Genomic DNA, 71,625 nt, shown 5'->3' with positions numbered 1-71,625 from the left:
CGCTACGCTAGCCCAATGCGGGTTGGGGACTTTACACTTTTCACAACTTCTTCGACGTACAGTCTTCATCACAATGTTTTCCTTCATAGAAACAGAAAACAAGTCGTGCGTCTGATGGTAAGCGACACGCTTCTCCATAACCGTTGCAGTGCCACTCAGAACTTTAAATCGCAAAGATCTGAGGACATTGCCACTGCGCCCGTCAACCTGAGACAATAAGTTGACAAGTCCCATGTGCCAGTAATTTCACCAGCACCCTTACGCTTCAAAATAGGCACACAGTATTGCTGACATTACTTCTTAGCGGCAGAAATAAGTACTTACCGGAACGAAAAATTTCACAAGGAGTTTTACTGCTACTAAATATAGAATTGAATTAAACAGGTATATATCAAACTAAATTTCGCTCATAAATGAAACTCAGAAATGCGAGTCCGGATTCGAACAAACGGCCTCTGCTTGAGAGGCGATAGATCGAAGCATTAGACCTCCACGACAATGTTTTTTTTAATTAAATGCATGCTTACAATAAATCCATGTATACAAACTCTTATTGTTTACATTTAAATGATTTCTAGTTACAGAGTTACCGTGAGTCAACGTATAACCTGTTCCGAAACACTGCGAAAATAAATACCTGCAACTCGCAATAATAATTTAGTAAGAGTAATAATATTCAAATAGCACATACGCACACACTCAACATAGCCCCCAACTAGGGAAACCCTGTGTCGCGGGTGCCATGGACCAACCACAAATTACCCCCAAACTCACGAGAGAAATTAAATGTAGGCCATACAAATATTTGTCTCGGCCCGGGAATCGAACCTGAGACCTCTGCGTGGCAGTCCGGCATGGTAACCGTTCGACCACGGAGGCTGTTACAATAGCACGCGTAATTATTCAACACAAAATGTTCAATCGAGTCAAGCCACATACACGTTTATGTAGTACTGATTTATAACAAAAAAAAAAAATACTTATTTGTTGTAAGCAATAATCTATAAGGGTGACAGGTGTTATAAGGAGTGGCTTGTCATCTTTTTATATTGCGCTATTATCTACCCACAGTCACTCGACCAGAAGCGACCCCAAGTTATCGATTATGTCAAGCTTGGGGGTAATAAGCCCTATAGAGCTGAGGCTACAGGTGTTACGCCAGGTGTGACACCCTTTTTTGTTGCCTCGTGTTGTAAGTCACCGAGATCTTATTTGGAATTGTGTACACAACAAAATAAACGTTTTTATGAGTATATTTCCTTCTGTTATCGTTGCCTTGGATGAACAGGGTACCAACTCAACAATTTGGACTTTTTACTTTAAAATACAGTCCTATTAATAAAATCGAGATCTTTCTAATGAACAAGGTCAAGGAACACAATCGTATTCAGTATTACACACGACGCTGTAGTCGTCAAGACGTTGTCGTTCGTTGAACAGGATTAAAACTAAAACACAGCATGTGTTCATTATAAGGTAAATGTATTTTTAAAATATTTGTAGAACGAAGACGATTATTTCAAGGTACTCCCGTTTTTGGGATATTTGTTTTTATTGAATTGTTATGGTAATCTGTAGTATAGAGTAACAAAAGTAAGAATATTATTCCTTCTTTCATTTAAAATTTAAAAGTATTAAGCATGAATAGTTTAGTTAAAACTCTGAATCACTAATATTTTACATTCAAAAGGGTATATATAGTATATACTTCTCTAAACAATTTCAGTATTTTGTCAAAAGTACGAAACTGAATAAAAAGTACTCGGAAATACTGTGAAATGTGCAGGCTTCAAATACATATAGGTGAGGAGAACCAAATAACAATAACAGCCGAAATAATGCTAGCAGAAACTTTAAAATTGATTTCCTGAAAAATCTGTATTTTTTAGAAAATCTGTATTTTTTAGATAATACCCTGTTCATCTGGACCAACGATATTTTGAGCATTAAATACCATTTTCCCTGCACAAAAGTTTTAGAACTATGTGCACGCGACATTCTGCCTTTCCTAGAAACATAATTAGTGTAAAGTCAGTACAACGGTAAACCGGAACAGGCACTTGCTCGATTTAGATAGACAAAGTGAGGTCATAACTCGGTGCTCCGCACGTAGTATAAATCGTGAACACCTGAGTATTACTCAAAACCGCATATATTATGCAACCGTTCGTTAGGAGTCGCAGTTTACTCATTAGCCGAGGTCCTGAGAGCGTAAATTTCAACAACAATTCCTTTATTGAATCGTAAGCCTCCAGCAATATTTATCCTCCGTCCTACCGCCTACACAGCCTGCCACATAATTTTGTGCTGAACTTATTAAAGCCTCTTGAATTTCGCGAACTTTGTAATATTAATCGATGGAAGTTACACCAACTTTTGTATTAACTGAACGGGGAAAATAAGCGTTGATTTGTGATTGAATTGTGGCCAAGTCAAGCGACTTTGAATCCACCAGATGTTCAATACTGTAACTAGTATAATTCACTTACAAAGTCTGTAGAATATGAGGCGCAGTGATTTTTTTTATTCCTCTTTGCAAAAATTCTAAAAGTATTAAAGCTAGTGTGGGAAGTTGGAAACGTAAAAAGTTTTTCTTTCAACGTTATTAAGTTTCCTTCACAACTATCTAAATGTATAAGCTTCGTGAACTTTTACACAAAAACTTATTACTGCGTAACTCGAACACCTTAGGTGCAGAAGCAAACAGGTTTACCTGTATTTACTTAAACTGCTAAACGTATTTAACGTTTTAGAGAAGCCGCATTGTCTAAAATAACATGCTACGTGGTGTAAACCAAACAATGCCTGGAAACATTAAAGAGCGTAGCCGGTTCGTAGAACTCGGTCCGTAGCAGAACTATATTACCAAACTGGATTACACAGGCCAACTATCAGTCCTGGACCAGCAATTACAAAGTGGATAATTTAATTAAAAACTTGGAAGTCAACGGACTGCAACGGTCCGCGTCGGCGATAAATAAAATTATTCGTAAAAAACTGCACAAATCCAGCAGTATGCGGTTTATTTCGGTACAAACTGGTTTTTCGCAATTGAGTGCGGCTGTTGTCGCTTTACAAGTTTTATGGTCCAATACATTAGTAGTTTTTGCCAGCCAAAACTGTGTTGCTGTTAAGCAGTCGATTACAGCACGCTTCGTGTTTAAATAAAGCGCATTGACCTGAAAATGCATTAGCTTCATTGTCGAAATAAGCTTTCTTTAAAAGCATATTGTAGAGTTTCTAATTTCTTTAAGAACGCTATTCCAACCTCTTTTCTTCGTTTCTGTCTTTTGTACAAAGTACTAAGAAAATACTAGCGTTCCCCTTTCGTATTGGATTGTACCTAATGATGATTGTAATGACAAACAAGACACGGTTTCGATATCTCGACCGCAACGGCCTTAATACCATAACCCATGTAATAGGTGCATGAACGCACCGCCGCCGTTCTATAACTCGATGACAACTGGCGACAAATGGCACAAAAAGTATGAAACACCGCGACACCAGAAGTTCTCCTACCAGAACTATTACATAGCCATATACGTGTCAAGATTTCTTTACAAAATCCAAAGTATAGTGATAACGATTTTGCAACAAGAATTGATGAAAAGTGTGTACATGTCTACACCAAAAACACAATATATACATTAGAAGCGCTTAGTTTACGTGTCACGAGTGCCAATAGTACGCGCAGTTCCACATACTTAAAACTCAGTCCGCTATTTTTGCTTTGTACATTATGGTCGTGTCAATTATCTCACGCAAATGTCATATTTCGCTATCCTGGAGTGCAAATTTGATAGTTGCACTTTTCATATTATCCATGGCGGTGTTTCATACCATCATTAAATCTTATTTTAATACATTTTCAATTTTCTGTTCATCGTCATATTTTTTTAGTTACAAGAAACAAAAATAAATCTTATGGCACTGCAATATGGTCGCTTTTCTCTTGGAGAGCTAAATAAACATCTCGAATTCGTCGTAGTTCAGCTATTAACCGCTAGATTGTAACACATTGATTGAAATTTCAATATAAAATCAAAATGTCGTAACTTGCAATACTAGTAAAGTTTATATTATATTAAGAGTCCAGAATTTGTTATACTTTTTGAAGATTTCATAGTATTTCAAATTATGAATGAGTGAGTTTTGGCGACAGCGGTTCTGACAGTAATCGAGGTTTAAGGCATTTCGATAGTTTATCTACAACTAGAGAACCCGTATTTCTTATTTTAATATAATCAATGTGCCTCGACCATTGACTTACAAATGTAAATTTCGAATAGGTTGACTTGGGACATTTTTTTCGTGGTTTTTGTATTTATTAGACCCGTCGTCCATTTATTTGTAAGTCAATGGCCTCGACACATCTAACTACTTTTATAGACTTGACCAACAAAAGCCACATAGTTCAACAATGGCTTCTAAGATGTTTTCGTCTCGGTTTCGGGACAAACAAATCGTGCGCCTGGCGACACGCGTATCCATAACACTTGCACTGCCGCTGAGAGTTTTAAATCACAATGATTTAAGGGGCACTGCCAATGCACTCGTCACCCCGAGACATGTAAGCTGAAAAGTCTCGTGTAACGTGGACAAATTGAAAAGTTTATAAAATTAACTATAACGGATATAAAAATACTATTTTATTTAAACAAAGCTTTGTAAATCCTTATACTATGTTTAGACTAAACTGTATAAGGTAACTGTAACTAAAAATAAATTGCCGCGCAAACGGCAGTAGTCAAGTCAGAACGCGTGACGTCATTTGTTTGTAAACAAGACAATGTGCGCTTGCCACTTACGAGAATTTCACGTATTGATTAACTACTGTACTCAACCCAAAATTATTAAAAAATTTAATGAAAAAGCTGAGAAATAACACGAAAATAAAACACGAACGGTAAATATCGTTAGCTTACCTACAAAAAAGTCAGGAAGTGTACATGTTTGCATAACTGATTAAATATAATATATACGTTTTCAGATTTTATTTATCGATTCTTATTCTTATCGTATCGATGGCATACACTATACTATATCGTGAAAGAATTTGCCAATCGGCGTAAGGTTTTCACCGTTTGTTGCTCAGGGAGCGTCAGACGCACGGGAAAGGCATAGCACGTCGTGTAGGGAATTAAATTTCTAATTAAAATTGGATTAACAATACAATTTTTTTTTTCGCAAATACCATCGTTTTTATTACACAAAAGTTATTTCTAACTACATTTTAGATTTTTGTTATAATTGTCCGATTGTCTATTGGCTAAAATTGATAAAAGGGACTGTTCATAACAGTATGAAAAAAAATTACATTATATAAGTATGGATTTATTCCACGATGCTTGGGCGGTTTGTACACAGCAATCCTTTATTCAGTCCATTAGTAGAAGCGGTAAAAACGTAGAGTACAAAAGAGAAACAATTTACCAACAACCCCGACGTGTTAGTCTGGTTTAACTACAAAACAAAAAACTATGCAGTTTGTCTAAAGCTCCAGCGAATAACTTCATTTATAGATTGATTTGTTTACGTAGATTGGAAAACAATTAACGCACGGGACGAATTGCTTGTGATAAAAAGTTGTGAAATATTTTAGGTTAAAATTTGAACGTTGTTCGTTTTTTTATTCATTTAACTTATTAACATATACTCATATATCCATCAGGGGACAATTTAGCGCAATTGGCCCCCAGAGCAGCACTGCCATTGCCGTCTGCGAGGTTTAAATCTCATGTGTCTATAATTTCACCACCACTCGGGACTCTACTGCTACCAGATTTATTTTTATGATTATAGAGTGAAACTTACTGCCTGCAGACTCATTCCCTGAACATTATATCTTGGATCTTTTCAAGGCATTGTTTAGTCTGCGTACTCCATCGTAGATATTATCGTCACTTTCCATCAGAGAGCCATCTCTTCAGGTCAAACGCGCACAATTTTTTTATGAAAAAAGAGATCCGCTTAAAAATAACTGCATTTAAATTAATTATAAATAAATGCCGTTATCAATCTCTGTAATTAGTCACTGCATCGTAGAATTTATTACCGTGAAAGAAATTTTGATGGCGCGCAGAAGTGTGAATTTATCAATACGGCGGCGGCAAGTTTTAAAGCGTTGCATTAGATTTTACGTCAAAATAACAATGGCGACGGTGTCTCAATAAGTATAAGATAACAGTCGAGAGCTCGAAGCTCCGAGGAGAAGGCTGTCAGCCATTATTTATGTACCGCAGTTATGGACCCGGGAAATGTCTAGGAATATGACGCGTCAATATCTAATGGATGTACTATCTATCGGTCATAAAATGCACAGGGAGTCCCATGAGATGGAAGTATGAACAATATTTATAAACACTTGCTCTAGAAAATTTCGCTCGCAATATCTTCCCGCCTCTATGAAATTATTACTCTCGATGGATATCATAACTGAATATTAAAGCAATTAACGCAAATATCTCTTGAGAAAACCGCGTCTTTCCTTGACAAGTATACCAATACAAACATTAACATAAATACGTTAAGCCCCCATAGCATATCGTTAATATATTAAAGGCGTTTCAATTTAGTTTATCTATGTCATCGAATTTAATCACCCATGCAGATAATGGGAATACAAGTCGACAATATTCGATTCTAAATTTGAGCGTTTGCTGCAGTAGTGAGCCACGAATTAATTAATTGTACTGCGGTCGATTCAATGCAGAATTTACGTCAAGCGCTCTATTGATTTAATGATGGTACAATATGTTAACTAATAACAAATTGCAGCTGTATGTTAACTACTTCGACTATGAAAAGTTTTGAAATGATTTATGAGAATAAGGGGACTGTGTACCATAGGCTGTTTGTTATTTGTTATAGTTGGTCTTTTTTGAAGATGGAGTAAAATGACATTTGCACAGTCGCCAGTTTTCGTCAAATTTTAAATAGTCATGTAGTGTTTCATCGATATATTGTGAAAGTAAGTAAAATTTTGCCAAAAATATCTGAATTGTGAATGTCACGACGTTCTAATGATTATTAACTGAGTTATTGTATTATTTATTCCTATTTTGATATTATTATCAAAATATATGTTTGGTCATACAGGCGAATTTGATTAGACATATTAAATTAAAATGGAAGTTTTTAAATATGTTTTTTTTTTATATAAGGAACAATGACGACGGATGACGGGACAACAAGTCACCACACAGTCACAGTCAGTGCACATGGTGGTAAGCTACACGCCTGTTCATAACAGGTACAGTGAAACTCAGAGCTTTAAATCGTAAAGATATGGGGCGCACTGCCACTGCGCCCGTCACCCTGAGACGTAAGATAACAAGTCCCATGTTCCTGTAATTTCCACCAGCACTCTTGCCCTTCAAAACCGGAACAAAGTAATGCTGACATTACTGCTTGGCGGCAGAAATAGGTAAGGAGGTACTTCCCTGGACGAATTTTTTTACAAGGATCTCTACTGCTACTAAAAATACGTCTTGTGTTTGTATTTTTAATAGACATCCTTCTAAATTTAGTATACGTATGAATAATTTTTCAAAAATTATTTTGAAAACTCATCCACACATATTATATATTTATCGACTGCAATCTATCACTAGCTGCCTGCAAGTGGGCAACAGCACAATGAACTGTCATTTTAGTCCGTCTTCAAAAAAGACCGACTATAACAAATAACAAACTGCGTATAGTAGGTATATAGTCTATATAAAGCATTTCAAAACTGAAAATGCGAGCATACTTTCTGGAACCCACACTGCGCCAACTAAAATCAACTTCATTATTCTAATTCAAACGATTCACATTTATAATTTAATCGTTAAATTTTCATATGAAAGTATTTTATTGCCATCCATAAATTCGTAGCGTGTACTATAATTCCTAAGCTTAGAGTGTGCTCGTATAAAAAATTACTACGTACAATTGCGTGTCTATCATCATTTTTAGATGGTATATTTACTTAGTCCATTACCGTATTACCATTCATTACCTGCTCAGTGGATCAAATTGATAGTTGTGAAGCTTGGCAATTTTTTATTTTCACTAACTTGGCGATTTGGAAGAATCCAGAATGTTCTATAATATTTTCAACGTTATTTCTTCGCACGACCTAAAAACATAGGGCCGACCATTCGCTATTATGTACTCTTCGCTGTGGTACGCTCTGTACTCTAATTGTTATTGCGAATAATTGCGACTAAACAGGTCACACCGAAGTGATTTTTAACTTGACAAGGGTTAGGCCATCATTTCGCGCAATTTGCGAAAATAAAATATAGATCGATCGCATCAGACGTCGGGTTCACAACGATATTCCATTACCGGGGGTGGACGCGGAATATCAAATGAGAGTGACCCTCGCGTCCTATCTCACCCAAGCTGGTCACACGAGATAATTGGATGACATTATTATCAATTACTTTCTAGAAAATGTGGCACTCCGTGTAACAGCTCATCGATTGAAAGGTCAATAAATGTTTTAGCCATATTGAAAAATAAATATGTAAGAGGGAAAATCTCTGAAAGGAAAACTCATGGACGTACGTTTACGTACTTCTTACGGTGCTCAAACTCGGTAGTCTTTAACGAATAGTCAGAAGTTCGGACTCGGAGAGTGTCAGAGAGGCATTGAGCGCAATATCGTGGAAGTAAAACACTCAGACCGCATGCGAAACAGCATACTGCACTCCAAAATGCACATCGTTGGCGTTGGGCAAAAAGCTACTAACCTGAAATGAAACTGTCTTTCGCATGTCAAGCGAGCTATGGGCAAAAACCACCACAGAGTGGATCCCACCAAACTTGGAGACGTGGAAGACTCAGGAGATGGCGTGACGAGCTAAAAGTTCATATAAGATCAGGAGGAAGGGAAGGGAGCCCTTTACCTAGCAGTGGGATAGTAACGGCTGAAAACAAAAATTAAAATTTAAAAAAACCTCATTGCCGCGAATAATTCTACCACATGACTAGCAGGCAAGAGTGTAAGTGAATTCAAATTATCTATCAAAATATATTAACTATAATTAATAAATTTGAATAGTGCCTATAAACGACATTGAACGACGAAAGTTTTAAATAAATTTTGAAAATATTTATTTTCCCATAGTAATAATTTTGCTTTTCAATAACATAATATACCAAACCACTTCAGTCAAAATGGTATGCCTGAATGCGAAATATAAAAACGCTGACTAGAAAGTCAATAATGTAGCGTATTTCTTCGACAAAGGTCACAGCAATTGTTCCCTACGAGTAATTTGAATAATTAACAGTGAACGAATGTAATTAAATAGGCAGTGCAATTATTGTGAAGCACAGGTAATGCTCTGGTTAGTTAGCGGCAAACGAATGGCGCTGGTCGTACACATGTCTCAATGACGATAAGCCGCAAAACGGGAAGCACTCCGCAAACAAACTTTCGAAAGGAGAATCTAATGTTGGAAACATATTTGCCCGAAGGTATATTATCTAATCACACCATTAGCCATAAATAAAACCCAAAACCAAATATCAACGCGAAAATAGGTCCAAAACATTGTTGCTGTTTTTTGTTGGGAGACCATTCAAACCGCATCCCTCCGTTACGGTTCATTGATCAAAAGGGCGCATCGGTTTTGGTTATTTCTATCCTGTTTACACCTGTTAAGGGTTTATATAGTCGTCTCGTTTTGCCAATGTCTCCGCGTCTTAACGATTCAATTCGGTGGAAATAACCGCAGACAAGAGTCGGTAGGTCGGCGAATAAATCTGACCGCATGCGCTCGACCCATTGAACACTATCACGGCCGCCGAACCGAGGGGCAATAACGTTTCCACTAACATCACTTATAACCTTTTCACGCCTATATGACCATCAATACGCTTATATATTGATGATATCAATTTCACCAGGTATTTCGTTGCTGACAGTGTCGTAATCGTAACCTCATAGCATTACCCTGCCATTCGAAACAAAACTATGTCCATTTCAAAGTCAAGCGTTCTGAATAAAAAATCTGCTGTATATTAAAATACTAAAAGCTACAGTACTGACCAGAGTTAATGAAAATTAAGTTCTCGGCAACAATGTGGAAGTAAATTGCTTTCGCAGACCATAAATATGTCCGGTTCCAACAATTCAACTTCTCTTTGCAAATACTCTAATTCCAAACTTAATGGCTAGTACTTTATCAGCATCGGTATCTTAGCATTTATCCGGACGTAGTCGATGATGCTAATCCCGGACATTCCCGGACTTTCCTGGATCAGGAGACGCAGGTGGGCTCGGATCCAACGGCTCGGAACCGATCATTTTGCTCTACACTTTATAGTTGGCTCGATCTCCCCCAAGGCTGCTACGGGGGTTTAAAGGTTAAGTTAGCACTCTAGCTGTACTCGCTGCTAAATTATAGACGACTTATACATATTTACCTAAGTTACATAGCTTCGTTAATATTTATATATACGGAGGAGCTTCATTTGTGTGCACATTAAGTTTTTATCGATCAGGATATTAATAATACATTTATTCAGAACGCAGCGACAAAAACCATCGGCAACACAACAGACGCATGGATACGCCGTCCATTTAGTTCAGATTAGCTGTCGTGGTGTTCGTCCGCGTCACGCCGCCATCCGTAGTTTGAGTGACTAACAATTTAACATTGCATTAAGTGCAAACACTGAATTGCAACTATAAATAGGTTATGCTCACAGCAAACTACCTGGCAGACAGTTTTTAAATAAAACTCCACTCCCTGGCGAATCGCGTGAGCCATTAAACGTTGTCGGATCGATCGTTGCACTGACCGTTATTATAACGAACACTTTACGACCCACAATTCGGATCGCATTGCAACTGCTCTTTAAAAACGTTTAATGGTCACAATTTCCTTTTTTTACACCGCATTATTGTCGGTATTTGCCGAGAACTATTTTACTTTTACGGTCAACTTGGATCATATTTAAAAAAATTGCTTCATTTACAACCATAATAAATACTTCAATGTTGATGCTCGTGCATATACTTAAATTTACACTACAAACAAATAGTAACTATTACAAAAGTATGTATACTTCGAAAATTGTAACAATCAATAATATAATTTTATGAATAATGCCGCAACAAATGTCCTGTGAGGGCTTTGTTCGCTCGAAACCAAGAGAAGCAGCGTCGGCGGCGTCCGGCGTAGTGGCGGCGAGGCGTTACCGCTACTGCCACTGGTGCGGGAGATTGATAAATGCGCGGAAGCACTCGCCGCCTAATGAATGGGGTGTGGCACGCACGCCGCATGCCATTGCAGTATCTGCAATCCTTGCTAACTGCACTGCCATGCCATAACACATATATTTACAGCTTAAACGCCGTTCTATCGCGAACCGCAACATTCGCTCTAAGAATTCATAACGCGGGCTAATAATGTTTCTATATGATATATATTTTATTGTATAGCATGCTGAAAGTATTTCAGGAAAGGATCTGTGGTTCGTGGAACAGGAATTTCTTCTTGAACGCTTCTCTGGGGTTCAGGAAAGGAGCAGGGATCTGTTAAACAAAACAATTATTTTAATAGGAATATATGAAGATATATAGAAGGAAAAGGGAAATTATATGAAGATATATAGAAGGAAAAAGGGATTGCGCTCTTCAGTCGCGGGCGCAATCGCGCACTCAAACACGCGACAGTTTCACGCGGATATGTAGAGTGAGAGAGAGAGAAAATTAGGTTTTAAATGGTTGGAAATAAATAATAAAGTATGAGCAATCAGCGAGGAAACACTGCATCCCTTGATACCGCGGGCATTTAAACGGAAAGCAATTTAGCGCGGAGAACACTTGTACAGCGCCCCATTCCGTTCGACCGGACAACGGGGCGATTCATTTCCCTGATGGCCACCCATTACACCGGTCAAGATGGATGGATAACCAACCGGCAATTACACTATAAACACAATGACAATCGAATGTTTTCACTAATTGAAAAAGCCGCACGTAGATCGATTCATTTGAGAGCACTATATGAAATGAAAGTCACATGGCGACGGTGGCGTGCGGTGACGTGACCGTTGATGTATTAACTCCATTGACTTTACGAGCGGAGGTGACGTTTATTAATCTAGTGGGCCACTTCATGTATGCGTACGGTGAATAAATTAATCGAAATGTTTATGGCGGAGCGGAATTGTAACGAATCAACTTCAATTTTGATTAAGATCACTATCATGTGGCGTCACCAAAATAGCCTGCAACTTATCGAAAACTTCAAAGAAAATCGGGCTCACAAACAAAGATAAGCAACTCAAACGAGGAAAAGTTAAATGATAATGAAAGAATTAGCGAGCTCGCGTCACTTGGCAAAGAATCCTAATCATAATAACTCAAGATGATATCGCGGGTGGTAGCGATGAACAAAAGGCGCCGCCGCTACAATGGCGGCCGGCGGGCCGGGAGGCGCGCTAACAAATTACCAACCCGCAGATAACTAAGCAATATTAAATCATAGTAATTTGTGGTTGCAAGACGCAGCCCCTTTCCTAACGAGTTATCTTAGCTATATTATTATTCTTTACTTTCAGGAATTCGGCGATAATTCTCTTAAAAAAGGGGTTGCTACCAAAAAATAGGTTAACGTACATTCTCAACTGTGGTAAAATATTCCATTGAATTTGTTGTATTTTATCGCGGAGTATGTGTTCTTATAAAGACGTCGAAAACTAACACAACAGTTTCAGAGTTTCATTTCTGGTTAGAGCAAACTGATACAATTGTACGAAACAGCTGTGTAAATCATCTAAACTACAACATCCATACGGGGCCAGGCCACAGTCTGCAACTCAGCGTGAAACTGCAATTTCGCCGCTCATAAAACAAGGAACCAAGCACCGAGCGTGTTCTGTGCAATCGCATCTTTTCACTCGCTTTCTTGCGCGGCGCATTAGCAATTCTAACCATTGCTATAGTTGCTCGGAAATTGTAATATTAAGTCTTAATAAAGCCATTCGTAACGTTGAATATCCGGAACAGGCGTGAGCCGGAGCCGCCAAGCGCCGCGCGGAGACTCGCCTAAGGCGGTGCTGCTCGCTTGAATTTACGACAAAGCTTTATTCACCGAAACGTTAGAAGTACTAGCCTTTGCTGCAATTAGTAACTTACATGTATTCTCAACTCAAACTACTATTAATATGTGGTAAAAATCTTTTCTCAAAAAAACTCGGAAATGTTCGCATTACTTTCAAAAACCGAACACGAAAAGTTTGTCATTTATGGACCATGCGACTTCTACCCGGCCAAGGCCTGCAAAGTATGTATGAATATCTATTACTGTCCACTTCTCTAAACTTTTAAATAAAGTGAAATCAAATCTACTGATAATGACTATGTAAACAGGCAAAACTGATACAGCCAACTGCCAAGAGTTCGTAATTGCATCGTACTTTAATCGTATTTTTTTTAAAAGGCGATAAAAGAAACTAAAGTGCTTTGGTATTCTTTTCTGTAATTTTTTTTTGGCTCTTCTCTATGTTCGTCGCGAAAATAAGTTCTAGTGAGAAGAGCGATAACGAAAATGCCTACAACTACTATATGAAATAGGTATTACTTTTCATTTGAATTATTTTTTCTTTTTCTATTATAATCTTCTCTTTAGTCTTCTATTATTTCCTTACATTACTATCATCTCCATCACTATATAAGCCTCGGCAGGAACGAGGATTGCTTGACTTATATTAACACACTAACTCCTAGTCGTCCAGTCCCAGTCCAATCCCTTACTTCTATTTCGAATGAAAGTAATACAAAAAATCTAACTCAATAAATACCGCACGCCAACGAATGGAGGGGCTTTACAACTATTGTATTGTGGATCCGCAACAGTGAGTTTATTAATGAACCGATATCGAATAATATAACCGAAGCGCTTTCTATAAATTCACCGAATATCGCCCTGCGGACAATAGATAGCGGCTTTTCTCTGGCAGTAGGCTCTAGTGCCATATGCAATCTTTTTAACATATTTTAAGCGCGGAATACCGTGCCAAAATGTTTTAATTCGGCACTTACGTAACGGAGGCCTGAAAGTACCGCGCCTAGTGAAATTGTGCGAAAAATGAAACGCGCAGTCCGCATGGAGCATTAAATTAAGCTACCCTGCAGAATGCCTTTTAAGTGACATGGATTTAAAAAAAACTGCTACGGTGCTCTCCAGTTTATTGGAGTATGCGTTGTTGGCTTTAACCAACGAAAACACTGCGTAATGGACTGGGTGAGCTTGGAAAAATGGATGGAATATAAATATGAATCACGGGATCACACTCTGCTTATAATTAAAAGTGTTTAAATTGAATTAGGAACATAGCAAACCAGAGTTTATGTCACTGGTATAGCGTCTGAAAATTTAATAAGAGAGAACGGATGCGTGGTGCAATCCGTTATTAAAGTTTTTCTTTACCTTAGGTTCCAATTAACTATTCATATGTATCACTTAGCAGCTATAAGGTTACCTATGGTAGCGTTTCTTAATTCCAAACATATTCATTCTGTGCAAGGATTTCAGTTTTTTTAATTCCTTCATACCCTATTTTATATATTTTCTCGATATTAAAGTAAGGTAAAGATACCTTATATTAATATCGACATTTATTTTTTCAAATGATCCTAGCAGAGCCATCTACCGAAGGGTGATAGTAACGTGTAATACATTTCTTAACCAATTTCAAACGTTCAGTCACGTGCAGCGCCCTCTGGCAGTTATATGACACATTACAACGCCTTGTGACAGCGCCATCTAGCGCAATAATCGCTAATCACGTCGTTACGGAATCATAACTTCAACAAACCTCTATCCCACAGGACCATGTTATAGTCGTAACACAGTAAATCGTTAGATGGCGTTGACGTCTATCCGTGTTATATCGTGCACTTCTTGATTTGTAAGGTTTTACTTACGGATATAGTTTCGGCCGCCATCCTGTGGTGTCCGAAACTGGAAATAAATGTCTGAAATAAAAGAAAATTTCATTATAAACCAGGAAATGTAACACAAAATAAAACTACTGTTCTTAAAATTACAAATGAAATCAGATATTTTTGGTTCCTTCCGACCGAATCAGCTGTATAGTAGCAGGTATCTAACAAAATCACTTGAGAATCTTGTCAAATACATTCAATTAGCTTAAATAGAATTTAATATGTATTTTAATAGATTAACTGTCTAATAAGCTACTTCACTAGCGTTTACATTTTAAAAGGGCGTTGTTAATTAAACGCGTTACAATACATCACATTGTTCATCCATTAATTATAATGAGATGCTAAAGATGTAAAGACGCAACTTAAAGAACCCTTCTTACATTTCTCCCTTTTAGATATAATTGATACACAGATGACAAACGACACAATGAATGCGATATGCGAGGCAGATGGATTCAATACATAAACAGATTTCCCCCATTCGGTACTTCGTCGATAAGACAGCAACACATTACTGTCTGGGAGACGACAATAACCCATATCCTGTAAACCCACATAAATATGTACGATCGCCGAGTCATCGACCTAAGGCGCAATAAATTAGGCTAGACTGAAATCAGAGAAGTTCACTTTGACTAACATTAAGCCCCGTTTCTTAGATATAAAAGCTTGATTCTTTCACGTCACGTAGTGAATATTTTTATTGCTCTAACGAGGCGGTTATTACATTTTGTTTATGGGTGATAAAATTCTAATATTAAAGGCTATTTTCGACCTAGAATGTTTCGCGCACAGTAAAAACACTTCTAATGTTAATAAATCAGTACAAAATGTACCGTGATCAATCAATTGTAGAATATGTGGTCCAATTCCATGTCCAATTCTATTACGGTTACGTCGACATATTTATGTTTTGAGATTGTTTTTGCCATCTGTCACCCAATACTAATATAAAAAGGTCAAGACCTAGTGTCGGTAATATTTTGGATACAATTTCCATGTGTATTTTTTTTTTGTAGCAGTAGAGCCCTTGTATAAGAGTTTGTCCAGGAAAGTACTGCCACACTACCTATTTCTATCGTCAAGCAGTAATGTGAGCATCACTATGTTCCGATTTTGAAGACTAAAGGTGCTTGTGAAATTACAGGCACATGGGACTTGTCAACTTATTGTCTTAGGGTGACAGACGACGCTTCACCGCAATTATGACGACCTCCGTGGTCGAGTAGCTTGCACTTGCACCGGTTTTCATGGTGCCGCCCTCTGACTCTGATTTCGATTCTCTGCGGGGTCAATATAGAAAAACTAACTTTTCTATATTGTTTCGGGGCTGGGTGTTTGCAGTACCGTCGTTGTTTCCGATTTTAATAAAACAAATATTTAAGTTACTTACTTTGGGATCAGAGCAACGTATGTGATGTTATCTAATATTTAACTGTTATGGACAAACGTGTCGCCTGACACCAGACACACGACTTGGTGGTCCCGTTATTTATACGTTTTATTCGCAATGAGGTTGTATGTACCTAGAAAGTACCTCACAGGTTAATTTGTAAGGTGACCCCCACAGCATTGGCCTTGGATGCCCTAAGAATTAAATAATGTGCCACTTTCCCTTCTCTGCGTTAACAAAAGCCCGCCCCTGCCTACAGTAATGATACGAGGGAGGGAAGCGAGCCCCTTAAATTTATTTGCAGGTATATAAGTAATTATTATTGTCCTTAAGATGGACTAGAAACGAAAAGTAAAGTACAAACTGTCACTTCCAAATTTAAACCTTTTGTAAACGACGAAAGGTTTAATTACTTCTGAGAATAAAGTTTCTACCTTTTTCGAGATTTTACTGAAGAGCAACTCTCGAGGTTGGGCGGTCCACGTACACCGGGCTTATATTAAATATCGTAATATAGGTAAAAATATAGTCGTATATAAACTTTAAAATAAGGTTAATATTTATGTTCTATTATTGAATATTGTTTCTGGATACAAGATTCTTTATAACCGACTTGAAAAAAGGAGGAAGTTCTCAATTCGACTGTATATTTTTTATTACTCCGGCATTTGTAAATCGACTTTGATGATTCGTTTTGGTTGGCAAGAAGGTACCTCTGTATTGGTCCCATTAAATTTGAAGAAAATATTCCACTTCTAAGGGTGGCAAACTAGGGGATGAATCCGGTTTCGCGTACTTTCCGGTAACCGATTTCAATAAAACTTGGCAAACAAATGTAGTAATTCCACAAATTTAATAAAAAGGTTATTATAAGAATAACAGAAATAAAAATTCCTTGACAGGATTCAAATCTGTGTCTGTTTTGCTAATCTAGGGCAATCGCTCTACCAACTGGACTCGATCTTGTAGCTCAGTTGCTAGAGCGGTTGCACTGTCAGATCGAATCGTTTTTCTTTGTGTTCGATCTTTGTATTAAAAATTACAACAAACTAGTAATTTCACAGAAAGAAAAACAATTTCATGGTAGTAAAACATCATAATTCATTACAATCATTATTAAAAGGCTCTCTTCTTACGCTACCCCAATGCTCTCTTATCAGGACAATGGATTTGGCGCCCCTTAAAACGTGATGTCTTAAACAGTTGCTTATTTTGCTTACAGGTTTATCTGACTTTGACCGCCAGCCGTCTCACTATTTTACAGATCATTTGTAGAGTCATATGACTATGGACAAAACAAAACAATTCGAAATAACAGAAACGAGAGAGACGGAATTCGCGGAATTTTTATTATAGCTAGCAATTTCAGTCCAAATAAATTTGTTAAAAATCTTACTATAATCTAAGTTAACGTATGACATAACTATAAGAAGTAGTTAGTTCCGCGATGTTATTGACAAACGCAGTGTAGACAAAAATCTAATGAAATAAACCGAGAATTAGTAGAGAGATCAAAGCCCAGTACAAGTTACACATGACATGACATGATGGATGACAAAAATCAATGATAGTGACCCGTTTAGCTCTTGCCAGTTGTTTCGATTGATAAATGTGTACAAATGTTTATTTACAAAGAGCAACCCCTAGAGTTTCTTATTCATTCTTCTCAGTGGAAACTGCCCTAAGAATGCGTAGTAGACTTTAAACAATGTGACGATTGAAATAACGGTTAAGTCCCGGCGCCTACTGAAGGGATGGCTCGGCAGAGGTTCCTTCGGCATCCCTACATGCAAGCGCACACTAACAGCAATTATTCCGCAGTGCGCTTAAGCATCCGCAGTATCCCTAAGTACTACTCGGCGACCTTAAGGCTGCCTTTCCACCAGAGATGTGCGAGGTAGTGAGGCGGTGCGTGGATGTGTAGCGGCGCTGTGAAACGGTGTGATGTTTTCCACCAAAGCTGTGCTAGAATGCGTTACGAACTCTTTTCAGCTATGCGCGGGCGGGGTACGGTGTGGTGGGGTGATCGGTGACGATGTGTCGGTGTCAGTTAATGTCGTCGAGTATATAACCAGAAATAGAGACGAAATAAGGGCCATATAATCCTGGTAACACATTAGCGATACAGCTCTTATAAATATCAACACCCGTTTGCACTGAAATATAGACAGGCCAACTACTGACCTGTGTGTACGTCTCCGTATATTCCAAAAAATATTCTGTGTTTATTGTAATAAAGATAATAAATATCTCTAACAATGCCGTGCTGTGCTATTCGGTGGTGTGGGAAAAACAGCAAAACATCTAATTACAAAACAAACGGAATCACATTTCATCGGAAATTAAATATTAAATATGTAATTTTGTAATTTTCGTCCATTATAACAAAGCTCAAGTTAACTGGTCAATTTCAAGTGAAACAGTTGACGACACCCGTCAATTGTTTCGAATTCGGGCTAGCCAATCGGAGCGCAGTTGTCACAGTAATGATATGGCAGAATAGTTTTCAAACAAATTAAATGACATTTCGTCTCTATTTCTGGTTATATACTCGATGGTTAATGTCATACTTTCAGTAGCTCTAGTTTCCTACACCGTTTTGCACACATTCCTCGCCCGCAATGCCCTCGCACACATTCTTCGCATACATCGCTCGCACACATTTCTCGATATTTTGTATGTACAAATACCTAAGTATCCGGGGTATAGCTAACGCTTTTCCACCGGAGCTGTACTAAACGGGGCTAGGAAAATAAAGTAATCCTACTGGTAGATATTTTCCTCGCACACTGCTTCGCTACGTCGCACATCTCTGGTGGAAAGGCAGCCTAAGCATGCCGAAGCATCCTTAAGCATGCTCTGCCTCGACTCACCCCGCATACCCGTAAAATCGCACTAGGAGTCCCGAAGCCTGCCGAAGCATCCTCAAGCTCCAAGCTACAGCTACTTGTTCCTTGAACAGCAGCTACGATCATTATCATTGAAATTGCAACTATAGGTATATTAATATTCGTTACTTAAAAATCCCTTGCCGTCCCGTCCCGTTCCATCAGTGGGCGCCGAGTCTTAAGTTTGAGTTTGCAATAAGAGCGAAAAAGTCGTCCGCGCATTCGCTTCGCTCAGCCCGTCGACGTGAACACACATTTCCTGTTTCTCTCATATTACATGAACATAAAGGTTTTTCTGATCGACTAAATGCGATTCCGTGTCGCCAATTTGTGTGATTCCGTAATTTAGCATTATCGATACTGCGGTTAAGTCGGGTACAACGCGTTCATAATTGATCTTTACGATCCTTGCCCAGAGTGATACAACTATATAAAGATAGCTAAGTGCAAAGTCGGCCAGGGCAACGCTGATTCTGCAGAGCCAACAGACTTTGTCCTTAACATATACCTACCTACACACGTACAGGTTTTGTTTTTGATTTTAGTAAACCCCTTACAGGTAGCGAGCTGTTAAAACAGAAGAGATTAGAGACCTTGTTCAATCAACATGCAAATTAAAGAGCAACAGTAATGCCTACCACACTAGGAAAACTACGACATTATATGAAATAGATACATCGGAGTAGAAGTGTATATAATATACACAAGTATTAATTGACATTAGTATTAATTGACTAATACTTGTGCACGTCCAATGGTATTTCACTACTTACAGGAGGACTTTGGAATATTTTAAAAATAAAAAAGAATATTTTACGAACGTGTTCTACAATTAATTGTCATTGGCTAGAAGAAATATGGATATCGATTTATTTATCACCCAAAATATTTTAAAAAAAGTACATATTTCTCTATGCTATAAGTTTGTAACGCAAACGCATGTTGAGACTGCGTAATTAGAGTTAGCCGATCATGACATTGGCGATCGCCCGGGGTCGCTTGAAATATGCCTCATCGAAAATATGAGTGTAAGAAGGGCAATGTATCAGTCGTTGTCAATGCCGATTGAGGCAAAAATGTTCACAATGGCTATTTGACATGTAATCCCGGAATGCAGGTTTCTTTTGTGCCTTATGTTTTGTGTAGTTTTTGAATATACATCTGAGACATAGACTTCTTAAGGATTTCGCTATTGTTACACTTTAGAAACGAAACTATTTTTTCTTTGGTAAATTAAAAATATGGTTTATAAATTATAATAGCAGTAGAGCTCCGTGTGAAAGAGTTCGTCCTAGGATTTACTGCAACCTTACATATTTCTGCAGCTAAGCAGTAATGCGTGCATTATTTCATCACGGTTTTGAAGTGTAAGGGTGCTGGTGAAATTCTGTAATTTCACCATATGCGACTTGTCAACTTGTATCTCAGGGTGACGGGCTTAGTGGCAGCACCCTGAGATCGTTGCGATGTAAATGCTTTGAGAGGCACTTCAATTGCTATGCACAGGCGTGTCGCTTACCACCAAGCGCTGGACTTATTTATTCTGTTACTTGGTATCATCGAGAAAATAATAACAATAATTATAACTTTTGTAACTAGAGTTAAAAATATAGTTGTTTGCATTAAATATTAGACATAACTGGTTGATGGTTTTAGCATTTCAATTCGCACAGGGTTCGAAATGTTGTTTTGTTTGAAGAAACAAATATACGCGATTTACAAAATAGTTTCATTTCCTATATAATGACACAATTGTGTTTGCTGAGTGTTTGTTAATATTTAATATACTCTTAACTTACGGGCTATGATAAAATATCCATGGGGATTATACAGGAGTTCTACGTAGGTACCTCACAACCTCGTGACATAGTTGTTTCATGATTAATATGTATTCGCTTTCTTATTATATCGCGTGTCAAAAAGTAATTTGGATTGGATTCTGTTTTTAATTACACCTAACGTACGTAATTTTTTTTTCCTTTCCCGTAACTATTATAAATAAAGAAGAAAATTTCCGCATTGGAACTGTTAACGGAGTACGATTACGAAGACGGTCAAAAATATTATCGGCTAAGAGTAATATTTGATGTCGCAGAAGTGTCATACATATTATTTTGCCTACAGCCTGCACTATGAGGCACCGTCGACTTTTGGCATCAGTAATTTTTGTTAAGGGTCAGGAGAAATTAAAGTATTATAAGCAGTCATTGAATTAACATACAATACATTTTTTTATTTCTAAGACTTATTCTACACAAGGATATTAATAACAATAACAAATCAGTACAGAGTAATAAAAAAAACCGACCTCAAAAGTCATTCATCCCCTAGTTTGCTATCTTTAGAGGCGTAACATACGTACAAAAAAAAACACGAATTGAGAACCTCCACCTTTTATTGAAGTCGGTTAAAAAATTAAATAATAAAAATTAATTTATCATTCTTATCATGACAGGAGCCGAGTGTGCTTTTTTATCCAATTATAAGCACATATTCCATGTATAAACGAACTATATTCAACCATATCAGCTGTCATAGTAATTAGATGGAAAGTTAAAATTAATAAAATAATAATAATATGGTATGCGTGGTAGATAAATCCTTACTACAATGCTTATTACAATAAAAGATACAAATAAACAAAAACTACATTACCCTTCTATTCGTGTTAATCTATGACCGATAACTCTATTTAAGTATCTACTAGATCCGTATCTTTTATTGTAGTAATACTATTTATGTCATTATATTACATAATTAATGATAATAATGCTTACGAGTGATATGAAACCCGTTTTGATTTTCCTTTTAAATTGTGTTATGACTACGACACAATTTCATTGCACAACACGACATTTTCTATAGATTTTATAAACGACCAATAAACATGATATCTGTTTGGCATTTGGAGTACAACTAAATTACCCCCATGAGGGCATTTAGAGGTATCCACTATTAGAGCGCAGATAGGTATCGCATCTACCTGCTTTTGTGTAACATCATTGGTTTAAATGCTTTGTGCACCAGCCATATCCCTAGTGCAACACAATGGAGGCAATTCGCCATCATATTTTACGCGGAAGATTAAAACGTGCTCTTTGTTGTAGAGCGTTAACCTAGTTTGGGTAATATCGGGCTTAAAATTAGGAAGCTACTTGTTGAAAGCATAAAATTCAGGAGTGTGGTTAGTTTTAAATAAACTGCGAGTACTATCCCGTACGTTAAATGTATCAGTGAAAAGAGATGTATTTTGGACATACCACAACATAGTTTGATTATTCAAATCCTTATTATGAAACCAGTTTCAGATCCTTGGTAGAACTCCAAACTCCAAAATGTATAAACATTGTTAGCAGATACGATTGATCTACGACCTTAAAAGAAGGTCACATCTACAATCTTATATTTATACAACACATGGCAGATAAGATCGCAGGATCGTCAAGAATTGCATGGTTTGACCTGGTTCGCTGCGCTCCACATTATTCTTAAATACTATTAATAAGCGAAATGGTCAAAGAACAAGAAGAAATGTGTACGATTGAATATAAAATGCCACGGGCTCTACGCATGATTTTATAATGAAGACCATAAATACACTGGATAGCTCGATACAGCATGATGTCACAGGTAAGCCATTATATGCCTTGTTTAATTTAAGATTCTATTGTTAGGAGTCTTGTTAGTGCGTTTATAAAGGGATACTAAATTAATATCGTGATAACGTTGGATGTTGTGTTTCAGGATTACAAATATAACTGCGTAATACAGACGTAAATCTGTCAATTTATCAGCGTTACATAAAGCTTCTTATATTTAATTAAGATGATGAATTCAAAGATGATTAAGAATTTGGGATTTCAGCTAAGATTATGACAGGGAGAATCGTCCTTTTCAAATCAATCGTGAACATCCTCAAATGCAACGCAAACTGTTCTCTATCTCGAAAGAGTTATCACCACGTAAAAAAGCTGTTTCGCAGATTCACCTCGGTGATAAGAGGAAAAAAATGGTTTAGAAAATCCTCTTCATATTTTTTGGCGACGCTTTTGACAGCTAAGGCTTTATCTGGAATGCGTCTTGTAAAAACTGGGAAGATTTTTGGTGCTCCCAAAGAAATTGAAAGTTCATCTGTCCATTTCAGCCTGTACAAAAACTTATCGGGAAAGCGGAGTCGGTTTTCGTGCTATAATTTGTGGGGTCATTACTGCTACAACTAGTTTTCTTTTTTAAATCTCGATTTCTTGACGTAGTACACCGAACAGAATTACTGGACAAAATACTATTGAAGAAAAATTGTTCATATTTTTTAAGGTTCGCACTGACTATTACATATATTATATTATTATGTTTGCACTGTTAGGTGCAAACTCACTTTTTTTTAAATTAAAATATCAAGTGACGGGACGAACATGTCGTGCGCGTGAGGGTAAGCTACACGCCTGTCCATAACAGGTGCAGTGCCACTCAGAGTTTTAATCGCAAAGATCAGATTGGCACTCCACTGCGCCCGTCACCTTGAAACATAAATTGACAAGTCCCATGTGCCTGTAATTTCACCAAGACTGTCCCCTCTGCTTAACCAAACCAACGTCACCATATACACCATATTTCACTTAGCAAGTTCCGGTAGTGTTTTCAGCAATTGTTAAATAAGTAGATATTTTTTAGTTTTTGTTTTTTTTTTCTTTTATATTGGTAGATAATCAGACATAGTAACTAGGTATTTAATCTTAATATATTTCATTACGTGTTTACAATATAGGATGCGGTGTTTACCTGTACTTAACTGTTGCACTTAGCATTAAAGCAATATTGTATTTTCCTAGTTGTAGTTTTAGTATAAGCAGTTGTTGGTGAACCAATAAAAAACAGGTTTATCATATTTTATATCCTGACAGTTGTCGGACGAAACTTAATAAAGTTCCGTTTCATATCTAGGACAGATTCCCCGAAGAATTTCAAGATACAAGTCGGTCTTTATCACGAAGCTTGCGAAAACTTGTTACATTCTCATAACAACGAAACTTTATCTGCATCCAGGTTAACACGAAACGTTTAGCTTCGCGACGAATTGTTTAGTAATCTCGAGTATTCAGTTTTTTAATACTTCGCTGTAGGCTGTGTTTTAAGTGTTATTATTATGACCCAAAAAAATTGCCTAATTTTGTATTTACGTGAAATTATTACACCACGTCTTTGGGTAGATGACACCAGGCAGAGGTCGAGACTGGAAAGGGTATTAGGCCGTCAAGCCAAGAAGAAATTGGATGGAGCGTGGATCGTGACCGGATTGAAAGGGGCGCCAGACACGAAGAGAGGTCGTACGTCTTCAGGGTCGATAATGATAACGAAATATTAGAGGAATATTGGTATCTATTGGAGCTATAGACGTTTAAATTTATTTCATGTAAAGCTTAGAGCGGTGGCAGCTCAGCAGAAGAAAGTGTCTCAATTAAGAGGTTAACTGCTCGAATCGTAGTGGCAGCAAGTACCTAGCTATGATGTTAATTTCCAAGTTACGTACATTTGTGGATGATTAGTAGAGCAATAGCTCACGCCAGTCCCGGCTTTACATATAGTGCATGATGTGTGACGCACACTGGTGCAGTCTTAAGCACAGGCCATTCCGCGAGCTAGTTAGCTAGTATTAGTTAGTAAGCTAGTTAGCTTAGCTCACGTAGCTGCATGCAACCACCCCTATGCGACTTAGCTCGGTTAACTTAGTTCGCGGTGTGAAAAATTGTACGAAAACATGCTGCTGTTATGTGAACTAAAGCCAGAATATTGATTGCACCCAGGAGCTACATGAGCTAGCGCCAGCGCTACCTCGCGCTAACGGTGAAAAAAACATCGGCATGAAACCTGGTTGTCGAACATTGTTCACAACCTTTTGAAAACGTGTGAAGTTCCCAACCCGCATTGGGCCAACATTGCTACGGCCTAAACCCTCTTCCAAGAAGAAACAGGCACGGCTGGAGCGTATAATATATGGATGATGATGATGTAAAGCCAAAACTAAATATCTATACAAATGGAACATCTACCCAAAAACCTAAAAGGAGATTGGTTTACATCCGACTGCAATTCATTTTATCGGACATGAATTATAGAATATAGAAGAAAGTATTCTTCGAAGAATTAATATCGTTTATCATTATTGGACATCGTTGAATCAAATTCAAACTCAAATAACCTTTAATTTTAAAGGTTTACACAAGGTGTAAGGTTTTAAATTACACTTGAAATCGTCACATTGATTGACTCATTCGTATGACGGGTTACCCTGAGAAGAATGAGTTAGAAACTCCAGAGGTTGCTCTTTGTAAATAAACATTTGTACACAATTATCATTCACAATATATATTTGAAATATATCCAATCGATCGCAATAAAACTTTCGCGAGTTGTTGTGCCAATGCCCGCAAAAGATTGTAACTATTAGAAGATTAAAATATCAGGTGGGCCAGTTGTTTCAACAAATATGTCTGATACAACCGAAAAAGCGGTATTTTTTCAGATGCATATAAAAAAACAGTGTTGTTTTTCTTTCTTTGGCTTTTAAATGCAGTTCAGATTCAGCTGGTATGAAAAAAATGGTGCTATTCTAATAGCGAAATACGATCCCGAACACATAAATCGAGCCAAAAAAAAATTCAAATTTTCAACAAGGGAATAGAGAAACAACGTTTAGTTACCAATTTCAAAATTGCAAATTTTTTCATCTTTCAAACATTGAAGATGCAAGGTGGCTCGAATTACGTGTCCGAGGGTGTATTTTAAAAACAATAAACAAGGTCTCCGCGCTTTACTTCGCCAGTGCTACTCAAAATGTTGTTAGTAAAACCAACAATTTGGGTAAAATTACAGGCACGAGGGACTTGTCAAGTTATGTCTCAGGGTTATGGACGTAGAAGCAGCGGCCCTCAGATCTTTGCGATAAGCTCTAAGTGGCACTGCAACTGTTATGGACAGGCGTGGCGCATACCACCAGGTGCACGATTTGTTCGTTCAGTCACGTTATTGACATCATAAAAAAAGATCTACGTTCCTACTTCCTATTAAGGTTCCTGTTGGCACTAAATGATAAATGCAAGCTTACCTAGATGAGATACTCATTAGTCATAGCTTGGTACTTCTTTTAAATTTTCAAAGTGTGGCTGGCATTGACAAAGCGAATAAATGACAACACTCTATCTTGATCGGAATAAAAGGGTACATCATATTTTGAATACGAAACAGATGGGGTACATAACGTAATGTCTTTCCTCGTAGAGAAATGTCGAAAAAAAAACCCACATTTTACGGATCCGAAGAGTATGTTTGCATCAGTGTATTACTTTATATCATTTAATTCCGATATGAGAATTAATGTAATATTAGTATAAAATATATTTAACTATAATTGCTTTTCTGCTTCTTATCATTAAAATTAAAATATATTTATTCGTCAACATAGCTTACGGTAGATACATAAAATACATGGGTGCTAAAAAAATTTGAGTGACCCATAAACGACTACAAAGAACGTAGTATACGTGAGGCGCACTATAAGTTTCCGGAATGAATGAGAAAAAAATACTATAAATGGTCAGAAATTAATTTATTGTTTGGTGCCAAGGTCGGGACTGTATGCAGCCGAGCGAAGCTCTGCTGAGCTGTTCAATGACACTTAAAGTCGTAGAAAATCATACTACGAAAATTTTCACGAGTTAAATCCATGGTGATGTAGACAACCAATTTCTAAAATGACGCCACAATGCAAAAACAAGTGACAGTTAGATGAAACAAACTGTATTCTACAGCCAAAGAGTTCCATTTTCAAAAGTTGTAATTACTTTTTAAATATTGTTTATGTAAGTGGCCAGTTCCGGACACTTATAGTGCGCCCTATGTAATACAAATTATAAAGCTCTTAGCTATTATTATGTCTGACATTAGTATTGGAGTTATATTCATTACGTCATCAGTGTACAAAAAAAATATTTTTAATTTTTAAACCATTTTTACTAACAACAATAATAAAACCAGCCGTAATCATGATAATGTGACTAACCACCATACCAATTTTACCTAGCCTAAAATTAGGCAATTCCCTGTACTATGGATAACAACAAAATTAACTCCGAGGGACCAGAACTACAACGGCTGAGGTCGTCAAATGATTTAATGGTTAATGAACGAGTATTATAATGCGTAGTTTTTTTATGATACCAAGAGACAGGACGAACAAGTCGCGCGCCTGGTGGTAAGTGACACTACCATAACGGTTGCAGTGCCGCTCAAAGCTTTAAATCGCAAGGATCTGAGGGGCACTGCCACTGCGCCCGTCACCCCAATTTCAGCACCCTTACCCTTGAAACCGGAACGCAATTAATGCTCACATTACTGCTTGGCGGCAGAAATAGGTGAGGTATAATATATCTACAACGAAAGGTTCAACAATCCATTTAATTCGAAGGGTCTTTCACGACACCAAATCAGGGCCTAACAGTGTAAATTAAACGCCAGTTTGAATTTCAGAATTACATATTAAATCCTATAAATGTTTTAAACCCATGACTTGGTTTCAGTTCAGATTTGATTCCAGAAATGTATTGTGATTTCACATTTGAACCTTGTTAAACGGTTAGGGGGCTATCCGTAATAACAACTTCGGTGAACCGGTAGTCGGGGTTGTGGGCGCTAGACTATGATCTAGCTGGATCCCGCATTACTGTGTTCCGGTTTTGAAGGGTAAGGGTGCTGGTGAAATTACAGGCAAGTGGGACTTGTCAACTTATGTAGGCGCAGTGGCAGTGCCCCTCAAACCTTTGCAATTTAAAGCTCTGAGTGGCACTGCATTGTTATGGACAGGCGTGTTCCTTACCATCAGGCGCACGGCTTGTTCGTCCAGTTACATGATATTATAAAAAAAGGTGGCCAAGAGTTAATGTAAATGTTCTAGCTCTTTTAGTATTGCTGAGTTGGAGACCAGGAAATTGGTATTTAAGTAATTTAAAGAAGGACAGAGCTGTCGCCATTTTTGGCAGACGGGTACACCTTAAGACAATGTTGTAAATCTGAATTTATACTTTTATAACTAATTTCATTTTACCGATGACAAAAAAGAAAGTACACTTATTCAAGCCATGAACACTTAAACACTTTTAAATTTCCACAACTTTAAACCTTGTTTTTGAAAGTTAAAACAAACCCTTATCTCGTTATAGTGATTAATTAATTGACGGCAGGGTATTAACATTAAAAATTCATTCTAAGTTTCATTAATAACGTTGAGTGCTTAGATTTCATGCAAAATTAATTTATGTTTATTTTCCCTAGTTATTATTATAATAGTATTATATGCAATATAATAAAATAAAAAGTACTTTTTATTGTTTCTCGATATTTCGAGAGGAGAATAACATATTTTATTTTTTGGTATCTAACAGCCTTACAGTGGTAACAAACCTATGACTAATGACAATTGTATAATTTGCAAGTTTTTATGTTAAGGCATGAAATGTTGTAAATCAATTACTCACTGTAAAAATAATAAAGAAAAATTCAATATCCCTAAACAAGAATGTTCAAGCCATACAATACCCAATAATTATGAAAACTAAATATAAACCATTGGAATACTTACATCATTTTATAAAATATTTAATAAACATTATAATTGATTGAAGGTTATGCCGTTTGTAATTAACTCTGTATAAATTTATGATAACCATATTTAATCACAAAGAAAATGTCACTCAATATGCCTACAACATTACTTTATTTGAAATATGCAGTAATATTTTGTAATACATAATACTAACGTGTTAAACCGAAACATCGCAACTGCTAAAACAGCATTTTGAGGAAAAATGCAAAAATTATTTTATAATTTTATGTACAATTGTTGAGGTACGTTTATATTTTTATCCATCATAGCGCATAGTATGTAACGCACACAAAACAGTTAGTAAGCGCCCTACACTTGTCTAATTATGTTTTATGTCTTATAATTTTTATATTGTATTATATTATTTTATATTATACCATTTTAATTATGTTCTGCTTTGTAATGATTATTATTTTATTTGTTAATTTGAATTTTTTATTTGATTATTTTTATTTGATATGCGCAAACCCGGATTCATCCCCTAGTTCGCCACTATACGAAACTTGACACAGGAGATAATAAAAATCGGTTCTCACTACTCAAAGTATATTGAGAGGGAAAAACGCCTTGAATTGGAGAATAGCAAAATCAACCATTAAAATAATTGCTCCTTATAATAAAATTTAGGAGCTATTTATAAAAATGAATCTTCATGCGTGAACAGCCACGCTTAAAGGTGGATGATTTTCTTCAAAATTAAATGGGAACACTATGGAGGTATCCTCTTTCCAACAAAAAAGAATCACCAAAATCGGTTCACAAATGGCGGAGGATAACTCCGTTATCGCGTAACATACATACAAAAAAAAACATAAAGTCGAATTGAGAACCTCCTCCTTTTTTGAAGTCAGTTAAAAATAAATAAATAATTGTATTTATCGTATCGATGATACATATAATTCTTTCCATTGTGGTGAAGAGTACCCTTACAAAAGTCCGTTTTGTACATACGCAAAACTTGCTTAGCTCGCCATTTTTGCTTAGTCAAAGTAAAAATACGTTAAATAAAGATCAGCATTAGGAATTTGAATAATGAAGCAGAAATGAGCTGAATGAGACATAATGTGACGCATGTCATTACAGATGAAGCTACATCCGAATGTTGATTCAGAAGTGGTTACAGAAACGTGAGACGCCTTATAGCAAGATTGGTAGACAACGTCAAGGTCGCGGGTCGTAGATGGGTGACACTAGCGCAAGATCGTGGTGGACAGCACAAACTAAAGGAGGCGTCTACCGAGCAGTGAATTATGTCGTAATGAAATAGTACGTACAGGGAAGTGTTACCTCATTCCTATTTCTGCCGCCAGGCAGTAATGTGAGCTATGAGAGTTAGCGAATTTCTTGTAATTTCAGATAAGACTTGTCAACTCATGTCTCACGGTGATGGACACATAGGAAGTGCAATCCTAGCGATTTAAGGGTAATTATTGCAGCACGCGTGCAGCACGTGTGCAGTATGCGAGCAGCGAGCACGCAGCGCACTTGCAGCGCATTCGCGACGCATTCGCCAAATCTGTATGCATCCTAAAGCTCTGTAGGCTCGGGAAGCGTATCGCTTACCACAAGACCCACAAGTTATTCCTACCGTTACCTCATACAGTAAAAAACAAAAGTTCTACTATACTAATATAATTACAGTTATGTAAAGTTATTTATAATATAAAGACGTGGTAGCCTAATGGTTTGACCTACCGCCTCTCGAGCAGAGGCGGTAGGTCATTCGAATCCGAGCTCGCATCGCTGACTTTCTCTGAATTTATGAGATAAATTTAATTTGACATTTACGATGAAGTTTTCATTGAAGGAAAACATCGTGATTGAACCTGCACGCCAAGAAGATTGGGGACTACGACGGGGAATACGTGTGGTCCCCAACCTAAATTGGGCCAGCGTGGTGGACTACGGCCTAGACTATAGGTTCCCAAACTTCTTGCCTAACCTCTTCTAGAGAGAGAGAAAATAAAAAAATTTCAACGCCCACCACCACAAAACATAATTGAAACAACGTATTTTTTATATAACTAAACGCAAAAAATCACAAGGAATAAAAATAATATACGCAGTATAGTTTATATTACATAATTCATGTTTTTTTTTTCAAATGCTGTAGCTAACAACCCCTGGACAGCATGAACGCCCCCCAATTGCTACCGAGGCCCTTACCTAAAACAGCGCCCACTGGCGCGGTAGGGACCACTTTAAGAAACTATGGCCTAGATCCTCGCCTACGAGGAGACCCGTGCCCAACGTGCCCTATGCCCAACAAGACGTATAAATAATTGATGCCAATGTATATGTTATTTATTCATTATATCAGTACCTAGAGTCAGCGTACAAAAGCAAGAAAAACAATTCATATATTTAAATACCAATAATCCTTACGGCCCTCCTCTTGTTAAGTTCCTAACATGCCTACCTATTTTAGCTACCCATAGTACAGGGGATCCTAGTTTGGGAGCTAAGCACTATTTTGTACCTGTTTTGTTTTTGCAATAAAGATTTATTTATTATTATTATTATTATTTATTTTCTCCTCCCTCCACTCGCACGAGTCTTATTATACGCAGTATACTCGACTGTTCTTGGCAGAAACCCTGGGCCCCAATCGTGCTAATCATTATAAAACCAGTTGTCATTGTCATTCCATTGATAATCCACTGCGATTATATTGCATTTATGTTAATATTTGACAGTTTGAGTCTCAATAGAGTGTCAGAGATGACATTCATTCATTCAACCACTAACGGATCGATGTCGCCTCACTTAAACTACAACGGAAATTATAATCATATCTTAAAGAAGAATAGCGACATCTCGTGTATTTTGTGACCCAGTATTTTTGACGACCTACCAATACTTGTTATCAATTAACAAAGCATCAGAACAGCTAATTGAGTACAGTCTGTAGACGCTGTGGTTATAAACTTGATGCTACAGGTTATGTTTATAACATTGTCCTGTATTTCGCTTCAGATGTTTGTTCGTAGAAGCAGAAAACATCAAGTTTTCAGTTTGTTCCTAAAAATAATAAAGAACTTACTTAGCAAAGTCCATGAACGGCACTTCGTTGATTTTGGGTCGGCTTTCGCAATCCTTCTTTTATCTAGTTTGGTTGGTAATTTAGTCTTCAAATGAAATATATGCATATAATGTTAAGTAGTACACTACTCCATGGATCCGCCATTGAAAAGCAGAATACCAAAAAGTTGCAATGACAATACAATAATATGTTACGCGATAACTCCGCCATTTGTGAACCAATTTTGATGATTCTTTTTTGTTGGAAAGAAGATACCTCAGATGTGGTCCCATTCAAATTTCAAGAAAATATTCCACCTCTAAGCGTGGCAAACTAGGGGATGTATGACTTTTGAGGTCGGTTTTTTTAACCGGAAGTTAGGTTATAACACTCTACCGATACACAACTAAGATGATAAAAAATTTGTTAATTTGACTTGGGGCCCTGGACTTTTTCGTATTTATGACGACATCCTTAATTTTGGTTAAGACATCAATTTTAACCTCGCAATTGCAAACAAACAGGAATGTAAGTAAGGCAAGCAGGAAAACTCAATTAAATATTAATGATATCGATGACCTACTATCAGGGATATAACCTACAAATATTGTAAGCTACAAGCGCACTATATAGATAGGTACTTTATCAACCAATTTTCATCCGACTGATGGGCGCGGATCACCTCTAGCGATGGTTTAGGTCAAGGAAGAGAGTTGTCAACTGCATAGTACGTTTTCGAAAACGGCTATAACTTTTCACTGAAACACTAGTTTCATCATTACATTTTCATTCTGTTTTTTTATTTTTTAATATCAAGTGAGGGCGAACAAGTCGTGTGCATGATGGTAAGCTACACGCCTGTCCATAACACTTGCAGAGCTTTAAATCGCAAAGATCTGAGATCACTGCCACTGCGCCCGTCACCCTGAGACATAAGTCGACAAGACCCATGTGCCTGTAATTTGTGAAGTGAACTTTTTAAGTACAGTATTAATTTATTAATATCTACGTCTTAAGCTATAGCATATCGTCAATTAAATTCATGAACCTCGTAACTACCATAATGCGAGCTTTAGAGAAGTCACAAAAAATAGAATTACTAAAAATAATTATAAGACAATCTATGATTACAACTTTATGTTATTAAATAAAAAGGGGTCTAGAAATTATATTTTAAGCTTTAATTGCGTGATTGAAAAAGGAGGTATTCAAATTCGGCCGACAATAACATGGTGGTCGTATAAGAGGTAGAAATTTTCGAAATAATGTTGCCCTCCTTATCATAACTAACGTAATTGGCATTTTTAGATCATTGAGTTATTAACATATTTGGATTCAGCAAAACTGGATCTTCAACCTCCTATAAGCGGTTTTTTGATATCTTATTTATTTTCAGTTTTATCGTTAGAGCAAAATCAGTAAAAATGACATTTTTCAAAGAAAAAACCTTTATCCAATATCTTGAAAGTTGCAAAAATGCAAAAGCGTTAGTTATGACAAGGAGGGCAGAATGATAACACTGATTTCAGTAGAAGTAGAACTCCTAGTGAAAGAGTTCGTCCGGGAAGTACTGCCACCTTACCTATTTCTGTCGCAAAGCAGTAACGTGAGCACTACTGCGTTCCGGTTTTGTAAGATGCTGATGAAATTACAGGTACACGAGACTTGTCAACTCAGGGTGACGGGCGCAATGGCAGTGCCCCTCCGATCTTTGCGTTTTAAAGCTCTGACTGGCACTGCAACTGTTATGGACAGGCGTGTCGCTTACTACCAAGCCCACGACTTGTGCGTCCTGTCAGTTGGTGTTATAAAAAAATGCACTAGATAACTGAAAGTTTTCTGAAAAGATAATACTTAAAAGTAAAGTTTTATTTATTATGTATTTATTATGCAAAGCTCTTTATTTGTGTCATTTTCTTACGACAAATTACGAATTAGCTGTAATTTCATCAATTCTTCTATGAAAAGTAAAATTTATTCTTCTTCTTAAACATAATGGTATAAAATGTTCAATAAACAAGAGATCTTTATTCAGAACTAATGATGCCCCTCTATCTTGGATAATAAATTATTGCCTAGCAACATTGTAAAGTGCAGTGCACTAGGTTTACAGTGTTATAAAATATGATAAGATTACGAAGTAAACAACTGCTTAGATGGTTAATTAATTGGATATTTTAAAGGAGACTTAGAGAGATTGAGTATAGTGATACATGATTTATTTCCTGTTGTTAATCACCTTGATACTTTATTATATTCTTTATTGTACAAAGAAAAGACACATGAAACACACGTTACAATGGACATATACAAAGGTGAGCTTATCTCTATAAGAGATCTCTTCCAGCCAACCCTAGCCGTGGTGCAAAAATGAAGTCTGCGGGACTAATTAATGTACAACAAAATTTAAATTTAAATGTGAATAAAATATAAATGATAATAATATACATACGATATGATATAATGATAATAATATACATACTTTGTTGGAAGGTAGTTTTTACTAGTGACAGGATCATGTTTGTCTACAATCTGGAAATTGAAATGTGGATACGGATGGTATGTTTGATTACCAGGTACCTATTTTGTTTAATCACTAACAATCTTCTGTAGGTGAAGCAAATTTTGTAAACTATATTATTTTAGTATTATTTAATGTGGTTTAAATGTCACTATAGATCCTATTTCTTTAGATGAGAGTAAAAAAAATTGCTTGACTTTTTAATTTTATATGTATTTTAATCATGTAAACTCACCTTAGTTTGTAGTAATTTTCTTTGATGACTTTGGCAACACAAATAAAACAAGTTACATTTAGATTGACTGCTGATGTGCACCAAATAAAATTACTTTTTTTGAGGGTTTGTATACAATAAATTGATGGTAAGTTAAACATGGTCTCTTTCTGATAACACCCATTATAAGAATAACATAAACAAGTTTGTTTTCACAACTGGACTGCTTCTGGATGGATCCATAAAAATTGGGTAATATAGATCTCCGTCTCTCTCTATTCTATGTAAACGCACTACATAATATTTGTATCAACATTACATGGCTAGCGAAATTTAGTTATTAACATATCTGAAATCAGAGAAACGAGATTTATAACCCCCTAGAAGCGGTTTTTTTTTATATATTATTTAGTCTCAACTTTATTGTTAAGTAAAATCAGCAATTTTGCAAACCAGTATAATGGTGAAAATCAAATAATCTTCATTTCATAGGCAAGCAAATTACGCTTGCAATCGTCATACTGCTTAAACTCTACTGCTCATTTATATGGCAGATTCCCCTGAGAAAAAAGAGCAAGACACTCTATGGGTTGCTCTTCGTAAGTATACATTTGAATACATTTATTATTACAATATTTAATTTAAACATCTTAGATTGAGACTACCTGTAAGAGCTAAGCGGGTCACTACCACATATTTTTGTCATCCAAGAATGCAGAAGCTGTCTGTATAAATGACATTCTCAAAGAAAAAAAAACTATGTGCCAATATCATGAAAGTTACTTAAATGCAAATGTGTTAGTTATGAGGAGGAGGCCAGTACAGCTTGTTATTACCATGTTCTAAGCTTAAGTTACTATGTAATGATGTTGCTTTGTTGTAGATCAGTTAAAAGGTACTTTAAGCCATAAATGAATACTTCTAAAGATTTTTCTAGTGGATATTTTCATTCTCTGTAATCAAAATTTTGATAACAAACATTAACTTTAGTACTGAACACTTGTTTTCCATATTTTATTGTAGTAAAGATACTTTTGGCTTTTTGTTTTTCATATAAAATGTGTACAGTGTTTCAATGTAACATTAATGTACGATGTTACGAAACTGAAGTGTGGGAATATTATTTCAGACTTGCCAGGATACTACAATAACAAACATCATAACTTTAGCTCATCTTAAGATTTTATAATTGTTTAGATACTGGTTCTCTTAATATGCAATACAAATAATTTTGTTTAAAGCATTGTTTTCTTTGTATTAAATTTTTATTTGACTTTTATTGTTTACTTTTAATTCTTTATTAAATTATTTCACCTAACAACAAACTTTAAACAACAAGGGAGTCATGGCAGATGAATTGAAAAAATTCTCTCAACTGTACAATTTCAATGTGCAAAACACAAGCTTTCAAATTCAAGACAAGTTTAAAACTTAACCTGCGAAATATAGACAATAATATTAACTAAAATAATAATTAGAAAAATAGTAAAACACCAGAATTTACAAATTTAAAAACCACCTTCATTCCAATATTCTATTTTTGAAATAGGAATCAAAGTGAATGTTGGAGCAGGAATTTCTTAAAGCACATATGGCATATGAATCATGTCTCAGTTGCCTGAGACCTTGCACATGTGTCCGGTTTATAAACACTTGAGATTCTTTGTAAATATTAATAAGTTGTTTATTTGCACCAACTTTTATTACGTTTTTGTAGATTGTGAAAACAATTTTTTTTATGTTAAAACCTCGTAGTTAGTGGTTTGGGAAGTGGTCAACGTCTAAAAAGCTGTATTTAAGCGCCTAAACGGACGATATTTTTATATTTCTATGTCATCAAGAAGCGTTTAAATTATTTTGAAAATACAATAACTTCGTTCGTAAAAAATTAGTCGAAGTCTATCCACAGCAGTTAAACTGAAACAAATTTAACACTATAAATTGAGTCTTTAACTAAATATTTGATGTAAGAGACCCATATTTTTATCTTATCCATATTTACTAATACGTTCCGAAATCCCGACTATTAATAGTAAAAAGCTATCATCTGGTGATAACCACCTGACATTTCACTCAAACCTAACACTGAATTTATAAACTTTTATCACTAACTAGAATAATATAAAGTCTTTACCAAAATTCTAGGGTTTCTACAATCCCTAGTACCTGACAAAACCTTAAAATAATGGAGAGAAATGCATAAAATACATACCCTTATAAATACACTGATGATACGAAAGTGTGCACAAGTCCAAGGGCAAAATCCATTGTCACAGGAAAACTACACAATCCACAGTTTCACTAGCATATCACCATTTAAAAATTATGAATTCCACACCCGCGCAAATGATAAAAATCAGTTTCTTATTGACATAAACACAAACTGAGCGTCAGCCATATGCACGTGTGTTCTGCACCTACGGCACACTAAAAATTTTGTCACCTCACGTTCAGAATACAGATCAGATATCAAGCGATTATTTGTGCCAGAACTGGGATTTTCATCAAAAAATTACAAAGTTAAACAGTCGAATATTTTACAATTTGCAATTTTTATGCAGTTATCTGCCAAATTTATGGAGAATTAAAAACAAAATCGATTTTAACTATTGAATCTCAAAAACAACAAAAACTGAAGGTTGCACTGTTAGCAAATCATCGGAACGCGCTCTTTCTCGCCGTAACTTCACTCATATGCGGCAACTGTGCAAACTTCACTGCCTTCCAATCCCGACGAGCTTTGATTTCGATTTACGGAAGAGTGTGGAAACATGTGCGAAGGGGACAACCGATATTGTACTTTTCAAGTCAACGGCCTCTGTGTTGATACTGGATGAAATTATTCGTATTTGCTAGGCTGTGGTATTTTCTCGTAGCTTTTCCCGTAGCTTCACTGAGTTCTACAGCGAGGGAGATCACATTTTAGTTTGTCAATAAAAATAAATATAAAAGTACTTTTTTGTAATGTTCTATTAATACAGGTATATTATAGGTAGGTAATCGTAACATGAATTGTAGTCAAAGCATAGTAAATTATTACTCTATAATGTTTGATGAACCAAATAAAACAAGAAAAACAGAAGTGTAAATGATAAAGTATATAAACTTATTGCGGTGATTTGTCACGAACTTTTTTCATACAAAACTTTTTGCTTGTTCGTGTCACAACCTTATACTAATTTAATATAGCGTTTAAAGTTTCTAGAATATTACAGTGAATGTTATTAATTGTGTACAGCAACCAATAAAGTAGTACAGTGCACCTATGTAATTACTTAATTGGTTACGTGTATTGAGCGCGTGCCAGTGATTGAAGCTGTGACTGTGTTTTAAGATTATAATCGATATGATACTATGAAAATGATCCATTGGGTAGTCACAAAATAAACAATATTAAAAAAGCGGTGATCTCTCGATGTACCTGTAGTGTTAGTATAAATGTTAATAAATTGTTATTTTATAGATATTTTTCAGCGTGTTGACAGTTTTATATTGTAATTAAATAAATAATTTGTTTATTGAGCATTGGCCTTAAAAGATAACAAATAATTAGGAAATAAAAAAAAAATATTTTATCAATGTAAAAGCTATAAATATTATTAAAATTTTTCGTCCTTCGAGACAGGCTTAATAAGCTCTAATTAGCCATACTGCCGGATTTTACATTTTAATTCTTGTTAATCATTCCATTTTCTGACAATTTTCGTGGGAAATCGTTATTTATGTATTGTTCCAAAAAAAAGGAAATTAAATACGTATTCACTGCTCGGTCATTTTGTTCAAAACTGTAAGTACCTATAATAAAAACCCACCATTTCGCTCAGAAAGCACTAATAATAAAGAATAGGATTAAAGTCAAAATTACTTTCACATGCAACATAATAGAAAAAAAGTCTGTACTCCATAGATCGTTTTTTTCTATTTGTGTGTGTATGAGCTAAGGCGGAATATTAGCGGAGCTACAGAGCTCAAATACACGCCTGAGATAAATTCACAACATAAACGTAAAAAATACGAAATTTTATAGAAATTTGCGAATCACTATTCGTTATTTTTTAGAATTTAGCAAGAGTAGAGTCGTACTATTTTTTGAACGACTTACATTATATACATAGTTCTTGCGAAAAAGAAAGTCGTTAATCCTTAGTTTACCTACATATTCCAAGGTTTTCTTTCCACCTTTCAAACGGTTTTCTGTACCCGCGTGTAGCGTGTGCATTGTAATAGGTAACAGGGCTATTGTGTTATAGCCCCCAAGGGAAATATGCCTAGATCAGAGACGAATAATAAGTTCTACCTCGTGTTATGTATCTGTCTTGAGTTTGAACAAACGAATAAATCAATGTATTTTTACGTTGCATTATGTGTATCCACAAAACACGCCGCTCGTATAGCTTACCATATAGAATCGGTTTCTAAAATTGGAGATACCTATATATATTGATGAAGGGATTCGGGCAAAAATGGAAATAAAGTACGCTGGCATTGAGTGATGTTGACTGGCATTGATTGGCTGAGATTGGCACAAGAGACTTATTAAAATTGTTTTATTAAATCCGTATAAAAGAGCTTGATTCGATATTAAAGTCTTACCAAGTCAAATTGTCTGTATTAAATAAGTGTCACTTGAGTGTAATCAACGATTACGCGTAATTTGAGTATTGCCAAAAAACACGGTTATTAATAAACGTCACTCAACGTTTAAGTTACGGATTAATCCGACAGTAATGTCGTTTGTCTTTAAATTAATTATCAGTATATACGGCCTTTCCGTATTGCTAAATGGATCTCAAAAACCAACTACGGGTTTTACAGTGCGCTTTCCAAATACTTTATATGTAAAAAAAATTTTGTTACCGCCTAATGCTTCTTCTTTTTTTTATAATATTAAATGACGACATGTTTAGGCTGATAGCTTAGCCAAAGCCTTAAAAAGTAAAAAAAAAGATCCGTCACCATGAGACATAAGTTGACAAGTCTCATATGCCTGTAATTTAATTTTTTTTCCATCCTCTAAGAATTTCACCAGTACCCTTACCCTTCAAAACCGGAACACAATAATGCTAACATTACTGCTTGACGGCAGAAATAGATAAGGTGGCAGTTCTTCCCTGGACGAACTCTTTCACAAGGAGCTCTACTGCTACTAATCTCTTTAGAGAAATATAAACAACGCACTGACAAAATTCAATGATCTACATTGAACAATTAATTTCTTTTTTTATAGCACCAAGTGACAGGACGAACAAGTCGTGCGCCTGGTGGTAAGCGACACGTCTATCCATAACATTTGCAGTGCCGCTTAGAACTTAAAATCGCAAAGACCTGCGTGGCAAAGATCTTAGGGGTACTGCCACTACGCCCGTCACTAGACAAGTCCCATGTGCCTGTAATTTCACCAATACCTTTACCCTTACAAACCGGAACGCAGTAGTGCTCACATTACTGCTTGGCGGTAAAAATAGGTAAGGAACTGTTTAGTAATAAAACTCTGGGATCTTGTCTCACGGTCGGCAATGCATTTGCTGCATTAAAAATACTTCCCTTGCATCGCAAATGTCCATAAAAGATCCCATGGACGTGAACGGTCTGACTACAATAACATAAAAATTTTATATATAAATATTTTCACATATCTACTTACCTTACCGTGCCTTAAGTAGGTAAGGTAGATACCTTACCTACTTAAGTCGCGGTCACTCACTTTTACTTTCTAGGAATCAGTCCCTTTCGAGTCTTGACGGCGATTTTTGGCGGGTAACATATGAATTGGAAATATGTATGTTGTGGTCCCCATCCGTACGTAAATCGAGGGACTTTTGTATAAATATGCCATATTTCTTTATACATTTTCTATGCCTCCCTGGTAGTTCAAATGTATTTGTATAAATCCGTATTTGTAAATAAAATATGTTATTTGTAAAATCCACATGCTGTATACAAACATCGCGTGTGAGTGAATATATTTATTACAAAATAATAAATCGGTGTCACAGTTTACATAATATTATTATCTAATCTGACATAAAGCAAATGTTGTTTATATAGCTAACTTACCTTTGCTCGCGGTATTATCGTTTAGCTAAAGAGAGGCAACATATCACATCATTGACTTTAACCCATTAATATCTATACATAATAATAAATGTGTGAGTTAATTAAAGCAATAAAATGTTAGACAATTTAAAACATTCTAAATTAAAACGTAATAACCTATTGATTTCTTAAGACCCAGCAAACTACAACGAGAAAACTGCTAAATGCGCAATGTAGGTAAATGCAGTAAAATACCAAAAATATACAGTGAAATAGATTGGCTCAGGAAAAGTACGAAGGTTAGTAATAAAAGTGTTGAAAAAGAAATAAAAAAAATTATTGCTAAGTGATAAAATGTTATAGTGAAATATTATGATTAGAGGTAATATTATTTAGCAAAGACAGTTTTACTTTAGAAAACAAGCTAGTATTTAATGTAACTTAATTAACGAAGAATTAACTAGAATAGATATAAATACATATAGGTAATTGAAAAGAGCGTTGTCTTGCCAACAACCTGATGGCTAGGTTGGCAAGGTGTTTAGAATGAGTGTAAATTGTATATCTGTGGAGAATAAATAAATAAATATTAAGCAAATATGCCCAGTTCCAACAATACCTATATATTAATTAGGCATACACGATTGGTATTCGACTTTAAGAACCCTCATTAGGAAACAACTGCTGTTTCTAGATTCCAGAATAAATAGCGTCAAATTTGAATGCTATATTCTCATCAAAATGTACACTGGGCGCTTAATAAGAGTCTATACAACCTCAAATGGCTTGGATTGATCCCGCATAACAGTGTAAGTGCTAAATGAAACACATTGGAAAAAATATATAGTAAAATTGAGGACATACACTGTGAAATTAGTATACGGTGTGAAAATACGATTCCTAAAATTTTACAAGAAAATCGCTATATTCGATAGGTACCTACTTTATACATATACCAATGATTTTTTTTTATATCAACTAAACTAAATATACTTACTATACGGTATACATTTACTACACGTATACCGCTCGACCCGCGCAATAGAACCGACTCAGTACGGGAAAATTTTAATTCGAGTTGAGCTAGTATCAACTCTTAAGTGTTCATTGGAATAATATTATCTGGATCTAAATCACTTTAGCCGTGGTAGTTTAATTGTATGACTTGTAACGCCTCTCATTGTGGGAGGAGGCCTGTGCATAGCTGTGAGACTATTAAGGCTATATACAGGAATCACTTCACATATTATGTATATTTTGAATAAGTATCGCTAAAAGTAGATGGTTCAAAATTTGAACCAGAATCGCTCACAAATGTTTAAGTAAGTTAACAGTGTTAGGTATACATAACGTGACCATACGTCCCGCTTTAATCGGGACAGTCCCGCTTTGGAGCTTCGTGTCCTGCTATACCCAAAAGACTTAAAAATGTCCTGCTGTGACAAAACAAGACACACGTGAAAATAAATTTAATATAATGGCGCGAAAGTGAAGCATCAAGTAAGCCTTGTTATCCGGTTATTTTAGTTGTGCGTCGATACTGCACGTGCATTATTTTCGCCGGTGATGTGTGGTTGGAGGCGGCTGCCGTAAAATAGATTTAAAATCTGAACCTCACGTATTAAAGAAAATTTTCTCTTCCCTAAAAATATATAAAGCTACCCCATCAGAACATACAAGAATAATTCTTTTTTTACATTACATGTTTAGTCCTTTTTTTTAAAAAAAAAGAATCATTAAACATTTATCATAATTTTAAAACAATATAATAAATTTACCGGTGTCCCGCTTTGAGGAAAAAAAATGGTCACGTTAGGTATACACTCACAATATGTTTATTTTAAAATGAAAAGCCTTACTTTTGCTCCAAAAGTCTTCATTAGACTGATGCAACACTATTCGGTTCAGACCTCTGTATCGTTGTACACCATAAACATGCTTCTGCTACCGGAAGGTACAATAAATTACAGTCAGACTATAAAAAAGGGAGCGGAAACGGTTCGCGCGTTACACGACGAATTGGGCGTTAGGAAAGGTCAGTTTTAACTGGTTACAATACGTAACTCTAAATTCACTTTCGAGTCATCAAAGAACTAATAAGATAAATAAATTAGATAATGCATCGGTAGCGAAAGGTTCTTAAAACGCAATTATCTTGCTTGGCTTGCCTAAATGCGTACGAATTCCTTGTAATTTTAATTAATGATGTGATATTGAAACTTGTGACGCGAAAGATGATGTAGTGACTAGGATAGAATATGGAATGTAATAATGGAAGGTCGAACAGAAAGGTTGGATGTTAGTCCAATAACGATACATATTTATAGAGCGTGTGCCGTAGAGGGAATTATGTATAAAGGTCGACCTGGGCGTATTATATTTCAGCTAGATTGGGGATGTCCTTAAAACGAACATGTAAAATTGCGTATTTGAAAAAATTTTATGATATAATAAGCGCAAATTTGACCTCCTTCTCACCTGATGGAAAATGACGAAGAGGTCGACGATGGAGAATGCACACCTAAATAATATCTTTTTTGTATATAATACCAAGTGACTCGTACATTACAAAAATTCCCGCGCCCGGAACGCTTCCGCGACAGCCTGTAAGGCCTGAGTGTTACTGTCAAATAAGTAATACCCGACAAAATTAAAAGACGCATGATGCGGATGAAGCTTCATACTTGACATTGTCTTTTCAATTTGTTAGAGTATTACTTATTTGATAGTCATTGTTTCGGACGGATGTCGGTCGGAGAACGAGATTAGATCGCCTTGTTCGATTACACTGTAGGCGATATTCGAATAAGAGTGTATAGTTTGATGTGCTATGACTATACATTGGGCGTTTATGAGATCATGGAAATAATAAGTCTGAATCACTTCACATATTATATAGGTTTTGATGTACAGCGAGTGTTTGCGCAGTACGTCCGATTCATAGCAGGGGGGTTACTTTCGATCTCCGTCCGACATCCGTCCGAAACAATTACTGTCAAATAAGTAATATTTGACAAAATTAAAAGACAAGTATCCAGTATGAAGCTTCATTCGCATCACGCGTCTTTTCATTTGGTCAAGTATTGCTTATTTGGGAGTAATTGTTTCGGACGTAGATCGAGAGTAGCACCCGCTCCGAATCCGAGAAATGACGGTCCGAAATGTCACAGGGATCATTTTATCTCTAGGTGTACAACGCTATTCGTGTATTCTTGGATTCGAATTGGACTTAATGTGCAAGCGATCCGATGTGGGTAGTTTCTAGATTTGTATAGTTTCGAATTCGGAACGAATACGGATCGGATGCGGTGCGTAAACGGGCTTAGTAGGGTACGGTAGTAGCGCGGGAGATTTAATTTTATTATGTTCTTTCAGCATTTAGAACTTCTTATCTTACCGATGGTATATAATTCTTGCCATCGAGGTGAAAGGATTTGCCACTTAGAACTGTGAACAATATATGAAGAGGTTCAAGTTCGATTCCCGGTGGGACGGAATTGGGAACGTACTTGTTTGTGATGTGGGTGTTGTGGGAAATAATTTAATTGCTCTGGTACTATGGTACTCATAAGGCGGTCCCTAGTTCGGGAAGGTGATTGGAATAGTTGTCTGGAACGTTTTTACTATTATTATTATTTTAACTTACCATTTTTCTTCAATTATTTACCCTAGAGTAAACCTTAATTCATCTAGCGTCCTTTATAGTGGCAAGTAAGTAGACACTTAAGCGCATTGTCGTGTTGGCCGCCGACGTGTTATATACTTTGTAAGATTTATGACAAATCCTGATTTAAAGAGCATTTTTGTATTTTATAACATTGAATGTGAACGGGGATGGAATATGTGCGAAATCACGCTATAGCGATGCATTACATAAGCATTCGTGTCATAGCCTGTAGATAGAGATAGAAGGCTGCCACCTTACCTATTTCTACCGCCTAGTAATGTGAGCATACTGTGTTCCGGTTTGGGAAAGGGTCTCATAAAAAAAACCACGGAGAATGCGACATTACTAGAACGAACTCACAATACTGTATTTAATTTATTAGCCAAATGTGTGTATGTAACACGTATCTAAACATATATAAATACGTCGTCGACTGTACTATAAAAACTTGGAAAGTAGGCGGAAATTATATTTTCCTCTCTACTAGCTCAATTACTAATTCAAGTTTCAACTTCACCTTTATCCACTCTTTCCTTTATTTTATGACAAAGGCGAGTCATAAAATTCTGAAGGCACGGTCGCCTCCCGACTCTCTCAATACTCCCTCGGGTACGCACTGCTTCATAATTGCATTTGAAGCCCTCCTCCTCTACGATATTGCCTGCACTATGCACTCGAGCATTGGCCTTTATTGTTTGTAATACGTGTATTAGAATTTATTTTTTGATTGAACTTGTTCCTTATCACGACTTCTTCTTGCGACATCTTTTTTTTTACTTTTTTTAAACTTTTTTGTTACTTTAAATTAAATTCTATTTTGAGTTGCTTAAGAATAATAATTTTGATAATGCAGAAAGTTTGCTAGAAGTTATTTCATAATTATATGTAAATATACACCGTGTTTTTTTTTAAATGGGACTGTATGGGAAAATCCGAAACCATAGAAAGTACAAGGAAACTGTCTTAGAAACTATTAAATCTTTTTTTTTTTGTGAAAACAATTTTGGCTTAGTCAATTTTTTGGTCAAGCGTGACTTGCTTGTAAAAATGAATGAATTTTTTTTTAGTGCTGATCAACTCACTTTTATGTAAGGATCACTACGAAAAAATCGAGACAGTAGAAGTTTGTCAAATTTAATCAAATGTATTTCATCCAAAATGAGAACAAGAATTATTTTATTGTATTTTAAGAAAAAATCGGGGCAGCAAAAGTTGGTCTTAATTAATACAATTTTATTAATTTTGTAATGAAAAAATCTTTTTGTAATGAAAAACTCGGCGAAGCTAATAATGGATAGTAGCTTTTGTTAACATACTAACTAATAGAGTTGCAGATATCATTTTCTCCGTTAGAAGAACCTTAACACGTGAAAAAAAGCTAAAGTTAATACCCATAAAAAGAAAATTGCTAAAATCGCAGCATTTATATCGTGTTTCGACTTGTATTTACGTGCCCATAATAGCGAATACGACAAATAGAGCGAAAGACATGGATAAAGATTTATGTTGTTTGCGTTTAGCTTCCATTCTATTTCGGTTTACTTTTCATTTGATCCCCGTTTACTCAACCCATCTCTCTAGTTTTTTCAATTGTTTGTTTTCAAATATAAAACTCATTGTTATGAGAAATAATGGTAATAATATTTATTGATCATAACAACTATTAACACTGTATTCTAATAATGAAAACTGGTATACGTAATAAGGCCACATCTGCAAATTGACAAGTTTTCAGGACAGAGGTTTAATGGTGCTATAAAAATAATTAATTGATAACTTTTTTATGCTTAAATGGGAGAGTTATAAAGTTTCACAAATACATAATTTGTTTCATGTATGTAGTTCGTATTATTTTTATCACTTCTATGTGATAAAAACCCTTTAAACGTATGACCACATGTGGCCTTTATTATACTAAATGTATTGTCTAGTAGGAATCAACATTCGTGTAGGGGTTTATTTTATACCTATTAATTACTATCGATTGATTACCAACGTCATAACGGACTGTGATGGGTGATCTGTATAAAATACTATCCTATTTCGCTAAACAAACGTGAAATGCTTAGAGACTGAAGGCACGTACCTTACTGACCTTCGTCTTGCAGAGAATACCCACATGCCAATAAATAATAGACAAACAGATACACGCATATTACAATTGTCTGTCATAGTTTTCACCTATCTCTCTCAACCATTTTGTTTTATGAGACAAATCTGCTGTTCATAGATGGAAAGCGTTCACCCATATGGCCTTAAAACACCGTTGGTATAATGAAAAAATAAAGACCACATCTGCAAAATGACAATTTCAGAGTAAAGATTCTCGAAATTAATCGACAGCCTTTTTAATGCTAAAAATTATTATTTTCACTTTCCTCTATCAACTATTTTGTGTTACGTATGACTTTATTGCGACAAGGGTACGAAATTAAGAGTTATATTCAATTTCGTCATTCAGTACCTACCAAAATCATTCAAATGTTAAAATCAATCCTAAATTTATTTATGCATTGGTTGTTAATAAATTATTAGTAACTATATCCCTCAAATTTTATTTAATTAGTTTTTGGGCAGTCAGTTGCTGAAGACACTGTAAATACCATGTCCAAGCAAGTATGGCCGTAACGCCGTCGTCAGAGCAGTCGAAATCCGCAAAAGGTTCAAATACGCCAACCACTGCTAGACTTTTATGCATTTTACGGCGAAAACCGTGAATCCTTTGGGACCACAGGCGAAACTACTCGTTAAGTAGCTTTCAATTCACATCGTTGAAGCCTCCGGTGGGGGCTGGCAGCTACTAATACCAAAGAATCCTAATCTTAGTCATACAAAGGGGAAAGGATTAACTTTTCTACTATATAAACTAGAGGTAGAAAGCCTTTATTCTTTGTTGCCTTTCTTGTGTGTGTTTAGTTTTACGTTAAACAATGATTTTTTTAAATCGCTGATTATATCTTATAGCCTTACGTACATTTTATTTAAATAAACTGCTTGATATTAAAAATATAGGAAATGGAACTATTTTTTTGTTTCGGATCTAAGTCGCGTGTATTTGTTTTTCAATCAAACCAAAGGCCCGAAACGTTGGTTTGTTTGTTGTTTCATTTCCTATATGTAACAATCACGAAAACCTAAGAACTCGATATCAAAAATATATGTTACCTATTCTTTTTATCAGAAAAACCTAGAACATTTTTAAACTCAATTCGAAATTTCAATTTGCTGTTTGTGCCTTTCTGCACTATTGTTCACTGCAAAGTATACTCTGCTGCGTATTATGAAGTCTGTTAATAATACTCAACTGAATCGATAAAAAATGCCTACTAGCATGTTTTCGCTTAGGGACTTGCAGACAATAAATCACACACAGAACATGCCGTCACAATGATAGATGTGTTGGTTGTCTATGAATCCCATGTAACATTCTTGTATCCGTGGTTGGAATAGACATTTTTTACTTTGAATGCTTACACGACGACCTCGGTGGCTTGGCTATTACTAGGCATCCAAGGATGTCAAATAGTTTAATTGATTACATGGAACAATAAGGGCGCGTGTACACGCTGAGAAATTCGACGTATCTGCTACTGAAAAGATGAGAATGGTCTTGAACACGACAAGAACTTTGTCGGATCTAGCCACGAAAACATGACGTGTCTGTTGCAGACGAGAAAATGATGAATATGTACGCAATACGAATGCGTTCGGACAGATGTATGTACGGTAAAATGTGTTCGACGCATTACGAGTCTTCCAGCTGTAGCTGTCGTTTTACTACTGCCTACCTTAGTAGGGGGTAGTAAAACGACAGCTACAGCGGGTTTTGCTTACAACACCCGTCCATGCCCATAAACGTTCGTTTACTGACAATGCACCTCACCCCGTCCCATACAATAGCGGCAGAGCGCGTCGTGTCGGGGGTAGACAAGATTTTTTTATTGTCGACGGCGAGGCACTGTAGTTCGTGTGTAGAAACGACATTTTTCTTCTTGCATAGCCCCAGCGACTTTTCTTAGCTTGAGTGTCCTAACTCAAGAGGACTGCTAATCAAAATACAGGACAGCGTAGTCGGGTATTTAGTACCTATGGTACACCAGGTGTCGCGACGAGTACCAGACAACAATTTTTGAAACTAATTTGTTTTTTTTTTTCGAAATGCAATTGATCAAAGATACACTAATTTCTAGTGATAACATACAAATCAACTAGATGGCGCTTATTGCACAGATTTTTACGGATACTGCAGATTATTCTTTTATTTTGTTTAGGATTAACGTCATTTACCCCTAATAGCAAGCGCTATTTAATAAATTAGTTTGTAACACAATGCCATCCATTGACACGATACATAGAGTATATAACCAGAAACAGAGACGAAATAAGGGCCATTCATTCCTGGTAACTCATCAGTGATACATCACTTATAAATATCAACTCTCGTTTGCACTGAAATATAAACAGCGCCAAGTGTACGCCTGGTAATCTACCTCAAACTCGAAAATTTTTTGTCGGAAATAACGTTTGTTTGAATTTTCATTACACCGAAAACCGAATTATAACGAAACAGTCGTTCTTTCAGGATATGTTGAATGTTTATCGCAAAGACACGATTAGATTCGATTAGGTTAGGTTAAGTTAGGTTTAAAAGAAGAAAAACATTTTCCTCTCCAAATTACTTTCGAGGTTATTAAATTTCGACCAAACGTTATTTCTAGAAAATGTCATTTCGGATTACTGTTAGGTAACCTGGACGAAATTTGCAAGATTACATATTTAAAAGATATTTAGTATTTAATTACCGATGAAATTTGATTCCGTTTGTTTTGTAACGTTTTTAACGTTTTGCTGAATCAAATTCAATCAGAATCAAATTTCATCGGCAATTAAATATTAAATATCTTTTAAATATGTAATTTATAGCAAAGCTCAAGTTAACTGGTCGATTTGAAGTGAAACAATTGACGACACTCGTCAATTGTTTCGAATTCGGGCTGGCCAATCGGAGCGCAGTTGTCATCGTAATGATATGGCAGAATAGTTTTCGAACAAATGAAATGACATTTCGTCTCTATTTCTGGTTATATACTCGATGACATGATATGATCAATATTTAAATAATATTACAGGGATAAAACTGACTACTTACTTATTTTATGTTAAACAGGAATTAATTGATATCCATTTATATGACATAAACTACTTACAAGACCAGCGCCATCTAAATATAATATGAGAATTTGACCTTTTTCAGAATTACGATCAGTAGTATGGATAGTAGCAGACCTCGTGAGTTATTGGTTCATGTTGATAGTGAACTGCTATTGCAATCTTTAGTATAATATAGCAGCGACGAAGGGCTGAACAGTCCATTAGATATTATAGATTTTGTATGCTTACACGACGGGTTAAAATTATTTATCAAAGTTTGTGGTATGAACATTCAATACAGACCAGTGATTTGAAGAGCTTTAATTAAAGATGCTGGCATTAATTGAGGGAATAACTCCCCAAAATATGTTTAGTAAAAATTGGCATCTCACTCATTAGAACTTTCAATTAAGCGGCGAAATTAATAAGTAGGTAACTATTTTTTTTATAATATTAAGGGAGAGGACGAACAAGTCGTGCGCCTGACGGTAAGCTACACGTCTAATTATAACAGTTACAGTGTCACTCAGAGCTTTAAATCACAAAGATCTGAGGGGCACTGCCACTGCGCCCGTCACCCTGAGACTTGAGTTGACAAGTCCGATGCGCCTGTAATTTCACCAGCACCCTTACACTTCAAAACCGGAACACAGTAATGCTAACATTACTGCTTGATGGCAGAAGTAGGTTAGGTGGCAGCACTATCCGTTGCCTCCTTCAAAGCACCTTTTAAGAAATTTTTATTATTTTCGCATGTGTCTAACAGCACTGGTAGTCGTGCTGTGCCTTCTACATTTTACTGTTAGTTTTAATATACCTACCACAAACTAATAAGTACACAATACACGCACGGTCAGTTTTGGTTTTATCACATCCCACCTACTCTACACGTACACCCATTTTTATAGCATTATTTTTTACTTTTTGATTTGCATTTAAGTCTTGATTTACGCCTAGTTAAGTCTATTGTATTTTTTTTATGTTTTATTATTATTTTATCTGCTTAGACGAAGCGACATCATCATCCTTGTTATATATTCGGCTTCACTGAAAACCAGCGTAACAAGGTGTTTTCACACGTCTTGTTACAAAAAGCTGAGTGGAGACCTTTTCGGTTACTTTTAAATGTAATTCTTTTATTTTGTATTTATCATAACATTATTTTATTTTTGTTATCGTTCTGTCATATATATTTTGTCATAAGTTTACCAAATAAACTACTTTTCTTTTTTTCTTTCTTTACTACCCTGGATGAATTCTTTCACTAGGAGCACTACTGCTACTAAAAAACAAACAAGTAACATTTTTGAGAAACCGACAAAATAAACAATAAAGAAAAACGTACGAAATAAAACTAAAATCGCTATTCAAATTCAATTTTATCAAATAAACTTTTGCCATATGGTATGGCCAGGGCCACGTATGCCATTTAAAAGAATCTATTTTTCACATTTAGAGATTTATTTTATTTGATATGTGGTGTAAAGATCAAACAAAATACTGTCAAAGATTGTTCAGTATGCATAGACAATCGAAATTATACAAGGCTTCCTTTCCTTGCAGCCAGGGCTGTGCTAAATACGTCCTTGTCTTCATTAAAATATACATTATAAAATTATTTCTTATACTTATAATTTCATTCGAACCCTTTATATATTATAGCTACGTCCGTCTAGTGCCCGTCGAACATTCGTGATAGCCTGGATCGATCATGACCTATGCGTAACGTGATAGGGTCAAATTATTCGATAACATGTTCGATCCTTTAGCGGGTCACTCGTTGCTCACGATACTTCCATATGGCGTTGAAAAGTGTCCAATTGTACAAATTAGCTTTCATTCCTTGCTGCTGATAGGTAATGTGTATAAAGTTAAATGCATCATTGATAAACTACACTAGTGACACTAAAATTTCTTTCTAGGAAAAGTAACTCCTACAAAAAAAAAATAGTCAACAGAAAATTTAATCTTATTTCAAAATTACTTATTTATTTTTCATTAATATTAGCTAGTGCACACATAACTAATCACAACATAACGAAAAATAGATTGAACTTACAAAATTTCCATATAATGGACACTACGCCACAGAGCAATTAGGATGCATGATTAATAAACTCATTGACCCGTTAACCCGTTGATCGATTGCTTGACTTTTTGGTTCGATCGAACGAAGGTTCTATCGAATGCTCGATCGAACACATTTACGACCCAAACGGAGAGTGAGAAGGCGAACCGTGTCCTGAGGGGACTTCACGTGAGAGTGAACAAGGCGACAATAATATTATCAATTCCCGACTGCGTGTTATGTGAATTGTTGAATAATCTTTAAAATTATAGTAGTAACATCGAATATGATCCTTGAAACACTAAAATGATCGCGTTATATAGAAGCTCATAACCCGAGTTATCGGGTCACAGGTGCTGTTCGAATCATTTTGATCCGATCGAACACGATAGGCACATGTCTACTTTTATCATGAAAGTCATAAAATGGCTCAATACATATCCGCGTTCCATCATAAGATGGATATTGATATAATGTCTAAGAATTATCTGCTGGTACCTTGGGGTGATGAGGGTGCGGTGGCTCAGCGCCGCCGGCCACTGCTCTTACGCAAGCACGTCATTCGTACAGTACATGCCGTGAACGCGCCTACCGTTCGCGCTATACGTCTGATTAGGGGCATTCGCTTAAAGCGAGGTATATATATGTAGGGAGACTTGTAATTTTTTAGAATTAGAATATTTATAGTAATATCATAATTAAATATATTTATAATTATTGTTTATATAAGCGTGTTGGCTATTTAGCTGTAAGTTTCTAATGTGAATGAATAAATAAATAAATAAATAAAAATAACTACATGAAACAAATTATGTACCGACGCCGGAAAGCGATCTTGTCGTATCTCGAAAAATAGGACTTTACACCGGGGCCGAAAAACGATTTAAAAAAAATTTCTTTTTAATTTGCATTAGTAGAAAGTCAATTTTAAAGTATGATTATATACATCCTACTTTAAAATTGACTTTCTACTAATTCAAATTAAAGAGAAATATTTTTTTCATGCAGAATCTGAGATGGGCCATCTTTTGAACCGCATCGCACTGCTGGGTCTTAGAAGGCTACTCTTCCGAACATGTGGCGATAGATTTTCAGCCGGAGTTCCTCAGGGTTCCGTACTGTCTGCAACTCTCTTTCTGCTGCATATCAATGATATGTTAATTCCAGGTAACTTCGTATGCTGATGACAGCACAGTTGTAGATAGATACTTGACCAGTGGAAGGGTCAATGGAGAGGAAATCCAGTCTTGTCGAGAGTCCATGATTAGCCGTTTAGATTTGCACTCCAGGCAGTTTCTGAGTGGGGCAATGCGTATCTTGTCAAATTTAACGCTACCAAAACGCAGGCATGTCTATTCTCCACAAAACGGAGTGCCTTTGAGCTGACTCCGACTTTTCGTGATATATCCATACCGATAGCCGACTGTCTTCAGCTACTTGGAATGGACCCGTCGTCCAATTTGAACTTCGGCAGATACATTGAATCCATGGCCAAAAATGCAGCAAGGAAGCTTGGGATCCTTTCCAGGGTGAGGCGTTTCTTTACACCGGAACAGTTGCTTCAGCTGTATCAAGCACAAGTCCGATCGTGCATGGAGTACTGCTGCCACCTTTGGGATGACTCTACTACATATCAACTGGCCACTTTGGATTCAATTGACAACCGTGCCAAGAGACTTATAGGTGACTCGGAATTAGAGGAGGCGAAGCTGCAGAGCCTTCAAGGCTGTAACCGTCGTAAAGTTGCCTGCTTATCGGTGCTTTACAGGATATATCACGGAGAGTGTGCGATGGAATTACACGATTTAATTCCGCCTTCCCCTTTCCATCACCGGGGGACTAGGCGTAGGCTTGGGTTCCACCCCTATGTTGGGGATATTCCAAAGACTCGCACGAAGCGTTACGCTTCCACATTTACATGGCGAACGGCTACGGAGAGGAATTCCCTGCCTACAGATTTTTCCCTGAACGTTATAACTTGGGTCTTTTCAAGGCGAGAGTGAATAGGCATTATTTAGGTGTGCAAAAAAAAAGGTGTGCATGCTCCATCATCGACTTCATCGTCACTTTCCATCAGGTGAGATGGAAGTCAAATGCGCACTTATATTTTATAAAAAAAAAGCTTACAACTATCCGAAAATCTCCATCGGAACAAAATTGTTCTTACTCCGACCTGAGTCTAAAGCCTATTCAAAGACTTTCAGATCGACCATGACAATTCAAACTAAGACACAGATGAAAAAAAACCGTCATACCATTAGCTGAACACTAGGAAAGTATTTTAAGGGTGAATATCAACAAATGCATTTTATTGTAAATTTTGGTGGCGCAATTATTTGTTTAGATTTTCCAGTATCCGAGACTCGTTTGCAATAAAATGAAACATTTCATTTATATATACGTGACCGGGACATAACCCTTTCCATTAATTTCAGAGATATAAGCAATTATAGAAACGCCACCAAAACGCTTATCGGTTGCACCAGAATTGAATATTGCCACCAAACTTGGAATATGTATAAAAACAAAGACAATTAAGTAAATTTAATTGTTTCTTTAAATTTATTTATGATAAAAATTTGTTTGCCCCTTTAATACGACACACACTTGGAATTTTCTTCTGCTTTTTCTTTTTAATATCATGTGACGGGACGAACGAGTCATGCGCCTGATGGTAAGCTACACGCCTGTCCATAACAGTGGCAGTGCCATTCAGAGCTTTAAATATGCAAAGATCTGAGGAGCACTGCCACTGCGCCCGTCACCCTTAGACGTAAGTTGGCAAGTCCCATGTGCCTGTAACTTCACCAGCACCCTTACACTTCCAAACCTAACTATGCTAACATCACTGCTTGGCGGCATAAATAGGTAAGGCGGCAGTACTTCCCTAGATTTTAGGGATTGAGTTCATTATTGCTTTAATTGGCAGTTGAAGAACTATGATACACAACGCCATCTCTACGAATGTTTCCTAAACATAAGTTGTAGAAACCCAAATGTTTACCATGAGGACATACGGTAGGTTTGTCCGGACATTGAGGCTTGATAAGGCATCATCATCATTCACAGCCTGATTTCACCCACTGCTGGGTATAGGCCTCCCGAAGTTTGTGCCATCCATCACGGTCCCGTGCTAGCCGCATCCATTGACGCCCCGCAACGCGTACTATGTCATCGACCCACCTTGCAACAGGGCGCCCAACGCATCTTTTGCCCATCCTCGGCCACCAATCAGTCGATGTCTAGCTCGGCCTTGCCTAGCTAGGTGTCCCGCCCATCCCCATTTGAGTTCCATGATTCGAGTTCCAGCATCCTGGGCTTTCGTCCATCGTCGGATCTCAACGTTCGGAACTCGGTCTACAAGGCTGATGCCGAGCATAGTGCGCTCCATGTCCCTCTGTGCGACTCTCAACCTGTATACAGTCTCCTGAGTGAGCGTCCACGTCTCGTCGCCATACGTCACGGTGGGCAGAACACATTGATTAAACAAGCGGGTCTTCAGATACTGTGGAACCTTACCTGATTTAAGGATGTCACCTAAATTGCTAAACGCAGCCCATCCCAGCTGGATTCTTTTTGAGATCTCTTTAGGTTGATGCTCTTTGCCAAAGGACAGAACATGTCCGAGACAGACGTACTGATCGACTCTCTCCAGCGTCTCATTTCCCACCGTGGCAGTAGTATTTGACGGACTGGAGATATTCGCCATAATCTTCGTCTTGGACATATTCATCCTTAGGCCAACTCTCAAAGAAGCATCATATAGTTGTTCCAGCATCCTTTGGAGATCGTCGAAACTTGCAAATAGCACGAAATCGTCCGCGAATCTTAGGGGAGATAAATGGTGTTACACCATTGATGTTAATGCGGCGGTTATCCCATTTAAGGGTTTTTACGATATACTCAAGTCCTCGCCGGATTGGAACGGGATTAGTTAAATCGTGAACTCGTACCTGCAGAGTGGCTGAACGGTAGAGCTCCCGGAGCACATCCACGTAGTGGGAATTGATGTGGCAGCGATGAAGAGCGTGGTACACGGCCCAATGTTTCGTCAAGTTATCTGGTAAATGGTCAAAATCTTCGTAAAAAGTTTATAAATCTGAGAGAGCAAGCCAATCGGCCGATAATTGCTAAGTTTTGCAATATCGCCTTTTTTGTGGATGATGGTGACGATGGCATTCTTCCATTGCTCTGGTGTTCGAACTTCATGAAGAACTTTGTTGAAAAGTTTCACAAGCACTTTTACCACAGGATTTCCTCCTGCTTTAAGTAGTTGGACTGAAACACCATCATCTCATCATCATCAGATATGGTGTTGATAAGGCACTGAGTACTAATTTAGAGTTATTACTTTTTCTTCAAATAACCTGAAGAAAATTCATGTTACTAAAAAAGGCTTCATATACTAAAGAATGAGCCAGTCTTTTTGAACAATTTCGTAATGTGTACGTTTAATTTGAATATTATTATCGGTAGCTTTTAACGCCAGATGATCGAATCAATGTCAGTAATGTCATTCCCAAACGACACTGATTGTTCTGTAGATGTCTTTAAAAATCCTCTAACTCCATCCGAGGCACCCGCGATTATTGCGAGTGTGGCCATGGCAAGGTTGCCCAGGAGTTGGAGGATTATTAAATAGAACTGCAGATCAAAGTGTCATTTGGGAACAACATTACTGATATTGATTCGTTTATCTGGCATTGAAACCTGCCATTGATAATATTAAAATTAAACCTGTAGAAAATAACGAAATTGTAGAAAAAGGCTGACCCTTTCCTGGTAACATGAATTTTCTTCAGGTTGTAAATAAATTTTATTGAATGTCAAGATATTTCACCACTATGATATTCAATTATTTTTTGTGAAATTACTCCAGTAGTTAGTTATAATTGTACCAAGTGTTATTTCTTCAGGTTATTTGGAAAAAAGTAACTGTGCCTTATTTTGCATCAAGCCTCAATGTCTCGATAAACCCACCGCATGTCCTCATGGTAAACATTTGAGTTTCTAAAATTTATCTTCAGAAAACATTTCTGGGGATAGCGTAGTTTATCGTAGTTATTCAACTGCCAATGAAAACAACAATGAACTAAATTTTCGTATTTGACGTTCTCAACAAAATCATTTAATCAATGATATCACCGTTAATTTATGTAAAATACAAATTTAAAAGATCGCTAAGGTACAAATAGATCAAAAAGCAATTAAGTAATTTTTGGTTATCTGAAAAATTATGAATAACACTATCTTTCTTAAGTTTATTGGGACAAATAAACCACAATACTTTAAAACCATTTTCGAAAGTGAACGTTATATTCAAAAATATCTTAACAATTTAAAATTTGGTGGCGTTTTTAAGTTAAGGTGGTAACACAAACGCCACCAAAACCACCAAATTTGAGCCACGTAAGATGAAATCTTAAAAAATAAATTACGGGAAAAAAAAGTAAAAGCAAAAAAAAATCAAACCGAGACGATTAAATTGTGATAAAGTAATGACAAAATTAGTCTCTTAATTTGGTTTCAGAATACGACCTTAGGATAAAACAAAAATTGAGCCCAAATGGAGCCAGGAAAGCTGAATATTTTTTGTTCCACGTGGCACCATATAATTACTTTTTTGGCGGGAAAAGGAACACAGTGCCCATGTTTTTCGCTGCCAGGTACAAATACACGACTGAGGCTTGCGCGGGGCAAGAACGTAATGGTTTTTAGTTAAACTACTTACTAGTTGCAAATAGTTGAATATTTGCCACCAAAACTAAAATTTTTGCGTGGACAAAGTTTGATCAAGTACCCAGTCTCCCACATACTGGTAATTGCAATACTTTCAATGATTTTAGTTAGTGCTTCTAATAGTGAATAACATACATGGAATTGTTTTTCTTAAAAGCGTACACATTTTACCTGAACGACTATTTCATACAATGAAACAGAAGTCCACTTTCTGCGACCAGCACCACACCAGCAAAATTGAAAATCGAGTCATTAATATTTTTTATTAATTATATTGTACAATAAATTTTCTGAAATTCTTGCCCTAAACTCATTTTACGTCTAATTAAACTATAAAAAATAAATCATTAATATTTCTTCACTTTACACCTGGTTTCTCAGCCTGGACTCGCAAAATTTACGCATGAGATATTCACCCTTAAATATCAATTACAAAATACATTTTTGGGTAGTAATTGAAATACAAATACAGAGTACGTATTTGTATTTTCAATTATAGGTAATCAAATACTGCCCAACCCTGCTTGCAGCTTTGGAAATGGCTCTTCGTCGAATGAAAGGGGAGCGAGTCATTAGAAGCATCGATAAAGGGGCACGAAAAAAAAACTTGAGATTCCTTATTACGGTCTATCTTGGACGACAGAAAATCGATTCGCTTTCCTTTATTATCGTTATGTTTGAACTTAGATTAAATTGAACAAATTTACGAATTATTACAAAATACGCACTTGTATTGTTGATTATTTGTTACCGTTATATTAATTGAAATGCTAATTGTGGCATAAATGTTTGTAAACGTAATAAAACTAAGTATAATATGTTCTCATTGCGATCGCTGAACACCAAATGTGTTCTATCGTGTGAATGTCCATCCTACTCATGTAAGTAGCTTTGCAACTGTGCCTACATAATGTTATGACCAGTAGAACAACATAGAATAGAACGAAAGGGAGTCTAGGTATATCATTACATCAATAAGGAACTATTAAATAAGAGTAGCAATAGAGCTCCTTGTGAAAGAGTTAATCCAGGGTAGTACTGTCACCTTACCTATTTCTGCCGCCAAGTAGTAATGTCAGCATTACTTGTGTTCCAGTTTTGAAGGGTAAGGGTGCTGGTGAAATTACAGGTACTTAGGGCGTCAACTTATGTCTCAGGGCGCAGTGGCAGTGCCCCTCAGATCTTTGCGATTTAAAGCCCTGAGTGTCAGTACAACTGTTATGGATAGACGTGTAACTTATACGAGTACCCATCAGGCGCATGATTGTTCGTCTTAATTTTGTATTGATTTCTAAGGTCTAAAACAAATTTCTGCGTGAAATTTCCAATTGCGGTAAATGTGATTTCAGAAATTATTTTTTAATTCATTATATCGAGTTGTTTTAGGGTTTTCACGTATAATAGTTTTTTTCAAACAAACCAACGTTTCGGCCCCTTTCGAGGTCCCAGTCAGCGGTGACTAAGGTCGTTTCAACATGCCGGGAATCGAACCCGGTACCTCCTCATCCAGCGCCTACATTGCAAACCGTTAGGGACGAGGTCATCAATAATATTTTTGCACAGCAAATTCAGTAATGAACGAAATACGCCAAATGTTTACAATACGGCTAAACGGTGCAAAAATTATTCTTGCATACAAAGAAAGCTTACTGAAACAAGAAAATAATAGAATCAGCGGCAAACACCAAACCCTAATCCTCGGTTTACGATTCGACGCGTTGAACCCGGTTAATCCGCCGATACCAATTAACTGCTAAATAAACCACTTAACACAAACACGATTTTACAAATATATCCGTTAAACTTTCCAGAGGCTTTCAATCTGGCCACTTTCGGAGTTTGATTTTCAATGATTAAAATTTACCATAAACGTTTTTTACAATCTTTCTGAAGATTTTTTTTTTTATAATAATAGGTGACGGGACGAACCAGTCGTGCGCCGGGTGGTAAGCTACACGCCTATCCATAACAAATATTTGAATAATCGCAAATATCTAAGGGCACTGCCACTGTGCCCAACAAACACTTGAGACAATTTTTTTTAATCTTTCCGGTAGTTCAAATGGAAGCATGACGTTTTATATACTATACTGTGCATGTTAACACGTCTATGATTTAGTAGCAGTAGAGCTCCTTGTGAAAGAGTTCGTTCAAGGAAGTACGTTATTATTAACGTTCTGTAAAATAACTGCTATTGCCATATAAATAACAAGTTTAACTCCTTTACTAAGTGATGCGATTTTTACCCTAGTGAAAACTGAATTAAAAAGTAAAAGGAGTGTGGCCGAATGTCGAACATTCGGCCATACTATTCGGCCTTATTAGCAGACGTATGAAAATTGGAACGAAAAATACCGCATATTAAATTTTATTACGATTAATATTTTTGTACAACGAAACAAAAAAAGATACTTTAATTTTTACGCGTATAATTAAAATTTATGAGTTAACCTCTAAAGGCCTCGTGTACACCAAAATGTACATAATATGTGAAGTGATTCAGACCCAGACAATATTATTCCTTTAATCACGTAAAAGGTCCGGTAATGAAAATAACTCATTCAAATTTAGCGCTATACATTCTGTTATATGACCATAGGATACCCTATGGTCATATAACAGATCGATAGATAGATAGATAGATAAACACTTTATTCACTCATATAACACAAATACAGATTTAGCATAGAAGAAAAAACAAAACATGATTGTCATAGCAGTGAAACGGCGCTGACTCAGCATATGCCAAAATTTCCTAAGGCGCTGGTTTTCAGTCAGAACCAACGAGAGGGATTAAGTTATTAGAAAGCAAAAATATAACGACTATGAGTAAAGTTATACATTGACAATAATAATATACATAGTAAAGTGTAAATAGTGCATCTAAAATAACCTGTTTGACATATAAGTGCATGAGCAAATGTGAATATAATTATAGCTGTAGGTGTAAGTTATGACTGTAAAGAGGATTTAATGTTGTGTAATGTAATTAGTATTATAATATAATTATACACATAATAAGAATAGATCAAAGCAACAACAAAATTCGATTCTAGACAGACTACGTTAAAGAATAAAAACACACTACACAGATTTTTGAAGTGAGAGTAGGTGTTGCCGGTACAGTGCTTTGAATTTGGGTTTGGATGTCTTCAGATCTGTAGATACCTACAGAAAAAAAATCTTACAAAACTGAGAGCATATTTGCTTGGACTTGAGGCTTGTAATAATATTTAATACATAGTAATGTACATTAGGCGTTTAATAACGCTTTTTAGTAGTAATAGAAGTGGGTAGGCAGTTTTCATTTGACATGCGACTTATGATGATGTTACCTCACCTATTTCTGCCGTCAAGCGGTAATGTGAGCATTTCTGCGTTCCGGCTTAGAAGGGTAAGGGTGTGTTGAAATTACGGGCACATGGAACTTGTCATAAAATCTTTACAACTTGTCCATAAGATCTTTGCAATTTAAAGCTCTGAATGGCACTTCAACTGTTATGGATAGGCGTGTCGCTTACCACCGGGCGCACGACTTGTTCGTCCCGTCACTTCGTGTCATAAATAGAACGTACATATACCTATGTTACATTTCCTTTGATGTTTTAGATAAAGAAGCGAAAAATTGCGCTTTCGCAAACATCTGTATCCTATGTTAAGCATTAATAAAATTTACATAATAATCTACTGTGTTTTTCTCATTCCTTCCTCCTGTTATTAGGTCAAAATTAAATCAAGTCTGCAAGACTCCGTTGTGGGTCAGAGGATGCCAGCAGGATAGCGGTGAAAAGGGCCTACATGAGACATCCTACTGGATGACGACCGGTTACCGATCAGTTAAAATACCGATGGAGGGACGAAAAGGAGAAAGACCTCCGCGCCCTGCATTTACATAGTAAGTATTAAGTTGATACTTGTTGAGACCGCACAAGACGACGCGCTGTTGCCAATTCATACCAAAGGCTAATACCCACTTCGGATCGCTGAGTCAGCGGAGTGAGTGAGAAGTGTGTGTTTTTAAGTATTCGATATTTGGTCGAATAGTCACCCAATAAACGTTGCAACTGTAATAAAAAGTGATTTCTAGAACCTAGAGCAGGGTTTCTTAACCTTTTTCTAGTCATGGACCCCTCTCAAAATTTCAAAGAGCCCACGTACCCTTCCGAAGACGAAGAAGAACTTCTTGCAGTGCACGGATAAACTTACGTGTTTGTTGTGCCGCCAGGTTTAGATTAATAAATATTCTTTTTATAAAATTTTCAATAATAAATAGAAAGGCTCGCTGGTTGCATTGACACGCGTCTCGCTCGCTCCTATAATGTATAGCCGTCAAATGGCACGAAAATTCAAAAAGGTCACGTGCACTTATTTGCTCACAACATATTGCATACCAATTTTTATATTAATGCAACAAGTTAGGTAGGCTCGTCATGAACCTCCGGCTTTCATTACACGGACACCTTAGAAGTCCATGGACCACAGATAAAAAACTCTAACCTATAGTCTACCTACCGTTCAATTTTACATTGGAAAATGGAAATATTTTTTTTTTCGGATCTAAATCAAGCAGTCGTGACCGTCGGACCTGTAAACGGCCCGAAACGTTGGTTTATTTGAAAAAAAAAACAAATATACCTGAAAAATATATAATATAAAATAAATAAATAAATATATATATCTGAAAAAATTTAAAATTATAATATATCGGAAAACCACACCAATTACCCGGTCTCAAAGTACAGAATTCCCTGTACTACCAGAGCAACAGAGTTGACTACGAAAATGACCCAGAGCACCCAGAATAGAACCGTTTAAAAAAGTTAATTTCTCAAAGTGGATCAAACGGGATTTTTTTATAACAAATAAGTGTGCATTTGACCTCCATCTCACCTGATGGAAAGTGATGATGAGGTCGACGATGTAGCATGGACACCTAAATAATGCCTATTCACTCTTAGTAGCTCCTTGTGAAAAAGTTCATCCAGGATAGTACTGCCACCTTACCTATTTCTACCACCAAGCAGTTTTGTGAGCATTAGTGCGTTCCGGTTTTGAAGGGTAAGGGTGCTGGTGAAATTACAGGCCCATGCAACTTATCGTGAAGGGTGCAGTGGCAGTGCCCCTCATATCTTTGCGATTTAAAGCTCTGACTGACACTGCAACTGTTATGGACAGGCGTGTAGCTTACCACCAGTAGCACGTCTTTTACGTCCCGTCACTTGAAAAAAAAATACAGTCGATTTGAGAACCTCCTCCTTTTTTTAAGTCGGTTGAAAATAGATAATGAAGTCGGTGGTAACTGTCGATAAGAAAGCGACACGCCTGACCATAGCAGTTACACTGCCATGAACAGGCGTGTCGCTTTACATCAGGCGCACGATTTACTCTTCCCGTCACTTAGTATTACAAGAAAAGAATCGAACCCGGAATCTCCGCATCCAGCGTCCACTGTGCAAACAATTGGATCACCGAGGTAGTCTTTCTCAACTTTTTTTTATTGTTGATATAATTCCGGTAAGTTAAACGAATCTTCTAAATCAGAAACGTGTTCTTATGGGTAATTCGCACTAAATTTACAATCAAAGAAGCTCTAACGGCAAAGCACATTATTCACCGCCCGCCTACGATTTATTTGGCTCTTAATTAATTCATAATTCTGCTACAGTGAATTGGGGAAGAACCCTTGTAAAGGTAAATCTCCTTAAACGAGAATGGAAATCGAAATTGCAAGAGTATATGTATATCTCCTAGCTACTTGTTATGATTCAATCTTGGTTCTTGGTTATGAAAATTTGTATATATAACCTTTAGGTGTAGTTGCAAATCGCGTATTCTGTAGTTTATTTTGGAATGTAATTTTCGTTAAATCGTAAAATGGCGACCTGCTCATAACAGTTACATTGCCGCGCCGAGCCTTCAATCACAAAGATCTAAGTGGTACTGCCACGTCACCTTTAGACGTAAATTGACAAGTCCCATGTGTCTGTAATTTCACCAGCACCCTTTAAAATCGGAGCGAAGTAATGCTCCATTACTGTTTGTCGGCATAAATAGATAAAGTGGCAGTACTTCCGTGGACGAGCTCTTTCACAAAGACCTCTATTGCTACTGTGTATAATGTAAAGTGTCTATTAAAGTACAAAAGGATCTGAACAAACTGTTCTTACAAAAATTGCTTTATCAAAATTTTACTTTAAGTGAGCACGCACAGGGCATCATTAGAGAAACATTTTACGAAGGCTAAATTATTTACAGCATAAAATTTCGGGGCAAATAAAAACAATTTTCCTAATCACAAACAGGGAATGTCGCCAAACCGCAATGGAAACAAAATGGCGTTGCCACATCAGCTGTGACCGTTTCCCGAGCTTTTCGCACTTCCCGCAAAATGGGGACGTTAGCGTCCGCTTTGGTGCGTCATTGTCATTTGATTCACGAGGATGATGGAACAATGCGGATGCGTTTAGATTAGAGGAAGTGATTCGAATGGAATAACGACATTTATGCATGATTGTTATCTGATTCTCGGGTGATCATATCACACCCTTAGTATATATATAAAGCGACTTATGATCACACGTCAGAAGTCATTTTATAACCGACTTCAAAAAAATATAGGTTACGCGATAACTCTTTGTGAGCCGATTTTGATGATAATTTTATTTGTTGGAAAGTTGGAAAGAGAGTACCTCAGGAGTAGTCCCATGTAAATTTGAAGAAAATATTCCACACCCAAGGGTGGCAAACAAGGGGATGAATGAGGTCGGGTTTTTTAGCACTCTGTACTGAGATAATCTGAAGTACATGAAACAAATTACGTAAATGTGAAATTTTAAAACTTTCCTATTTAAATGTTAAAATGTTTATAGAGTTATTTCGTTCGCAGAATCTTTACTCTCTTCTGAAAAATTGTTCTTTTCCAGAAGTGGCCTTATTATACTAATGGGGTAATAACGCCATATATGGATGAACGCTTTCCAACTATGAACTTAAGCCCACGTCCATGCTGCACCGTAGCATTGCTCTAACCATCTGAGTCACGGGTCCAGTTACCAAATCGTCGAAATTCTGCTATCTATGTGTTTTGTCATAGATCTTTATTTTTTGTTAAATGATTAATGATTATGATTTGTTACCTTTTCAAGAACAGTATTCACCAATTTACAAGAACAGCACATTTGTAAAAACAAAATGGTGAAGAAGAATGTGAAAACAATGACAGACATTAATAATTTACTTTACTAATATTTAATTTACTTGGATGACAAAAATCCGTGGTAGTAACCCGTTTAGCTCATGGAGGTAGTCTCAATCTGATGTTTCAAATAAAAAAATATTGTAAATGTTATTTACAAAGAGCAACCCCTAGAGTTTCTTGCTCATTCTTCTCAGGGGAATCTGCCTTACGAATGAGCGGTAGAGTTTAACCATTGTGACGATTTCAAGTGTAATAATGCTTACCTATGAAATAAAGATTATTTTGAATTTGAATTGTAATACTCTTGTATCTATTTGTCTATTATTTGTTGGCATGTGAGTATTCTAAGAAAGACGAAGGTCAATAGAGGTACGTGCCATCAGTCGGTTCTCTAAGCATTTCACATTTATTTAGCGAAATACGATAAGTATTCTGTTTATATCACTCATCACTGTGAGTAAACAATTAATACAAGTATGAGAGTATACTCGTAAGTAAATCCCTACACTAATGTTGATCCCTACTAGACAATAAATTTGGTAAAATAAAGTCACATGTGATCTTACGTCACAAATGCTTTTATCACATGAATTATATTTAAGCATAAAAAGGTATCGACCAATTTCGTTCGTTGAATCTTTAAAACTTCTCATTAAAAGTTGTAATTTTGAAGATGTGGCCTTATTACACCAAGGGTGCGAAATCGTGTTTTACTACTTAAGTAAACATTAACTTACAAAGGCAATTAATAACCTACGGCCGTCTCTGTGAATATGCTTCAACAAACTTTGGAACAAACTTTGTTTTATCTAGCAAAATGGGATGTAAAACTAAAGTTCATACAGGAATAGTTGTGGTGTTAGTTTGCAAGGTGACGCTCCTGTTGGGGGTATGACAAAACAGAATGTGCGGCCGCGGCCCGGTTGGCGACGGGTGACTACGTCAGACACGCTGTCACGCTCGGGGAAGCTTTTAAGGAGTGCCCTTGTGTTCCCCGACAAAATGTCACCATACAATAACTCCCTATAGTGACGTCACACTTGAATGCACACCGACATCTTCGCTCCCCATTATAAAAGACCGCATTTGTCAAGATTTCGATGCGAACCATTTATATAATGAAAAAAAGGCCGTCCTAAGGAATCCTCTTATCGGTAAAACATTCAAATTAAATATCCGAAGTAATGACGTTAGCTTTCAGTCTAACCGAAAGAAAATGGGCGGGCACTCCTAATAACATTAAATCGTCAGACAATAACACCCTTAAATCATTTTGGAGTCGAAGCCGAGTAAATTACATGTCAAATGGTTGGAAATCCAGAAATATTCGCCGGTAATTTTGCCAGGCGTCCTCCTCCCGGCCGACGGGTGCTCTGTCCCCACCCCACCTCGCAGCCCCGATGACAAGGATATCTAAATGTCATTATAAGTTTGAGTAGAGCTCGCGGGATTCCGAGCTCAGGGCTGTTTTCAACTGTTTTCCTCCACGCCATTTGTTAGAACTCTAAATAGATCTGGAACGTTCCTCGTAGAACAGATGGAAAATGTCGTAGAAGTTTACAATGTTTGCACAGCAACATAAAGTGCGCTCTACGTGAAATGCATTGAAACTAACGTGTCCCGAGTTACAATCTCATATTTTGTAACTCGTAGCCACACAACGTAAGCATGCACATGTTTTGTACATTGTCTGCAGCCGTGAACTTGTATTGATATAGGAAAATTTTGTGGAAGCCCTTCATTGCAACCCCTTTTCACTACCATATACGCTAGACAATGAATTCCACTCATCTTATTTTGAATAACTTTTAACCGCAACAATCCAATGTTTTTTTTATGATACAGCTTAACAGAACATCCATACCAAATGCAGTCTATGTCGAAGCTTTAAATAGCAAAGGTCTAAGGAGCACTGATACAAAATTTGACAATTGCCATATGCCTGTTATTTCACCAGCACCCTTACCCTTCAAAACCGGAACGCAGTAATACTTACATCATAGCTTGGCGGCAGAAATAGGTAAGGTGGCAGTACTTCCTCGGGCGAAGTCCCTATATTAACTTTCTTCTTCTTTTCTAACTTTTGTTAGAAATAGTTCCATAATAAGTTAATTTTGTGGTCTCTAATAAAAAAAACATGAGAATTTGATGCCCAGCGTTTATAACTGGACATGTCTAGGTATGTACAGGCATCCTACACTTTGTATGTTGAAAAGCGGCTTGCAATAGGCATTATTCAAATTTATACGAGGGCACGCGCCGGCGCCGACGCTCGTCGCAATTTGTAGGCAGTTAGATCGCCGCTAGCCTCTGATTCTTCTTGCATTATGTGTATTAGAAAGAATATTGTATGACATTTTGTAAGGAATTATTTTATACACTTTGGACACCGGCGTAGTATTCTTAAGTGGCAAAGCCGAATTTTAATTTCGAATGTAAACACAGCCATGCCATTGTCCATACACATGTGTTGGGAAACTTTATAACTTCTGAGATAAACATTTTTTTAACCGTCTTCAAAAAAGGAGGTTCTCAATTCGATTGTATTTTTTGTGTATATATTACGCGATAATTCCGCCATTTGTGAACCGATTTCGATGATTGTTTTTTTTATTGGAAATTGGGTATCTCAATAGTGGTCCAATTTAAATTTCAAAAAAATGTAATTCGGTTTATTGAATTTCACCCACTTTCCGTTAATCGGTTACAGTTGCCATTTCAATGAAAATAAAATGTTATGATGATCATTAGGGCTAGCACGACGGGGTGCGACTTGCACGAATGCTACATAAAGCGCGAGATCATGAGACAATTATGTCTTTATGTCGCTCTCGCGCAAGTCGCGCGCTGTCGTGGTAGCCCTACTGATGATGAAAATGTCACAAGAGGAACTCCTCGACAGTATAGAGCGGCTACCTTATGTTTGGGCTCATATGATTATTTTCGATGAGAACTTCCTTATGCCGTCAAGGAGACCGCGGTAACGATCACAGCGAAAGCAGATAATAAAACTATTGAGTTCGGCTTACTTTTATAACAAAAAAATATAATTGTATAATTATCCGATGCATTTTACAGCAGTCAGCAGATTTCAGTGTGTTATAGTGACAATTCATTCTTTTTAAACTGATCATATAACCTCCTAAGACCCAGAAAACTACAATGGGAAAAGCGCTAAACGCCCAATGTGCACTACAATGTACTTAATATATATAAGCTACAGGCAAAGGTTTTGTACGAAAAAAGCATTTTTTTAGATACATAGAATAATCAGAGCTAAATTTGGATACGATATTTTCGTTATAATGTACACTGGACATTTACGTGATTATACGATTAATATTATTTCGGCCATTCTCGGACTAGTATTCACTACATAATTTCCGTGGCAATTTTTATTATTTCAGTATTCGAATTTTTTATGGTGCGATGTTATTAATATTCCAGTATTGTATCGTGAAATATTATTTAATAATTACACGATATATATAATAAATATACTTGAATATTTGACTAATAAAAATTGCCACGGAATTTAGATAGTATAACACTAGTCCGAGAATAACCGATTTATGGTCTAGTCTACTTCACATATTATGTTGTACATTTTTATATCCACATTGCCTTAGGAGGATATAGGGAAACATAACAAGAAATGAAACAATGCCGTAGGCATTATGAGTCCCGCCTTATCAGGATATGTGCTATGTGTAACATAATGTAAAAGAGAATATTTTGCATACTTAAATGCTTATATCTTTGTTTTGATGGTTAACCACAGGAATATTTAATAAAACAATAACACTATATTCTAGCCGCAATGATTCACCACCCCCAATATGACGTGTGCTAACACTAAACGGCGCCAGACTGTGACGATGTTCAGCCCTCTTGCTATCACTTAACTTGTAATAATAACTTCTGTACACATTGTTTTAGTCGTTATACAAAACAGACTTTACCTGAAGGTAAACGTAGACATCAAAACATAAACTGGCATTAGGTTAAATAAGCATAACTTGAGCGTGCATGACATTTATAATACCGTATAGTTATATAAATAATATCATAGCTCTACGTAAACGCATGACGAGTTCTAATCTGTAGTTACATTGGTAGGGAATAAAAGATTTTAAGAATTATTTATTTACTTTTTTGACAGTAGATACTGAATTCTTGTTGGTTGATGACTAATACCATGGGGTTTCAATTCATACAAATTAACTTTAGTACATATTTAAGACTGTAGATGGCACTACGTGAATAAAGTACAAAATATTAAGGATTGAATCTCGAAACGTTGAGATTCGAAGTATAAAATAGAATTAGGTATTTAAAATAAATGCAAAACGTTTTAGGATGTTCAATTAAAATTCATTTATAATTATGTAAATTGGTGAATACTGTTCTTGAAAAGGTAAAAAATCATAATCAATAATCAGATACCAAAAAATAAGGATCTATAACAAAACACATAGATAGGAGAATTTCGACGATTCTGTAACTGGACCCGTGGCTCAGCTGGTTAGAGCAATGTCCCAGTTTTACATTACACTCAAGGGTCTGTACCCTTAAGGGTAAGGACTAATTTATCTCTAAGAGTACAAACATTATTTGGTCTTGACTCATTTGGTCGAAAACCGGAACAAAATCGAGCCCGCGCAAGCGCTACTCAATCTCTTTATATAATCTACGTTATAGATGGCTCTTCAATCGCCATGCACGCGAAACATCTTTCCCGTTTGTCGGCTTCAGCTACAATCTTTTACGTAAAATTAAACTAACATTTCAAGATCAATCAAACACGACTATTACAATTGCGAATTAACATGACAGTAAGATGTTCTTTAACAAAACTTAACAATTAAATACTACGCAATTGAATATATTAATGGAATCCATTATATTAGGACATTATCAAGTTAAGAACTTTTTATAATTCGGTACAAAGCACAAGAGTTATTGATTAATAAAATACAAAATAATTAACCGTAATACGTTTTTAAACAAATTGTATTTTTTAAAACACCTCTAATCTAAAACAATTAATACAGGTTAATATTCTTAGTTTCCGATAAAGATGACTCCACTATCGCCATGCGCGCGACAACATATTTCCTGTTTCTCGGTTTCAGCTACAATCTTTTTCATAATTTTAAACTAACAATTTAAGATCAATAACATACGAAAATTACAATGGCAAATTAACATGACGGCAAATGTTCAGTAATGAAAGTTAATAAAAAAATCAAGAAAGAACTTTTTATTATAATTTGGTCTAAAAACGCAAGAGTTATTGTATTTTAATAATATTTAATAAATTACTAAAATATAAAAGTTATACGCACGTTTTTACACAAATCGTGACGGCAATAAATTGTATAAATGGCATTTCTTCGAATTTATTTTCGAAACTAATGTTTTCGCACTTACTTTCACTTTGAAATATTACTGGGTTATTTGAATGAACACTGAATAACAAAATGCCTAACGGTCCTGATGCGCCCCTTCTGGGGTGATCCAGGTCCACAGGAATGTGAGATCCGCCAAGTTAAAAAGAGGGTAGTTCGGAATCTAATCGTACCGCGATCACGATGCGTGCTACGGTGTTGAAATATCCGATTCCTCAGTAAAAACACACCTGCAAATTAAAAATTCCTTTATGTCTTACATTACAAGTCGCTGATTATTATACAATGAACTCGACAAACAAAAAAATATTACAAATAATCCACCATTATAAAACTTTCATACTTTTTCATCTTTGCAAAACAACTTCCATAAATCGTCTCCCATCAAGCTCTCGTACTAAAAAAGTACATAAAACACATTTTTATATTATGTCTTTCATGCTGAGAGTATAATTGGGTTCTCGCAGTAGGCTCATAAGTTTTATGCCATATTTTTCTTATTGCAAACTACTTATTAATTTATTGTAAATATATTTACATGGTATTATGGTTAAGAACTAATGCACCGTGAAAATTAAGCTGATTATTAAAATAATAATGATAACAATAAGAAAAAAAAAGGAAAAACTTTATAATAATATACCTACTCGATTGTCTTATGTGACGATCCCTCGATTGTGTGACCTCATAGTAACATAGTCATTTATTGTCTATTGATAACAAATAACACAAATGTCACAAAATTAAACAATTTTACGATAACGAATATTTAATTGCCGAGTTTGAGTTTAGGTTTTCGCGATTGTTACACATAGGAAATGAAACTCATAAATATTCATAGGAAATGAGTTTCATTTCCTATGAATATTTAATTGATTCACAAAAATAATATTTATAGAATAATTACATTCTGTAACAAACCTACTTGATGTAATATAATAGAATAGAATAGAATCGTTTATTTCATGTTATCAATGTCACAATATTGCAATTGGAAATACAATGTCAAGGGATAACTATGATCGTCAGTAATAAAATTATAATAATAATAATGAATATAAAATAAAGTAGCATAACTACTGCTTGTCGAATAAAATAAAATTAAAATTGTTTCAAAAGAAACTCATCGACACTGTACAATTCTACATCCAATAAAAGGATTTTTAGTCGGGTACAAAACGTTTCATCGCTTGTAACACTTTTCAGGTCTGTGGGTAGATGTTCGTAGAATCGGTGACGTATTACCCGCGGATTTCTAGTTGCAAGTTCGGTACGGTGGGCAACGGATTTTAGTGTTCCCGTGTTTCGTAACGCTCGGCCTCCGCCCGTACGTCGCTCATCAGTAGCCAAGTTTTGACGCGCTTGAACTATTATATCATAAATATATTGTGAGTACATGGTCATTATATTGTATTTCTTAAAAAGGTTTCTGCAGATCTGACCCTTTTCTTTGCCTACTATTGTTCTTAGTGCACGTTTTTGGAGAATAAATACCCTAATCGACTCAGTTAAATTACCCCACAGTGTGATGCCATAAGACGTCAACGAATGAAAATATGCAAAATACGTCTGCCTCAATACCACATTGGAAAGACGAGGACGCAGTTTCCTCAATGCGTATGCAGCACTTCCAAGTTTTTGACATAGAGTTTGTATATGTGACTTCCAGTTCAAATTCGAGTCTAGCGTTAAACCCAAGA

General features: G+C 36.2%; 1 long non-coding RNA gene across 1 annotated transcript; it reads right to left on the bottom strand.

Annotated features, from left to right (window-relative positions):
- Positions 1–11,040: 11,040 nt before the first annotated feature.
- Positions 11,041–36,963, bottom strand: LOC113234093. The gene is made up of 3 exons (XR_003310770.1): positions 36,868–36,963; positions 14,939–14,989; positions 11,041–11,539 (listed from the first exon to the last, which is right to left on the bottom strand). It is a non-coding gene; the product is annotated as an uncharacterized LOC113234093 (long non-coding RNA).
- Positions 36,964–71,625: the final 34,662 nt, after the last annotated feature.

This window comes from Hyposmocoma kahamanoa, unplaced genomic scaffold, assembly GCF_003589595.1.
Source record: "Hyposmocoma kahamanoa isolate Upper Pololo Valley unplaced genomic scaffold, ASM358959v1 81, whole genome shotgun sequence".
Taxonomy (NCBI): Eukaryota; Metazoa; Arthropoda; class Insecta; order Lepidoptera; family Cosmopterigidae; genus Hyposmocoma; species Hyposmocoma kahamanoa.
The sequence above is the reverse complement of the archived record's forward strand: the minus strand, read 5'-3'. Positions and strand labels throughout refer to the sequence as shown.